Source organism: Lycium ferocissimum, chromosome 10, assembly GCF_029784015.1.
Source record: "Lycium ferocissimum isolate CSIRO_LF1 chromosome 10, AGI_CSIRO_Lferr_CH_V1, whole genome shotgun sequence".
Lineage (NCBI taxonomy): Eukaryota > Viridiplantae > Streptophyta > Magnoliopsida > Solanales > Solanaceae > Lycium > Lycium ferocissimum.
The window spans coordinates 15,436,980-15,509,068 of record NC_081351.1 but is presented as its reverse complement, the minus strand read 5'-3'; the positions used below and the strand labels follow the sequence as shown (position 1 = coordinate 15,509,068).

General features: G+C 35.7%; 2 protein-coding genes and 1 non-coding gene across 3 annotated transcripts; 1 reads left to right on the top strand and 2 right to left on the bottom strand.

Annotated features, from left to right (window-relative positions):
* Positions 1 to 34,949: 34,949 nt before the first annotated feature.
* Positions 34,950 to 41,544, bottom strand: LOC132032591 (large ribosomal subunit protein uL1z-like). The gene is made up of 5 exons (XM_059422229.1): positions 41,390 to 41,544; positions 37,365 to 37,584; positions 36,403 to 36,568; positions 35,326 to 35,531; positions 34,950 to 35,226 (listed from the first exon to the last, which is right to left on the bottom strand). The coding sequence occupies exons 1-5, from the start codon at positions 41,392 to 41,394 to the stop codon at positions 35,173 to 35,175; spliced, it is 651 nt and encodes a 216-aa protein (XP_059278212.1). The 5' UTR covers positions 41,395 to 41,544; the 3' UTR covers positions 34,950 to 35,172.
* A 7,717-nt stretch (positions 41,545 to 49,261) lies between these two features.
* Positions 49,262 to 60,571, bottom strand: LOC132035135 (ABSCISIC ACID-INSENSITIVE 5-like protein 2). The gene is made up of 6 exons (XM_059425439.1): positions 60,394 to 60,571; positions 58,492 to 58,689; positions 57,278 to 57,549; positions 49,892 to 49,963; positions 49,728 to 49,757; positions 49,262 to 49,594 (listed from the first exon to the last, which is right to left on the bottom strand). Exons 2-6 carry the CDS (start codon positions 58,646 to 58,648, stop codon positions 49,514 to 49,516), a joined length of 612 nt encoding a protein of 203 aa, XP_059281422.1. The 5' UTR covers positions 58,649 to 58,689; positions 60,394 to 60,571; the 3' UTR covers positions 49,262 to 49,513.
* On the top strand, positions 60,206 to 60,311 carry LOC132035636 (U6 spliceosomal RNA). Its single transcript, XR_009409363.1, has one exon. It is a non-coding gene; the product is annotated as a U6 spliceosomal RNA (small nuclear RNA).
* Positions 60,572 to 72,089: the final 11,518 nt, after the last annotated feature.

Genomic DNA, 72,089 nt, shown 5'->3' with positions numbered 1-72,089 from the left:
TGGCGACAATAGTATCCATGATTCGACGTCACGACGATAAATACATTAATCTGTCGAGTCAAAATCGAGAGATCAACCATTTCCTTTATGCTTTTGTAGAAGCAGATATTGATGGAAAACCGTGGTTTGTTGACATTAAAATGTACTTGGAGAAAGGAGAATATCCTGAAGGAATCACCATCAATCAGAAGAAGACTATCAGGAAGTTGGCAAATGGTTTTTTCCTCAATAAGAATGTTCTGTATAAAAGGACCCCAGATTTGGGTTTGCTCAGATATGTTGACTCTGTCGAAGCTACAAGATTGATTGAAGAAGTGCATGCTGGAACCTGCGGGCCTCACATGAATGGGTTCGTGTTAGCAAAGAAAATCTTAAGAACAGGTTATTACTGGATGACCATGGAGAACGATTGTAGCAAATTCGTCCAAAAATGCCACAAGTGTCAAATTCATGGAGACTTGATAAAGGTCCCTCCAACAGAACTAAATGTTATGACGTCGCCTTGGCCATTCCCCGCTCGGGGCATGGATGTCGTAGGACTAATTGAGCCAGCAGCGTCAAACAAGCACCGTTTTATTTTGGTCGCCATAGACTACTTCACCAAGTGGGTGGATGTGGCATCTTATGCGGCAATAACAAAGAAGGTAGTAGCGAATTTTGTGCGCAACAACATTATATGCCGATTCAGGATCCCATAATCGATCATAACAGACAATGGGGCTAATTTGAACAGCCACTTGATGAAAGAATTGTGTGCGCAATTCCGAATCACTCACTGAAATTCGACGCATATACCGGCCACAAATGAATGGAGTTGTGGAAGTCGCCAACAAAGACATCAAAAAGATCCTCAAAAAGATGATTGGTAATTACAAAGACTGCCATGAACAATTGCCATATACATTACTGGGATTTCACACAACCGGCAAAACTTCAACTGGAGCCACCCCATATCTGTTGTTCTACGGCACTGAGACGGTGATACCGGCCGAAGTAGAAGTCCCTTCACTTCGAAGCATACAAGAAGCTGAATTAGACGACGCGAAATGGATCCGCAAGAGGTATGACCAACTGGCTTTGATAGATGAAAAGAGGATGATTATTATTTTCCATGGTCAGATGTACCAATAAAGAATGGCGCGAGCTTTCAACAAACATATGAGGACTAGACTTTTCCAAGTAGGGCAATTGGTGCTCAGACGGATATTCCCAAATCAAGAAGAATACAAAGGGAAGTTCGCACCAAACTGGCAAGGGCCTTATATGGTGCGAAAGGTGTTATTAGGAGGAGCAGTTGGCCTCACTGAAATGGATGGCCAAGAGCAATTAATTCAGATGCCATCAAGAGATACTACGTTTGAGGAAGAAAACAGCTTCAGAGATTTGTAGCTTTAGTTTTATTTGCTTGTAACTATATTTCCATTCCTTGTGATTTTACATTTTTTAAGTAGAAAACCAAAAACTAAATCTTATGTATGAACTACGCGAGGACCTGATTCCCTATACTTATAAGGGGATATGTAGGCGCTTTTTCAAGCTCGGTCGCTTTAACCCAAAAATCCAAAGTCATGTATTCTGAACTACGTTATGACCTGATTCCCATTTGGGATACGTAGGCGCTCTTTGAGTTCGGTCTCACCAAAAAAAAAAATTCAATATATTTACCCTGAACAACGTTTCGACCTGATTTCCAAAACGGAATACATAGGCACTCTTCCAAGCTCGGTCATTCCAAACAAAATTTTCAATAAGCCCTAAGAAACCTCAGAGATGCCTTGGCAAAAGAAAGACAAAGATAACCCCATACGAAAACTGGGGCAGAATGTTTTAGAGGACCTCAAAAATTCTTTTGATAGACAAGTTCAAAGGAACGAACTGATTAGAACTTCTACACTGGGGCAAATTTTTTGAGAAGGATCTCAAAAATTCCTTCGACGCGATAAAATCCAGAATCAACAAGTACACCTTTACACTGGGCAGAATTTTTGAGAGGGTCTCAAAAATTCCTTCGACACGGCGAAATCCGGTTTGGTACGAAGATGTATATAAACTGGGGCAAAATTTTTTAAAGGGATTCAAAAATTTTAGTGCAAGACAAGATCAAGACGAAGAAGAAGTGATAGAGGACTTTGTTCAAGTAACCAATGTCATGACATTAAAAGGCTGCATATAAAATATATCATTTTCACGAAAAAAATATGTATACACCACTACTACAGATTTATTACTACAAAAATTTATGTTTTCAAAAAATCATAGCCCAAAGAATTTCCTCTTTGCGAAAACAAAAGATTTTCAAGGAAAATGAGCATTCTTTCCTGTTGAAGTGTGAACGGTAGAAATCCAGAAGCAGGAAGAGCGGTCGACCGTATAGGAAACTCACGAATTTTTCTATGGATGCAGGAACAAACAAGCAAGGATATTTACACTAACTTGTTTGCTAGAAATATTTGAAACAGGGATAATAATGATAAAGCAAAATGAAGAAGAAATGGCAAAAAAGGGTATCCACAAAAAGGGTAACGAAAATTCTCCTTAAGTAAAGTTGTTTTACGCTGACAAGTTTGTTCATTTTGCAGAGCACAAAAACTTTTAGAAAGAGAAAAAATTATACAGTTTTAGGACTACTGAAAGATATAATCACGGCTTACTAAAGCCTGGTCTCCACTAAACAGTATTGTGTCAAAGTATTGAGACCTCGACCTAGATGTCGCATGGTTTGCCTTGATATATTGACTGATTAGACGTTTTAAATTTGGTAAGTACAGTTCTCACCTAAAATTAGGTGACATAATTCTGAAATCAAATTTAAAATCGTCGACATGGAGTGTCAGCAAAAGATGGATTAATCCTGGGCCGAAGGGTGGTCACAGTTTTCATCTTGACAATCTATAATTTGAAGACAAAGAGTTGACATCGGAATTGTAGTGTCGTATTCACTGAGAAAGAGTCTATTCCTTTTGGAAGATGTGAACCGTGTCGACGAGCTAGTATTCTTTCCTAGAGTCAAAAAAGGAAAGTGTCAGTCTTGCCACCGAGATAAGCTTCATTCCTCAAGATAATGATTTGGGCGATACGACTTCATGCCGAAGGGGCTGTAGTCGCCGTCCATATATAGCCAAAAATAGGTAGCATAATTTCGAGGTTGATATCCACAATCGTTAAAATACGAATATGATTCCTACATCAAGATTTGTAGTCGCTATTGCAGTTTATCTCAAGTTAATACAATTCTGGTTCAGGGATAGCGGTTGTCATGAGAAAAGGCCCCGCAATATGCAGTTCTTAACTTGAATATTCTGATTAAATATTGTAATTCTGGACGCGGAGGTTAGTGGTTATCATGAAAGGAATATGATACTGCACTATGATGTACAGTCTTCATTTGGGTATTTTTGACTATAAGTAATGTAGGCCCGAACTGGTATACCGCAGGCTTCGTATGAGGATAACGATGCAGTCGACACCAGATTTGCGACAGTCACCGTAGTATGTGAAAATGATGTGATCCCAAATTTTCAGGGGTAGCGGATGTCATGAGAAAAAAATAATAATCCCTCACTTGAAAACATGATCTTCATAAATAGCATCCTGCTTACGAAAATAAAAATCGGACTGGGGTGTGTAGGTTTCGCAAGAATGTGGTATAGCCCGACCCAGATCCCAATGGAAGTTATCATTGAACAATGAAAACATCTTAAAATGACGAGAAAAGAGCCAGCTAAGAGTGTCGTGATCATTATCCGAAGTAGTCAAAAGTTATTTTTCAAAAATACACGAAAGCACACACTTACAGGAGAAGAGGAAAGAAAACGGAAAAGCATTTGCGAAAAGACGGACATAATATCAGAGGATGCAAGTCAACATCAACAAAAGGGCAAAATGCCGCTCAGGTATGACTACGTTAAGATCAAATCTTCAATTAACTAACACGCAGGACTCAGCATTTGGAGACGAGCTAGAAGCTACCGAGGACAGAAGCAAAAAGTCGGATTCAGAACATGCGGAGCATACGTGGAACTTTTTCTTGGGCAACTGGTCAGAGTGTATGAGAGTCAAGCTTTCTACACCAGGGATTGGAAAATTACTTCAAGCACCAACACTAATAAATCCTTTTAAAAAAAATCGCTTCTGGTACGGATTTTCAACCAGAAATAGTCAAAGGAATTCCCACATGAAGGGATATATTCCTTTTCGGGCTATCGAGTCGAACTACAATTGGCCTGATTCCTAAAGCCAGGGATATGTAGGCTACTCAAGTTTCGAGGATCGGTCATATTCCTATAATTATCCAGGGACATCCCGAGATAGTTTAAAGAAAATTCTTTACTTTATAGTCCTCATAGAGTCAGAATTATAAACGGCCTGAATTCTCTTGTAACCTGAGATATGTAGGAAGCCCAGAAACCGAGGTCCCGGCATACTTTCGAAATCTTGCGCAAAGAAAGCAGTAATTCCTATTATTCGATGAAAATTAGGTTTGTCAAATTCGTAGCTCAAGGATGGCCTTGCCATTGTCACGACCTATCTTGCCTAAGCCGTGCGGGCACTTACCTTCCCACCTCGGTAAGCGAACCCTCAACCCATCAATGAATAAATACATAAATAATGAAATTAAGCAAAGAAATAGAATAAATACATAAGTCTCACGATATATATATATATATATATATATATATATATATATATATATATATATATATATATATATATATAGATAGTAGAATAGTGCGGAATAATAATAACACCCCCAGGGTATAGTCTGAGTAATACAAGAGCATCTAAAAGGGAAATAATACAAGTCTGGAATAATAATACATAAGGTGTCTATGTCTCTGAAATGAATAGGACATAAATATAAAGAAGTCTTCAAGGCAGCGAACGACCATGCTCACCCTGGAAACTCGAAGTTAAAGCTGAAGCGACTATCGCCCACGTGTCACGAAGTTCCGACTCGATACTCTCGCATTCACAAAAGAATGCACAAGTGCGGGTCGCACAAAACAACGATCGGTAGGCATCATCGGCCGACTAAGCATAGCTAACACAACTCAGATAATAAAGCAGATAAGCAGATAAACCAATGAGTATAAGTCAATGTAATCAAATCCAAGTATTCGTCATCGCCTACGTAAAGCATCTAATCCCGATTGTACCAAGTCTGAACGTATCAAGTCTGAATCCACCAATCACAAGTACAACACCAAAACATGTCAACATCAATCCATAATCCAGTGCAATGCAATAGTGTATAAATGCAATGCAATGCCATGCAAATGTTGTGTACACATGTACTCCAGACGGAAACATCAACATCTCGATAGCACAACCCAGTGTGACTCGCGAAGTCTAAGTGCCACCCGTCCCGGATCTTTGCCCAACAGACAGACGGGACTCTGAATTTTTGCCCACGAGGGGTTCTCACCGGCACTATCCTGGGGGGCCCGCGGAGTCCATGCACTCACTCAATCAACGATTTCGGAACTAACATCGAACATCAGCCATCTCACGTCACTCAAGTAAAACCGAGCCCAGGTCATCAAAGTGTTTCATCAAGTATCATCAGTATCTCAACAGTGTATCATGAAATGAGAGTGCGTGCAATACATGTATTAACATCAATAATCATGCTCAATATCACAAGTACCAACAATGAGTACGCCATAATATATCCGAATCACAAATACCAACAGTGGGTACGCCATAATATAACTGAATCACAAGTACCAACGGTGGGTATGCCAACAATATAACCGAATCACGAGTACCAATAGTGGGTACGCTAACAATATAACTGAATCACAAGTACCAATAGTAGGTTCGCCAACAATATCGAAATCAAGATGATAAACAGAATCTCATATCTATCAACAACTCATGGCATCAAGCCAACACAATAGAACAATCAAATCACAACACAACGGGGTGGCTAGTCCCAACACACAACAGGGCCCAACCTAAGGCAACATCCAACCCAACTTCATACCCGAAGGTTCAAATGTTGTCCCCGACAATATAATCTAAATATGCGCTTTGCCATACGAAGTCTCACCAAGGGTAAGCCATAACCTACCTGGATGGCCGAACCGTAACACCAACAACTCACTCCTTTGCCTCACCTTTCCGCTGAACCTCAGAACCAATGTAGTCTAAGCATAATCGAAATCTAGATTAGAAATCATGAAGAAAGATACTAATATTGCTACTATTCAATCTAGGTTAATTCTAACCCTAGAAATTGGAAAAATGGGCCCACAAGGGCAAAATAGGAATTCAAAAGCAAATTATCAAATTAAGCACTAGGTGATCAAAACATAACCACTAATTGCTAAATTAACTCACAGATTTATCCAATTTCGAATTTGAAGTAAAACCCCTCAATTTTGGGTATAAACTCTAACTCTTTGATTCCGAAATTCAACACTAAAAATGGAAAATATATAATTAATAAGCTTAGATTTATCAAAAATCTAACATAAACACCATCAATTTCATCATTAATAAACCTAGGGAAAAGTTCATCAAAACCTTCTTCCAACTTCCATTACTAAGGGATTATTAAAGAAAAAGGAGAATCTGTGATGATTAGGATTAAAGGAAGAGTAAAGGAATTAACAAGATTTACCTCCAAGAATATTCTCAAAATATCTCCAAGAACAGGCCCCAAAAGCTCTAGTTTCAAAATGGGAGTAAATGAGGGTCTAAAGGCTTTTAACACTTCATTAATTATACACACTGCCCATCACCCACTTTAGTGGCACTGGGACCGCCCCAGCGGAGCCGCTTCAGCGGCTAAGGAAAAACTCCTTGGACCGCTCCAGCGGCAGGGCTACCGCTCCGGCGGTGAATAAGGTTGTATTTGTCCGGTCCGCCAAAGCGGCACTGGACACCGAAACTTACCCAAGTTTCACCATTTGATCCGATTTTACGACTAGTTCCCGAGGCCATCTACTTACATGCCATACACATAAACACACATAAAAATACGCTACGAACATGCTCGTGGCCTCAAAATTCCCAATGGAGGTCTCTTTGACCCAGTCAACCCCCGATGCCTTAATTCTAATTTCCCAACCCAAGTCCCAAATTGCATCCGAGTGCATTGGGAACCGAACTAAATACACACAAATGTTCTAAACGACCATCCAAATCTCTCGGAATCGACGAAATTCCAAAAAAAAGTCTGTTTGCCCAAAAGTCAACTTTGGGTCAACCATTTTTCATCTTAAGCCTATTTTTCACAAAAGTTGCCCGAATCCGGTCTAGATGCCTCAGGAAGCATACCAACGGTCCCCTCGGGTCAAAAATGAGCTAATCAATGCTCAGGAAAGGGCGAAAATGAAGATAAGACTATAACGACCAAACGGGTCGTTACATCCTCGAACTTCGAACGGACAGTTGTTATCACCTAATTTTCACCTCATAAGATGTGTATTTTAAGTTTTAAATTTCTCGAGACAAAAACGGCGCAAGGATGCACCCTTAAAAAAATTAAAATTTCAAAAATCCCGAGAAAATTGCAAAATTTGACGTTTAATTATTATTTCAAGAAAATTTACAATTACAAAAATTATGAGTTATTTACTTTCATAAACATATTTTGAGAAGAAGATAAGAATCCCGCTCCGTCTGACTCGGGAAAATTGTTAGTTAAGACGACATATGAATTACGGCTCATTTTGACCGCTTTTTTACATTTTTAAATATTGCTAGGAACTACGTCAATATTGGGCTTGTTTTAAAGCTTATATTTTAAAACTGCGTATTATAAATCTTATTCTTGTCAAAAGTTATCTTACGAGGGATTTTTAAACTAGTACGTGATTTTTAAATGTATGTGTTTTATTTTAAAGTCGGAATAATTTATTAAAAGTATATATTTTATAAAAAATAAAAAAGGGGTGGGGGTGTTTAATATTACACACCCCCCCCCCCCCCCCAAATTTATTTTCACGCGTTTCTCTTTCACTTCCCCTAACTAAAAATTTTACTCTCTCTCTTATAAGAGAAAACGATGACGGTGCTACCACTGCTCCGCCATGGCTGGTGTTTTCCGACGGTCTATCGGGGAGGAACAACGTGTTATAAAGGTTTGGGATGCCATGGGTAGGGTCCTAGAACCCTTAGCCAACTTGTTCCACCACACCACGAGAATCAACAGTTCGTTATCCCCCAAAGATTTTTGTACCTTGTCACTGGTTTTTGAGGACGTGTATTGTCCTTTTTGTGACTAACATTCCAATTTGTTTCATTATTGGTACTATTTTTTTTAATTTTTCTGTTATTGTACCACCCGATCCTTGCTGTTGTCATATTTTCATACTATTTGCGCAAATTAAGGGATTTTCAGTACTATTTGGGTATGAATTAGTGAAATTCCTTTGTCTTTACTTGATTTTGAAATAATCGGATATGGTTTGTTGAAATTAGGGGGGAATCTGATTTTATTTTGGTCATTTTGTCCCTAGGGTTGAGATTTTCATTCTATAAATTGAAGATGTTTGTGACATTTGAGGGGTCCGAAATTTTTTGAAAATAACTAGGGTTTGGATAATCACACTGATTTTTTCCAATTTTGCTATTATAACTAAATATATTATATAATATATAAATACTATCACTAATATACTATTATTACTTCAAAAAAAAAATACTATACGATACTACAAAATCAAGAACAAAGGCGTTGCTTTGAGGATTTGGGTGTTGGTGTTGATTTGTTGACCTAATCCCTTATTGGATCTTTAGGTTGCCCCACAAAAAGGTAACACCTTATTCTAGTTTATTTCATTCCTGTTTTAGCTTATTTGTATGCATTAACTTGTTTATGGTAGTTTGAAAGTTATTTTAGTTGCTGTTTTGTGGAATCTAGTTCATATATATACATCAATGTTGCTTATGTATGTTTAAAAGCTGCTCAGTCACTGCTTTGGCCAAGTTTGTTAAGTTATTGTGTTATAATGTTAATATGATTAAGATCAAAGGGTTCATAGGTGTTAACTAATAAGTATTAAGGCTAGAAACAGGTTTAAAATGAGGCAAATCATTAGTTTTGATTATTAATTACTGTTTCATTGGAATATTAAGGTCCTGGGAGATTGTTTTTTCTATTTTGTGTGTATAACTATTGTTCTTTATAATTGTTGCGTCTTGTTAGTCCTATGTTGATTGCTTGGAATGCAGCTTGAGTAATTGATCTTGAATATAATGATTTTAAAGTAAAGCGTAGGTATTGATGTTAGTTTATGGTTGATTACAAGTGTTTTGTCTAAAACTGATTTGAAGCTTATAAAAAATGATTTTTTGTTTCCTTTTACCTACTTGTTAATAGCTAAAACTGAGTTCCAAATGGTGCCTTTAATGAATTCTGTTTTCCTTATACCTCCTCTGAAATATTTGCAAAAAATGCTTTTTCAAACCCTTTTAATTCTCCTATTTATAACTAAGTGATAGATAAAGTGATAAGAAAAGGCTTTTGCGTCTTTCTGTGACTTTTTAGCTTCACCTGTATACATGTTTCCATCTTTAAATCTTACTAAGTGTTTCAAAAGGTAAAAAAATGATTTTGTCAACTGGTTCTGTAAATCCTGAAACTGCTAAGCATGGTTTGAAGTCTTCTAAAATCTGAGAGTTTTTGTTGAAAAGAAATCAAGACTTGAAAAGCTTATGCTGATTCTGGATATTCTGAGTCTTGTTTGGTCTTTTGTCTGTATTGATCATTTGTTCTGAGAGCTTTAATAAGGAAATAAATCATGGAAAGCAGAAGAATTGATAGATAAAAGGCTAGGCTAGTTGTTTTGAGTATGTAGTGTGTTGTTCATGGTTCTACTGTAACTTATCCTTTCATTCAAACTTGCTTTCTATTTGGTTGATCCTAAAACTTACATATTCCATTCCCTTCTTATCCTTTGAACTTTATGTGTTTTGGATGGTATAAAACTGAATCTAAAGCTTAGTCTGTACCATATGGGCATTTGGCCATTTTTGTGCATTATTTTTAGTAGCACACCTACTATAAACATGTTAAAGTTGGAATTTATCATGCCCAATGTAATGATGAAAATCAAAGCTGCCTTAAGAAAAATAAGTGTAGTATCTCTATTGGACTTTGTAACTCTGCTTAAGCCCTTTTATGGCTTAAACATATGATTCCCACCCTTGTTTGTTTGTTTGCAGTCTTGATATGTTTGAAAATATTGCTCAAAGTCTAAAGATAGTTTCATTCTCCTTTCTTTTGTGAATTTACTGATCCTGTCTTGACTACCCTTTATGGCCTATAAAGACCCTGCTTGATCCTGCATTGGTGTTTGGACCTATCTGTTTAATTCTGGGATTGAAACTAAGTTAAAACTATCATTTTAAAGCTCTGCAATGTTTTCTATGCTATTGCTTATATGTTGAGATGATCTTGAGACTAGTTGAGACCTTTGTGACCCAATGATTGAACCTAAACTAGGATTTAGGGACTTGGGGAATGTTGGGGGACCTGCACTCTGAATCTACTTAATACCTAGACTTGTTTAAGCTAAAATTGGTACAAAAATGACTTTGGACCTTAAAACTTTCCTCTGTAAGTGGTGAATGGGTTAGAAAAATGGCTTTTTGGCATATGGTTTGGTTTCTTCTTGGCCAAAAAATGAACTCTTGATCATATCATTCATTGCCCTATCTCCCTTAACTACTGCTTTTTTTTTCGTTTCCTAAAAAGAAATAGAAACTAAGATTATGAGTGTGTTGATTGTGGCCTTTGCCTTGTTTCTTTTCTTTCTCACTTTTGGTTCTGTACCCCCCCCCCTTCCCGTTCCTTACCCCTTCCATTGTTGCTGTTATTTGTTTGGCCATCCTGAAGATTGTCATGCTCCTCTTGATTGTGTTATTGTTGTTTCTGAGTCATTTTGACACTTTTGTGTCTTGCATTACCTATCCTTGCATTGTTTGGATCTTTTGGACTTTGATTGTTTCTGTGATTAGTAGTAAGGCTCTAGGTTTGAGATTAGGTAAACTGCATTAGTTCCTCTAAGTGTTGTTGGATCACTGATTTGTCTTTGTTGGTTCTTTGGAGTTTTTGCGTCTTTTAAAATCAAGTAGAAGCTTAAGATTAGCAAAAATGAGACGTTGAAAACCTTGGTTACACCTTTGTTTCTTTCCTGGATTGGAAATTGATTGAGTATGAGTATATATATTGGGTATATTTAAGGGTATACAAATATTGTTGACTCACCTTTCCATTAGGTGGATAAAGGGTATGCCCTTCATGGGGTTTCGCTCTTTGTCTTGATAGGTATATTATGTATATCACAGCTTGGCACTTGGAAAATTTGAGAAGAAAATTGAGTAGTATACTAATAGTATATCATGCATATCACACTTTGACCCTTAGAAAATTTGAGACAAATAATAGCTTGGGCTTATCACTTGGGCCTGTCATTGCAATTTCGCATCCGAGCTGTCATTACTATTTTTTGGGCCTATTTGGCCTCTGGGCCATCTCGTTATCTACTGTTAGTCATGGGCCTAACCCAATAAAATTGTAATTCATTATTTTTGGCATTGTAATAATTATTATAGCCCTTTAATTTTGTACGTAGTTCAATTTGTGAATGTATACTAATATCTTGTATACCCGTTTGTACCCATGTCCATCCAAACCAGTTGGTGGACCCCAACGGGGCCCACTAGTGTATCTAGATCGATTCTACCAGCTTGGAGCAAAAAATGGAGCATACGTTTTGGACCCGAGGTTACCCCAAATGCATAACACATTCTTATTGGGCTTGGTCGGCCCAATCCCTTAACTCTTTACTTACGAATTTTATATTTCAAATTTGAGCATTTAATTCATTTATTGGAACCTTTAAAAATTATCGTATAGTTTTAGAGTTGCCAAAACTTAACTTTTTTTAAAATATTACAAATTGATTCGAATAAAGAGATATGACTCATACAACTTCTCCTAAAATTAATACTATTTCGCAAACTTGGACAAAAACTAATCAATTTTTAAAAATAGGAGGATTGAAATGATTATTTGAGAAACTTGTGGACTGTTTTGTGGACTTATAGACTATATGGACTGACTTAAGACTTGTGGACTGATTTGGACTTTCAAAAACTTGGACTATCTAAAAAAGACTAAAATTGGATTAAAATTGATAAAAATGTAAATATAATTGACAAATGGACAAGAATAGTATGCCTTAAACTATTTTCTACACTTAAATAAAAACTCTTTAAAAACTTAAACTAAAAACCTTTTTCTAAATTCGGGTGGGCTTATGTGGTGTTCTACTTAGGTTAACGCCTTCGAGTTTTAACCTAGGTGTTCTAGTCCGAAACCCAAAACGTCCAATTTTGGGCTAAACTCTACCATTTTTATTTCTTGAAAAATAAATATTTTTTGCATAAATGACCAACCTTCATTTGCAGAAATATAAAACAAAAGCAGTTTTTATTAAAAATAATTTATATCTACAAGGCATACTATTAGAACCCGTAGGTCAACCGTATTTTACGGATCCTTAATACCGGGATGCCTAACACCTTCCCCGGGGATCACCAAAACCCTTATATGTCCATACTTTGGTACAGATTGGTTTCTTTTAAAATTTAACTGTTTTAAATGGCCCTTTCGAACTGGTTTTCCTAACTTATCTATAAGTTAAGTGGCGACTCTAAAACAATGTCCATTTAGAGCACCATCCACGTAGAAGTTTATTTTTTCCTTTTTCCCGGTACGATTGACAATTGTACTTTCCTGGGACACTTTCCTTTTTAAATGAGGCAAGTGCAAATCCGAATCGGAAAAAATACGAACCGCTACACTTAGTACAAGGAAAACTAACATATCCAAGTCTAACATGCCACAAGTCTTATGAATCAGTCAAGTAAACAAAGTGTTAATATTTTCATCTTGAAAATTATTAGACACAAATAAACCGTGATTACAATAGCATCGCCTATACAAACACTATTTTTTGGTTAACGCCTTTATCAAACTCAAATAAAATCTTTACCCAACTTTTCCTAATAATCACAAAAGCTAAATTGGTTCACATATTAGGAACATGCACCACCTCAGTTAATGTCAATTATTAAAGAAGAACATTTCATTCCAAGAACTTGTAGTTCTAGAATCACCAACATAAATCATTCTTCTTCTTCAACTCGATTGCAGAAAACAAAGTTATTTTGTTAGCATAAACATGCTTGATAGCACCACAGTCTAACACCTAGTCTTTTACATTAGTCATAAGATTCACTTGAGACATAACCATAACAATTATATCATCCCCTTAGTCAAATTCATTTTTTGTATCGACCCATTTGGTCGTTATAGCCTTTTCGATGCTTTTGACCCTTTCCCGAGCTTGTTTAGCTCACATTTGACCCGAGGAGACTATTGACATGCTTTTCGGAGGTCTTTGGTTATGATTTGGGTGACTTTGTGGGAAATTTGGGCTTAAAGCGAAAAAGAGTTGACTCAAAGTTGACTTTTGGGTAAACGGACCTTTTTCGGGAATCTGTCAATTTCGAGAGGTCCGAATGGTCTTTTAGAACTTGTGTGTATATTCGGTTAGGTTCCCAATGCACTCGGGTGCACTTTGGGACTTGGGTTGGGAAGTTAGTTTAGAGGTATCGGGTATTGACTCGGTCAATGAGACCTTCGATAGGAATTTCGAGGTCACGAATGCGTTCGCAACGTATTTTTATGAAACTTGGGGAATTCTGGTGTCTGGTGTCTCGCTTTAGCGGCACCAGGACCGCGGCAACGGTACCGCAAAAGCGGTGGCCCTGCCGCTATAGCGGCCATGTATAATTCTGGTGGGTCACGAAATCGGTCACGGGACCGCTGAAGCGCTAATGTGAGCGCGGAAGTGATATAAGTGATTTGTTAGTTCTTCTAGCTTATAATTGATCGTATTTGATCATCTAGAACATTAATTTCATGTTGAGACCTATAGATCCCTAATTTCATCTCTTTAGTTCATAAACCCCACTCCACAGGTTGGGATTTGGGTCTTGAATAGAAGTAAGGATTGAATGATGTTTCTTCTTGATTCTAATTTCATAATTCAGATATGATTAGACTTTCATTATCACGAGGCTCAAAGGAAGGGAAAGACTAAGATTTGACTATTAGAGACTTTGTTGTTCGGCTTTCCAGGTAGGTTATGATTTAACTTATGGTGAGACTTCGATAAGCGAAGCGTATGTTTAGATGATATTATCGGAGAATGCGTATAAACCTTCGGGTATGAAGTTGAATTGGATATTGTCTTAGATTGGATCTTATTGTAGGATTTGGGGGCTAGCCACCCCAATTGGATCACATAACAAAGAAAAAGGAAGTCCATTTATTGTTCATCAGAAACGATTTGGCTTGCCAAACCTTACTACTGAAAAATGTAGTAAAAAGCTATCCACTGCAAAAATTGGTGGAGCCCACATGACCAGAGTACTCAGGAAAATTTTATTTTGTGTGAGACACGACTAATAGACAGACATAAGTTGTATGAGGTTGCTCTCATATTTTGCCAAGTGAATTTTGGGTCCCAGTTTTCAACAAAAGAATTGCTGAAGTTTCAGCACTATTTCTCTCTCCCCATATTCCCAATTTTTTTTTTGAGAAAAGACATCATTTAACCTCGAATCTTGTGTGACTGGGTTTAGCCTTAACTAAACTTAACTCAGTATTTATTTCTACCTTAACAACTTTCATCCCAATTATTTACCACCCCGAGAGCCGTACGTGGCAAAAAAAAAAAGTAAAAAAAAAAAATTAAGAGAGTGAAAAGGTGGGCCCGATATATATATAGATATATATTATTATATAATTAAAAATAAAATAAAAATAATATATAATTAAAAAATAATTAATTATTTTTTCTCTCCACCCCACCCATACCCTTCGCCGCCCTTCTTTCTTCACCCCACAACCCCGCTTTCACCACCATCTTCTTCACCCTTCATTTTATTTTTCTCTTTCTTCTTCTTATCCTCATCCTACCATAACCACCCATAACAACAACACCCACATCTTTAACCACACTCACACCCACCACCACCACCATCACCCCACCAAATTTCATCCCATTCCTTCAAAATCATCCATAATCATTATTTCATAATTTTATTTTTTTGAAAGAAAACAAAAATCAAAATCAAGAAACCAAAAAATGGTAAGAAAAGAATGATGAGAATATATAATGAGAAAGAGGAATTGTGGTGGGGGCGGGGGCGGTGGTTAGCGGGGTGGGGTTAGTGTAATAGTGACGAATGGATGGTGGGGGAGGGGGGTTTTCTTATACATGGCGTGGTGGGGAGGGGGCTCTAAAATTGTGTTTTCAATTTTTCATCTTTATCTGAGTGGGGGTTGTGAAGAAGAAGATGGTGGTGGTTATGGAATAATGATTATGGAAGAAATGGAAAACAAAAATCAAAATCAAGAAACCAAAAAATGGTAATAATAATAATAGCCAACAATAACAACCACAATAATCAATTTGGACGAATTTGAAAAGAAATGGGATGAAATTTGGTGGGGTGATGGTGGGTTGTTCTTATGGGTGTTATTCTTACATGGGTGTTTATGGTAGGATGAGGAGAAAGAAGAAGGAAGAGAAAAATAAAAAATGAAGGGTTGGTAATTTTTTAGTATTGATTATTTTTGTTGGCGGCGGTGCGGCGGCGGCGGGCGGCGGCGGAGGGTGTGGCGGCGGCGGGCGGGGGGTGGTGTTGAGGAGAAAGAAGAAGAAAGAGAGAAGGAGGAAAGAAGAAGAAAGAGAAAAAATAATAAAAGAAAAAAACAAAAAATGAAGGGTTAGTCATTTTTGACATGGCAACGACGTGGCAACGATGTAAGATGACGTATTGCTTGAGTGTAATGCACCTCCTATGTGAGAGTGGTATTATTTTCTTAGGGTGGTAAATAATTGGGATGAAAGTTGTTAAGGGGGGTAAATAAATACATGTTAAGTTTAGTTGCTAAACTGAGTTTTCGTGCCAAGTTCAAGGGTTAAATGATGTCTTTTCTCTTTTTTTTTTAACTTACATCTTGTTTTAATACTCTCTCTCTCTCTCTTTCCAAGACAAGACATTCCTTCTCACATTACTCTTTTTACTTCTAGCAATTTAACATTGAATGGCTGTTTATTCTTTTCCTCCCAAATACTTATTATTTTCTTTTCCGAGAAAATGCCAATATTGTAGTTTCAAGAAATTTTAATATTTTCTCTATTTTTGAGCCTCTACATACAATGATAAATGATACTCCTTTCGGATCAAAAAAAGAGTCCACTTAGCTATTTGCACACTTCTTAAGAAAATATTAACTCCTAGACAAAAATAGATAATTTGACTAAACTATTTTTAATTAAATAGGCGTTGAGATTTGATCATATAACATTTAACAGGGGCGAATATGGACAAATAAGGTTAATTATTTCTTGACTTGATAAGTGGACTCTTTTTTTTATCCAAGAAAAAAAAGGCTAAATGGACTCTTTTTTTGATCAGGAGGGAGTACTAGTATAAGTTTTAGTACATTATCGTACATGCAGAGATTTTGGCATTATGGATCTTTTTCATATTTGAAATTATTATTGGATAAATTGTCAGCCCTTTCGAAGCCTATTGTAAAAAATATTTAAAAAAAAAAAGAGTTGTAGACATGGAATACACAAAAATAAATGTATGTCAAAAGTAATCTAAAGAAGAAACAAATGGACCCTTAACCTTCAAAGAAACCTAAAAGTTAAATCCACCAAATAATCTCAAGAGGGAAAAAAAAAAAAAAAAAAGAAACAAAGAGCGCCATTAACCTTGAAAGCACTCAAAATTCAATTTTTGTTGTTACCGTGAATCCCCAGAAACAAAAAAAAACAGCCATAAACAAAAACATATTCATCACTTAAATCCAATTTTAGACCCATTTTCGGTCAATGATTTCCAACATAAATTATTCCTTGATAGTCAGCTATTATTTGGCCATGCCACTCAAATACATAAAAGAAAATTGACATCAGCAGAGAAGAATTTTATGGGGAAAAAGAGAATAAGATCTTCTTTTATTTTGTATATCATGAAAACTCACAAATAAAAAGAAAAGAAATAAAAGAAAGACGATAGTTCAAAATATAAGGAGAGAGAATCGTGCTGGGGATGGGAGACTTTGGTTCAGACGTGAGTGCCCCACATTCTTCTCTCTCACTGAAAAGTGGCACAGGAAAAACATTTGGCAAAATATGAGAGGACCCTCACACAACTCATGTCTGCCACGTAATATTTATTTCTCCTGCAGAATAAAATTTCTCGTGCTTCTAGCCTTTTATACTACTTAGATGGTTGTAGCCCGCGACAATAATTTGCAAAAGGAAAAACGAACTAAATGGTGATCTGTAAGAAAAATGAGCTCAAGATACTCTGCCAAATTCCTCATCTAATATCCAAGCTTACTTTTCCTTTGTTTCAACGATGAACAATTTCAGGGAAACACCTCGCGAAGGACTGATTACAGAAAACGGTATAGCCAGAGTTGATGGCCTCTAATAACATGTGTTCCCTTTTATCTCAACCGGCGTGGTCAGCGAATTTCAGGCACGTGGAATTCATATCTTCTTGCTCTCTGGTTTTTGGGGGTGAGGACAGCTTATCTGTGATTTACTCATTTCGTTCATCTGCAGCAGTGGTGATATTCAACTGCACGAACTTTCAATAATTGGTGAAGAAGATTTTCATCCTGCAAGAATATTTGTCAAACAATCTTTAGCAGTGTATGTAATGTTTAAAATTTCATCATGGTGTAATCCTAGTGTTGTTTATACAGTGGAGGCTTTTCCCCAAAGACGATCCAACAAAACCTTGCGATTTGACAGCTATACTACATCTAACCAGTTCACTACAATAAGTTCAAAGTAGATAGGTAGAGTTGATGTAACGATCCGCTAGGTCGTTATAGGGGTGACTTAGAAAACTAGATCTCCGTTGGGAATTTCGAGGTCGCGGGTGAGTCTGTAGCATGTTTTTATGTATATGTGCATGTTTGGTTTGTGTCTGTACGGCCTCAGATTGGTGTTGGGATTTTTAGGTGAAAACTGGTGGGAAAATCCGAGCTACTGGTCAAAATGGACAGCTGCAGCGATTGAGGGACCGCTGTAACAAGTCCGTCGTAGCGGGAAGAGTTAATGACGTCCGCCACAGCGGGAGGTTTCCCGCTATAGAGAGACCGCTGCAGCGAGACATCAACCGCTGCAGTGGTCGACGGGAGATAGAATCAGTGTTTTATATTCTTTATTCCGAACCCATTCCCCACATGACTCCAAAATAGTTCCCAAGAACTCTTGTGGCGAATTTCTAAGGATAGGACTAAAACACTCTTGAAAGATAAGTCTCGACTTCTCACTTTGTTCACTACATATTCTTAAGTCCTACATGAATTTAGGATCCTTTAATGGTGGAAGAAAAGGACACGAGACTCTGCCATTTTGAGCACTTATTTTACTCCCTCCCTTTCAATTAAGTAACCCATTTTTGTAGCATTTCATTTAAGAAAAGATCAAATACTTTTGAAATTTGTGGTTCAAAATAAGTCTTGAATATTTGTGTGGCTGTAAATCATTTCATAAAGTAAATTTGTTTCCAAATTAGGAAAGAAGTCATTTATTTTGGCACGAACTAAAAAGAAAATAGGTTCACATAAATTGAAATAGAGGGAGTATAATTTTTCTATTTCAAGAATAGGAAGAATTAAAGCCACGAAACCCTTTCCTGGAAGAAGGTTTAAATTTGCTAGTTTATTTGCCCACGTTTCAAGGAACTATTCCTATGCTTTCATGCAAAACTAGATTTGTCAATAGATGTAATCTTTAAATAGCGTTTCAATTTTTAGCTCATAATGTTCTTGGGGATGTTTAATTTATTGATATTTGGAAGCTCACCATCAACACAGTAAGGAACATGGCCTTTCTTTTTAAATATGATTATAGAATATAGCACTTCGGCCTCATTTTCCCAAAATATCTTGAAACCAAGGTCGCTGAGGCCTCATGCCAATATTCTACTGGAAGGTTAGTTAGCAAATATGCAATATTTAAATGAGTTTCTTTGGTTTCTAACTCTTGCAGGGTGTACAAGTGACAGTGGCGGATCCAGGATTTTAAGGTCGTGGGTGCTGCCTTTAATGTGAAGTTGCTACCAATCATATATTAAGTGCAAATTTTTCAAGCACACAATAACTAAAAAAGTTAACAGAAACCTTACAGGAAAAAATTGTTAAAAACTAAATGAAAAACTGAAACAAACAAAAAAAAAAAAAAAAAAAAAAACAGATTATATATGTTGGAGAAAATAAGGAAAAGTTAGTGGGTACAAGACAACTAAGGAACATAAAAAATTCCAACTCAAAGCAAGTAAAGAAAGTGGTGGAGAAAAAGAAGGAAAAGTCATAGAAAGAAAAAGAATTCAGGAGCTCTTAAAACTGTATCACCAAGGAATCGAATCCTCACGCTTCATCTATAATATACCTTAAACTCAGGCTTTAAACCAAAGCCCCCACCCCAGCTTTCATATGATGGGTGCTATTCAGTCAATATATTCATATTTTAACATATTTCTAAACAACGATACATAGTTTCCGTTTGGGTCAATGGGTGCTCGAGCACTCAGAACACTATACATGGGTCCGCCCCTGACAAGTGACTTGTTGCCCTGTCTATATATTGGGGGAAAACTCGTCTTGGGTGCTTAATGGTGAAATTTATTTTGATGTGATGATTCTGGCAGTCATCATCAAAGATAAAACCAAGCATCATATTAAGATCGTGCTAAAGCAATGATATTCCTTCACCCCTTGATGAGGGCTTGAAATTGGAATATCTCACTGTTAAAGATCCTCTTATACTGTGGAATAATTTGAAAGATAGATATGGCCACTTGAAGATGGGCTTTCTTCCATAAGCACGTTTTGATTGGATCTAAGGGAACCCAATTTGTTCTGGACCATGTATGCCTCAAAGTTGTTCCTGAAGAACAATGTTGTTAAGAGGGATTACGATGTTAATTTCATATCCCTTAATGACTAAATGAGAGTTTGCAAGAAATATATGGTCACCAGAAGTGACAATATTTTTTACGCCGCGTTGTGACTAATACGTCAATAATTACCTAGAGTGGTAATGTTTACATAGATTTGTTGTGACAACTGATGATGTGTTATAGAAAAATTCTCTACATCTTATGTATGCCTTGATTTGCTCTTGAAGTAACAATATCTTAAAAGAGGTTCTAAGCTATCACGATTTGATATGCTTATGGCACATTCAGATGATTGTGTTCCATTACCGAAGAATAAGAATGTCACACCCCAATAAGGGGCATGACGGGCTCCGACCAATAGGCCGGGAACCACCTGATTTAACAGTTACCTTGAACATCATATGTCATAACTCAAAGAATATCTGCACGCAGAAAGGGCCCAACATAAAAATATCTGATAATCCAGCATATATGTACATTTGCGATCCAACAAGGTCGCTACAACATCACGAGTATCATAGAGCCGGCAAGGCTACATAACTTGCTAACTACGTACAAATGTCTACAGACCTCTATGGATTATCACTGTAGGAAGGACGGGACAAGACCTCCTCATACTCATATGTACAAATCAAAATATCATACCCAAAACACTGTGGCTCCGGACCAAGTGGAGCGCACTGACTGCCACTGAGGGAAAATCCTACTGCATTGGGTTGCTCGCCTGACTACCTGCACCTGCAGGCATGAACGCAGCGTCCCAAATGAAAGGACATCAGTACGAATAATGTACTGAGTATGTCAGGCATGAATAACAACATAACAAGAGATATAGAACATAACATGAGTCAAGGATAACTTGTACATCTGATTGCCTCTCAAGGCGAACATCACGCATGCTTGGCTTTTCTTAGAAAAAACGTTTCTCATTCATATATATATATATATATATATATATATATATATATATATATGTATATATATATATATGTATATATATAGAAACATAAAATAGTAGTGTTGCGGCACGTGCAGCCCGATCCATAAATATATTATATTGCCGCGGAACGAACGGCCCGATCTATAAATATATTATATTGTCGCGGAATGAACGACCCGATCCATAAATATATTATATTGCCGCGGAATGAACGGCCCGATCCATAAATATATTATATTGCTGCGGAAGGTGCAGCCAATCCATATATATATTATATTGCTGCAGAACGTGCAGCCCGATCCATTTACCTATATATCCCCCGTCCGGACATCCTGCGTCCGGGATGATATCATAGTATACCAACTGATCAGGTGGTTATGCGTATATAACGCCTCACCTTTTTCCCCAGATCCCTATACATATTTATAAGCATGTATACATCATATGCATATATAATACAAGTAGCATGCATGAGAGCCCAAGTAAAAGCTATAACTTTATCGGAGTGACGTAAGGTCGGTAGCCTCCGATTATATTATGGAATATCCGCCATCGCTATATCTCACCTTTAAGGAACAAGTAGCATAAGGTGAGATTACCCAACAATGAATGAATTAAGAAATCATAAGGTAAGCTCAATCATTTCATAACAACATGAAATCCATATGCTTTGAAACCTTTATAAATAAAGCCATCATATTCATCATCATGGTCGTCATAAAAATTATTCATCTTTAGCATCATAAAAACTTTAAGAGTCATGAATTTCTAACATTCTTGGAAATGAGGATTTTTATGAAATTCGGGCATGGGTTTATAAGAAAAGAGTTATGCCTTTAGAAGCTCAATAATACCATAAGGATCATGAGATTCGTGAACTTCCAGCATTTGTGAAACCAAGGATATTTTGGATATGACACAAAGGTTTATAACAAAAGTATCATGCCTTTAGAAAGGAAGGGGCTAGCCTTAACATACCTTGGAGCTTGATTCCCGACTTCTCCAACTCACTTCCTGTGTTGTAATTTACTTAAGTTCGTTCATAGTCTTGTAATCGATATATAAAACAATTTACACTATTGTTAGGCTCATTCTTATATGCTCGTCCCAAGCCTTCAATTTAAACCCATTTAGAATCTGCCGAAATTCGGGCAGCATCTCCCCTATTTATATGCCTAGCCCGAAATTACAACGTTAACAACCAACAACAACAACAACAATACCAACATCAACAACATTATTACCAATACTAATATATTCCATAAAATATCCCTCACGATGTTTGCCAAATTTCTCAACCAACCAATTTATTATACGACTCTTTAATAACTTTATTTCCGTAAAGAAGTCGAAATTAATACCAATAAGGAGAGATTCATACCTTGTCCTATTTAGAACAATAATATCTCCAACGTCCACCTTGAATCCAAACCGAAATCCACCACAAAATGATACTATAATCACAACTAGTCGCTATCCGGGCCTAAATTCGGAGATTTCACTTAATTTGCGGTAAAATTTACTGGATGGAAGTTAGGGAACATTCCAGAGGAGTTGGGATGGTTGGAGGGGTGTTTGGAGTGAAAATGAGGGGTTAAACACCCTTTTGTAGCATTTTAGAGTCTGTTTACACCGACTTAATTTTTGCTCTGCGCGTTCGCGCAGGGCAGTCCCCTGCTCTGCCCGCCTAACTTGTAAAGTCCATAATTCTCTATTTCGATGTCATATCGATGAGCGATTTGTTGCGTTAGAAACTAGACTTCATGAACTTCAATTTTGAGGCTTTTGCTTTGCTTCAAAACTCCTCATATAATAAAAGATATTCTTTCTCAAAGTTGGACCAAAATTGCCCCTCATACTTTCTCCAAAGTCCCACAGACTTAATTTCCTTGATTCACTTGACCTCCAATCCTTTACATAACTTATAATATGAGCTTAAGCCCTCGTAACCATAAGATAGGCGCATGTAATCTCATATATCCTTAGAGGTAACTCCAATGTCCATACTTAAAACATCCAACACTTATAAATCTCAATGTACAGAATTGCGGGGTGTAACAAAGAACTTTTGGTAAAAGCTATAAATATGGATCCATTCCCTGAAGTGAATGTGATAATAATAAAGCTTATCAATATTGACATGCACTTGATTGTGAAGATATCACGACTCACCTCCGGAAGAAGTATTTGAGAAGAAATATTCTAAATATTTTATGTTTTACTCCTGAAGTAGTAAGACTTTGAAATGTACTCCTAAAGTAGTAAATACTCTGCAGTTTACTCCCGAAATAGTAAAACTCTGCAACTTACTCACGAAGTAGTAAGACTCTGAATTCTACTCCTGAAGCAGTAGAACTCTTAAAATCTACTCCTGGAGTAGTCGATATCTGAAATTGAAGTCTCTTAAAGAAGTTATATATGATAGCACTATTTATCCTATACCATAATTGCTACGATCGGAAAATAAATTGTAGTAAACCTGAAGTTTACTAATGAGAAAATGGTTATCATATTGAGACTACAAATGATTGGAAGATTAAATATTTCCAAGTTACCAGTTAAGAAATACGTATGTGAAACGTTAACCGAGCATGATAAGATCACATGTCACAATAAATCAGAAGTTTATGACATAAAATCTCATGCAATAATAAATCAAAAGTTTACTAAAACAAATAGCACTCGTCATGGTAAACTTGAAGTTTATTAGTAGAGATAATTTTATCAATTGACATGACCGTTTTGGTTGTCTTGATTTAAATCTGATATGCTAATTGAGTATTCGAAACATATTGAAGAACTAGAAGATTCTTCAAGAATTTGTTTGTGTTGCTTGTTCTCATGATAAGTTGATTACACCAGCTAATGTTGGGACTGAATCCCCGAAATTCTGAAAAATATAAAAGGTGAATGTGGGCCCCTTCTTTTGCAATGTGATGTCTTAAATAGATGCATCTATGAGACGGTCACATCTAAGTTTATTGTCAACTGGCAGTTTGACATTTATGAAGTTTCTTGCTCAAAATAATGAGTTGGAAGCACAATTTCCAAAATATGTAATCAAGATAATTCATCTTGATAATGCTAGTTTAAAACAAAGCTGGTTTGGCATTGGATGCCTTCATAATATAGCTAAACCATTGCTTATGAGAACTTAGCTTCAGATGTTAGTCTGAGATATAATGTATTGCATACAACGGCACTTGTAGAGCTGTCAAAAAGGGCCAGCCCAGCCCAACCCAGCCCAAGCCTCGTGGGCTAAGGAATTTGATGGGTTGGGGCGGGCCGACCCTTCATTTGAATGGGCCTTAAAATGGCTAGCCCAACCCAGCCATTCCTTCATTTTTTTCAATATTTTTTATGAGATTTTTTTTTCTATTTAAATTCTAACATTTAAGTATATACCAATTTGTTAACATTTCCAATATATGATTATGTGGAAGTACATAATTCTACGACAACTTACAACATATTCAACACCTATACATTGTCAAGCACATTTGAATCCATTTGTGATAAAATTGTCTTAATTAACATCTCCATCTTCATCTACACCATATGCAAATTTAATTAGTTTATAATTATCAAATAACCACGTTTCGTAAAACTAATCAGTAGTATTTAAATTCGCTTAATAATATTACCACTTTGAATTTGGTAAAGCTCGGCTACTAATTTGAGTAACAAATTTGGCAAGTTCATGATGGATGCAATTTTTATATGTGGTGATTAGAAATTTTAGTATTAGGGTACATTTGGTGATTAAGAATTTAGTAATAGGGATTTAACGCTAACTGAGAAAAGTATTATACTAAGACTAATTCGATAATCACTATTCCTACTTTTTACTTCTTTTTTGATTTTCTTTTAAATTTTAAGTTAAAATTAAATTTGCAATCATGAATACAACTTCTATGCTTGGTCATTAGGATTTAACGCCAGTGAGTAAAGTATTGTGTAAATATTAAAACTTATTTGTAATTACTTTTCCTATTTTTTGCTTCTTTTTTTCATAATATTCTCTTAAATTTTTAATTTAATCTAAATAGATTTTTGCCCACGGCCGCCTCCTAAAACTCGATCAAGCCTCAAGGGCCAGCGGGCTAACTTGGGCTGGGCTTATAAGCCTCAGTTTAAATGGGCTTAAATAATCTTAGCCCAACCCTACCTTTATAAAGGGCTGGGCTGGGCTGGCCTCAAGGGCCAAGCCCATTTTGACGGCTCTAGGCACTTGTATGTTTCAGATCAATAAATTCTCCCCTCATAATTGGTTTAAGGTCAAGAACTAGATACTTCCATCTTATAGCTTTTGATGTACAATATATTATTAATGGATATACCATGATACACATAGATGGATTTCCCAAAGAAAATGGGGATATGTGTTAGTTTTTCTAACATAAGGGGAGAGAATATGCTGCTAAGAAATATGTTGTGAATTATCATCAGTATGATCCTCAAATAATTCAAGTCAAATACTAGAAGCATTTGCTGACCCAACTATTTCATATTTCATCTGCAAAATGCTCCTAATGTCCCTGAAGGACAAAATTGATACGATTCAAATTAGAAAAACACGGAATTAAACAACACAAGTAGGATAGATAGAAATTAAGGGAGAAATATGAGAGAAATGTTAAAACTAACAATCAAATATGCATTTAACTATAAGAATAAACCAAGGAAGGATAGAAACTTGAACTCATACTTGGATTCACTCATCCAAAGTAGTCAAAGGGTTCAAACATAAAAGAAAGATGAATTCCTAAAAATCCTTACAAAGAGCACTTGCTCAAATTTTCATGCATCAACATAATCTAACCCTCATAAAATGACATAGTGTATTATTTATACTAGGTTAAGAATAAAGACTAATAATGATTATTACAAAACTACCCTTAATGAAATAAGGGTCTTCTTAGTCTTCTTTGGAATATGAGCTTGTGATTTAAAAATAGGCCCTTTGCATAAATGGCCTCTTTTTCCATGCTCCATGTATTCTTCCAAGTGGAGTCTTGTACTTTCATTTTAGCATCCCTTCAAGCCTCAAATCCTCCTTCCATGCATCTTCAAAGTACTTCAAGTAATATTTTGATACAAGGTCGGATCTGCAAGCTTGATGGCTATCTTGGGGTGTATCATTCCCTCCTTCTTTAAAGAAATTCGTCCTCAAATTTTTGTCTAACATGATAAACTTAACAAAACCCAAACAAGATTCAAGGACTAGCAAGTGTAATCTCCAAGAGGGGTTAGCAATAATAACACAAGCAAGAGAAGCATCAACAAATTTTTCCCAAAATGTACTCTTATGATATAACCAAGCATCTAGAAATTCAACAAAGGGCATGTATGACACAAAAGATGCAAATACTTGGCTATCCACATAATTATGAACAAAGGGTGAATAACTAAAACCAACAATCTTAAGAGAACAAATTGTGAAGTTCATGTTGGCTCTAGTGATCATAAAGAATAATTCAATCTCTAATTCAAGTGAAGAATCTACTTTCTTATACATGAATGCATTATACTCAATATTCCACACTCTACACAACACACCAATCCATGACCAAGAAGAGTGTACAAAAACTACTCCGGGATCAAATACAAAAGTATCCCCCACACAAGACTCAAAAAATATTTGAACCATATCTAAGAATGAGTCAAGAATCAATGACATGGAATAATCATAAGAAAAGGTTCTATTTTTAAGTTCGTGTATGCCATGCCAAACTTCATATGAATTCTTCTTACTCTTTAAAGTAGAAGCTCTAGCATAGTCCACCCCAAAAGTATATTCAAAATCAGGGATAGAGTAAGTTAAGAAATTGATATTAAAGCTAATATCTCCTAATTCACTACCTTTGACCCTCAAGTGTCCCTCCTTGTTTAAGAATCCTTCTTCACTCTTGAAGGATTGCCTCTCACATGATTTGCTTTCATCTAACATATCATGAGTTAGCTTGCTAACATCCAAACATGTACAATCTTCAAGCAACTCTTCACCACAACACATTCTCAAAATTATGCACTTTTCATCTTTTAAAATACTATTTTCACCAAGTGCAAATAAGTCAAAAAGAAAGGTTTCACTTAATATAAACTCATCAATGATGCCCCCATTTTCAAGCTCACTTTTGGACTCATCAAAATTAAGCACAAGATTAAGATTAGGACAATTAAAAGAAGTATCATGTTCTAAGCAAGTGTTACCTTCTTTCAAAAGACAAACATTTTCATCACGACATGAACCGCCACTTAAATCAAGAATGCCATAATTCAAGAGACCACAAGAATCGAGCAATTCATTTTTATCTTCATCAAACAAAGGTGGAGAGTCATTATCAATGCCAACATTGTAAGAATAATCTTTAGTTGGGTTTCTCAAATAATCAAGCAAATCAAATTCTTCCTCGACCAAAGGATCACCTTTTCTCAAGAGAGAAAGGTCCACATCAACAAGGGGATAATTAGCACAATCTTCATCCAAACCCATGTTCTTAATGGAATTCATAAAATAGAACAAAGAATGAATTTTTATCATGCTATCTTTCTTTTCAAGCAAAGTACTCTTTCTACTCTTGCCAACACATGACATTGCACTTGCATTCTTCAAACTCAACTCAAAGTTACTTGCACAACTAGAGTTCATGCCTTTACAAGATAAGGAATCAAGACAACTAAATTCACTTGTAAAAAGACAATCATATTCTATCAAGTTAGCAACAAGAATAGTGTTTCTATGAGAAAATGTAGCAATAGGATCATGAATTAAACAATTACTCAAGGAAGCACTTTCAAGCTCACTAACATTCTTAAATTCCACATCACTAGTTTGTAGCTTCACAAGCGCACAAGAAATAACTTCATCAGCTACACAATTGAGATCAACTAGTGGATGCTCATAACAATCACTTTGGTTCATAATGCAAGAAGACGAATTATCTAGATTAAACAAAGACAAGCCACCACGCATATTCAAGGTGTCAACAATATTACCATTCTCATCACAAGTGTCAACACTAGGTGGACACAAATTGATCTTGCTAGAAGAATCAATTCGGTCATCAAAAGGATCAACTAGTGTATGAGCACTCTTATCACACGACATTGCACTATCATTCATATCACAAGTGTCAACACTAGATTGACACAAATTAATCTTACAAGACAATTCAATTCGGTCATCAAAAGGATCAATTAGTGTATGGGCACTTTCATTAATAACATCATAAACACTTGAAGTACTAGGGATAGCTATTTTACCTTGATGCTAAAAAAAAGGATCTTTTTTACCTTGACTTCCCAATTTCAAGTTCACTTGACCAATTGAAGAAATGGTCTTGGCCTCCATTTTATCTTTCAAGCATGGGAAAATTTTGGGCACTCCCCTTTGGATCCTCCAACAATGATTTGCTTCCAAAAGTACATATACAAGAGACATCACAAATAGGAGAAGAAAGATTGAAATTGTTAGAGTTAGAAAAAGTGTGTGGCAACTTTCTCACATCACTCCACACATTCTCTCCTTTTTCCTCTCTTAGGTTGCCACTTTTCCCTCCCTTACTCCTCTCAATCTTTTGTCTCTCATCTTTGGGGGAGTTAGGGTGTACTCCAAGAATGCCCTTTGAAGGGTTAGGATGACCCTTCAAATCAATTCCAAGCCTTGGACTTAGAGATCTATCTTTTGACTTCTTTGACTTCTTCATTTTGGATTGGTCACAAGACTTAGAGCTCACCTCTTGAGTAGTTCTCAAGCCAACACTTGTTTCATTAATTTCATGGCTTCTTGAACTTGTAGGACTTCTTGATGTGTCATCATGTGAGGACTTATAGAAACTTCTACTTGGAGTAGAATAAGATGACACATTTCTCCTCTCTTCTTGGTAGGCTTCCACAAGCTTACTCCTTTGTGGTTTTTCGATAGGCAATTCCTTAAAGAGACGTTCATTAAAACCCCAATGAGTATGAACCATGAATCTTCTACGCACATCTTCATAAACAAGATCATAACCACTTTTATACAAAGGATATCCCAAGTATAGGTCACAAGTAGTCAAAGGAAACACATAACAAGTTGGCGAATTATAAAAATATTCTCCTTTACTAATATATACATTATCCACCACTTCATTAATCCGTGTCCCATTGAAGAACTTTGAAGTAGACAATTGATAACAACGAAGCCCCAAACTTTTTACAACTGCGGGGCTAATAAGATTTTCGGATATGTTTCTTCCCACCTCAATAGTATATCCCCTTTGATAGTTGATAGCTACCTCAAATTTACAAATCCCTTCTTTCACATCAATTCCCCTTACATCTTGAGGATTCTCATTCAACTCATCATAACAATATTCATATGATATTCTACTAGTATGAGAGTTACAAGAAGGAATATACTTCAAAGCTTCATAGCCATCCATCCCTTCCATATAACTCCTTGTACTTATTAAAGACATTTTAAAACAAAGAAGAGTGGTTAGTATAAAACAAAGACCTCACAATCACACCCTCACCTTTATTTGTGGAACTCAATCAATTTCACTCAATTTTCGCTCGTGTATCACTCAAAGGTCAATGGCTTTTGTGATCTCACTCAATTGACCTCACCACTCAAGCCTTTTCGCACACGTAGCCTAGATCCTCAATCTCAAGAACCACAACTTCAACTGTCCTTTGAATGAGCTCCAAGTTTCGGTCCGGAGTGGAGTTTATGTGACACGAAGAACAGACAAACAAAAGCAAACGGACTTGAATCAAACAATTAACAACGAAGCGAAAACGAGAAAAGCACGAAACAATTGGCACGAAATGATAAGGGCACACAAAATGAACTAGACAACATTAATATGGACTACTAACAATGTTAGCTTCCTGAAATAATCAAAATAAGATGAAAAGGAAATGAAGATAACAAAATAGAAAAGGTTTATATATTAAATTGGACAGAAATTGGTTACTGGACTCATATAGACTAATTTGGGCTATTTATGCAAAATGGAAATTAGAGCAGTTCATCTTCTTCAAGTGAACTGGACTTAAAATGGATCCATATGCACTTCAAATCTCCCCCAAAACAGCCCCAAAACTTGGATATGAACTATTGTCGGCGTTGCGGTTCTTCTGATATATTAACCACTCGATTTGATTCACGTTTGCGGCAACCCGAAATTTGAAATGGAAGCTCCGAGTTCCTTCAATGGTTATCAATGGCGATTCCAGCCTAGTATCTTAAATGGAGACCACGAAACCAGTATGTTCTTCCACCAAATGGTCTCCAAATCATTGACAATTCAACACAAAGAGGTTTGGTGAAGCTTCTCGACAACAGTTTCGAACAAACAATAAGACCAACAACTTAAAAAATATATATATATATATATATATATATTTTTTTTCATTTTTTATTTTTTATTTTTTTTGAAGTTGTTGGTCTTTTTGAAGTAATTGTTGGTTTTTTTTGTTTGTTGGTCTTATATTGAAGCTTCGTCGACCTTCAATGAAGTCCAGTTTATGGGGTTTTCAGATCAACAAGGAAAACCAGAAGCTTAGCTCTTCAAACGCCGATATCTTTTCTCAGCTCAATAAACCAGTTCCAAACTTTCAATCCCATTTCTAAAGTCGATTTAAAAAAAAATCTAGGTCATACCCGTTCAATTTTCGAGCAAAGCTTTCCAAATCTGGGTTTGAACTTCAAGCTAGAAAATACATTCAATGGTGGCAATGAGTTCAACAACCAATTAGCAGCTCCATCTACTAGTAAACCTCACAATTTACTTAGATTCGGGATTTTGAAGTCGAAATTTCCAATCAGTTCGTTGTGCGTTCTTAATGGATGCTCAAATCCTTTTTGAATATCTCAACAGCAAGAAAAGGATTCAAATAGACTTACACAACCAGCTACTCAATCACATAGACACACTTTTAGATTCAGTATTGACGTAAAGAAGACAACGAGATTTTGGATCTTTTCGGTAAAGAGCACCAAAACAGATTTTCGATAAAATACTAAGAACAACACGGAAGAAAAGAGCAATTTTTCAATTTCAGAATTTTTTTTTTTTTTTTTTTTTTTTTTGTAGTTACCAAATCCTAAGACTAGGTTTGTCGGAACAAACCTAAACTAGGCTCTGATACCAAATGATACGATTCAAATTAGAAAAATATGGAATTAAACAACACAAGTAGGATAGATAGAAATTAAGGAAGAAATATGAGAGAAAGGTTAAAACTAACAATCAAATATGCATTTAACTATTAGAATAAACCAAGGAAGGATAGAAACTTGAACTCATACTTGGATTTACTCATCCAAAGTAGCCAAAGGGTTCAAACATAAAAGAAAGATGAATTCCTAAAAATCCTTACAAAGAGCACTTGCTCAAATTTTCATGCATCAACATAATCTAACCCTCATAAAATGACATAGTGTAGTATTTATATTAGGTTGAGAATAAAGACTAATAATGATTATTACAAAACTACCCTTAATGAAATAAGGGTCTTCTTAGTCTTCTTTGGAATATGAGCTTGTGTTTTAAAAATAGGCCCTTTGCATAAATGGCCTCTTTTTCCATGCTCCATGTATTCTTCCAAGTGGAGTCTTGTACTTCCATTTTAGCATCCCTTCAAGCCTCAAATCCTCCTTCCATGCATCTTCAAAGTACTTCAAGCAATATTTTGATACAAGGTCGGATCTGCAAGCTTGATGGCTATCTTGGGGTGTATCAAAAGTCTATAGCATGCATGAAGCATGGTAGACGAATTGGTTCCAAATGCAATAACCCTTGAAAAGGGTGAGGACCAAATGTTTTAAAGGATCATAATAAGGAGACAATATGCTCTTGAAGAGCCTACGACATAACACTTCATAACACCTCATGGGAGAGGTTCAAATACCTGAAAATAATGAAGTAATGAGATCTCAGTAAGTTATGTCGAATTGCGAACCGATACAAATTGATATCTCGTCGACGACTTCTTTGATACAATATGCGCGCAATATTGTGTAAGATTGTGATGATCTGAGTTCTATGTCTCTTAAAGCATGCTGACGTAGAAATAATTACCAAATGATATGATACATCTTGGTAAGCGTAAACTTTATTGGACCTGCAGTCCAGATATTACTAGTTCTTGGGAAACTTGTTCATAATCCTTATTAGATTAAATCAAGTAAGGTAAATGTGATTTAATCACCTTAGTGAATAATCATTGACGAAGGAACAAAGATGATCCTGTTTACTCTTGTCTCTTTATGATAATCAGAACCTTTCATCTTATTACATAAGTTGATGTCTTGAATATTATTGGAGTTCTTGAAGAGTTTTCAAAAGCAGTAGATTATCTGCTAAAAGAAGTTGAAATGAAAAATTAGATTGGTCCTGAAGTACCATATATTTGTGCAGTTGTTGAGTACCATATATTTGTGCAATTGTTGTGTTTATCTATCTAGCTGGAACTATAAAGCATGATAGAATCTCTCTCTTATATAGAGATGTTGAAATATGATCAATTGCATATTGCAAATGAAAGCCTTGACATGAATGTGTTTATCCTAACAAAAATTGTCAAGTGTTTTGGGTATACAGGGCATTCATCTGATCGACATAAGAGTTCGATGCAGATACATTATATATTCCCATGAGAGGTTACTAACATACCATGTTGTTCTACATGACAGCCAAATTATACAAAGATAAGAGCTACAGCAAGCCAGGAATGTACTTGACGTGATTCCAGCAATATTATATGGTGATGATGCAACTCTATCTAAGGAATGAAGATGTAAATGATCATTTGACATATCTCACCACAAATACTCTACCAATCTCAAGATATGATAAGTTGGTAAACAAGATCGGAGTACATCATCTTCAAGAATTATGTGATGATTTAATCAGGGGGAGTAAAATACGCGTTGTACTCTTTTTCCCTTGATTAAGGTTTTGTCCCATTTGGGTTTTTCTGGTAAGGTTTTTAATAAGGCAGCTAGCAATGTGTATTACTAGACACGTTTATTCTTTTTCCTTCACCGGGTTTTTCCTAGGAAGGTTTTACAAGGCACAAATCTATTAATGAACATCCAATGGGGAGTGTTATAAATACACCGTATTGTGAATGTCCATTCAAATACACAGTCAATTGGATAAATGTACTATTAAGCAGATAGCTTGCAAGTAGCTCAAGCAGATAGCTTGCAAGTCGCTCAAGTAGGCAGCTTGCGAGCAGCTTCTTGAAAAGCCTTGCAACAACTTCCTCAGACTTGCAATCAAGCAGATAGCTTGCAAAGTAGCTCAATCAAAAACTTGCCAACAAACTTCGAAAACCTCACAAAACTTTCCCCGAAAAGCCTCGCAAAGAGCCTTCTTTTTATCTAGTCAATTCAGTTCATTTGGACATCAATTGGAAGAGCAATAAAATCTATCTCACTCTCCCCAATTTCTTTGGCTATATTTCTTATTGCCGTGTAATTTTAATATTATTTCATAACACCTCTTCTTTTTTTTTTTAATCCTTTTTACGCAGAAATTTAAAAAGAAGAATCATGGATCGAGTCACGAAACTTCAAGAACCAACAAAAACAGGACTTAGAGCCTATTTGGATGGGCTGAAAAAAAAAAGCAGCTTATTTTCAGCTTATTAGCCAAAAAAAAAAAAAATATGGGGTAGCTCAATTTTTTTTTTTTTTTGGCTTATAAGCTATTTTTAGCTAATAAGCTTTTTTTTTAAGCTAAGTCAAACGGGTCAACTTATTTTAATAGGCTTATTTTAAGCATAAAATGACTTATAAGATGCCCAATCAAACATTCAAAAAAGCTAAAAAAAAACTGCTTATAAGCTGTTTTCAGCAACTTATAAGCTAAGCCAAATGGGCTCTTACCCATTTCCTAAAACTCACATACAAAACAGAAGACCACAACAGATACATATATCAAGCAAGTCAATTTTCAAAACCAAAATCCAAAAATATCTCTCTTTTATCAAGTGACAAAGCTTCAAGATGAACCACCAAAAAGGACTAACACAATTCCTGCCCGTCTCAAAATATTTGTCGTCCTTACTAAAAATACATGTCTCAAAATATTTGTCGTATTATTTAATCAAGAAAAATTCAGTAATTTTTTTCCTTTTTACCCTTGTATTAAATTCAGTAATTTTTTTCGTTTTTACCCTTGTATTAATTAGCAACATTTAAGAGATTCTCACCATTGATGGAGTAAATATTTATCGAGGAGAGATTACATGAAATATGTTAAGAGGGTAAACTAGTCGAAATATTACCCTTATAAATACTTTCTTAAGAGGCGTGTAAATGAAAAATGCGACAAATATTTTGAAACGGAGGCTGTACATGAATCAATTATCAAACAAGTTAATTTTCAGAACTAAACCCCAAAAATCCCTTATCAAATGAGAGTAACTTCAATTACCAGCACGAGAAACAGAAGTAACCCAATTCCATAAAGTCACACAAAGATTTTTTTTTTTTTTTTTTTAAGAAGAGAACTTACATATAGAGGAAGTGGGATGAATAAAGCGGTTTGAGTTTAAATAGAAAAGTAGTAAGCGGAGTTCTTGAGAGAGCAAAGGTTCAAGCACACTCCCATCTTTCTTTTAACTTTAGTCTCATTTTTCTATTTCCCTAGCAGGAGTCTCATGGATACTCCATGAATAAGGCTCGTAGGCGGCATGGGATAGATAAAGATACTGCAGGGGTAGAAATATTCTATGGAATTGGCTATTTCACTTTCTATATGGGATAGCTAATTCCACTATTTAGTATAAATGTTGGAATAAAATAATCTCAAGACTAAATAATTTCATAACCAAACACTGAATCAAACGACTCCATGGATACAACAATCTCAAGACTAATTAATTTCATAACCAAACACGAATCAAACGACCCCATGGATTGGTGCTTGGTTAGTTTCTTTAATAGTAACGCGCATCTTTCAGACAGAAGAAAATTAATGCAAACACAACAGGTATAACCTATTACTCCCTCCGGTCCATAATAAATATCTGACACAATATATCTGAAGTTGTCCGAAGGAAAAAGTCATCAGAAAACTGATATCAAGTTCAACACTGTATCCAGGATTACAACTAACCAAAAATTTCAATAGTATCTATTACCTCATACAAGCAAAACAAAACGCCAGAAACTGCAAAGATTGTAAAATACAATTTCCTTAGAAGATGCGTTGAGTCTTTCCCATGGTACTCTTCAAGTACAAGCATCTCACCTGTTAGCATTAACAACGAAGAGACATTAGTAATAAGTAGAATCAAAGGAGGTAAATGCTCGTGGATAAACGAACTGACAGGATGCTTAATAAACTCACATTTTGCCAATTCTTCTTTAGCAAGGACACTAGAAAGTTGACACTCATCTGCACGTTCTGGAAGATTTGTTTCTCCTCCATATCCATATTACCTACGGCAACTCCCATGCAAAGCACCTTCTTCAATTGGAATTTGATGGTGGCCTTGGTCTCGTTAACCTTAGACTCAAGTGATTCCTGGTGGGTAACAAGGGTAGGAAACTTACCTGCATTTTAAAATTAAAAGATAATCGGTTTAGAGATGGGCAAAAATGATCTAAATGAACCACAGCTAGTGAGATAGGGATTTATGATCTTTACATTACAACACTGCGATTGTGAAAAGTCTAGGCATGATGATTAGTGACAACCAAACAAAACCTACAATAAGAACATGTACCAACTTTTTTCACAACTGTGATTAGTGGATTCTACATTAACTGCTGGAAAATGCTAACTGGGAAAATTAGAGAGGTGAGAATTTCATTAACCAATATCTTCTGGTAAGTAGGGTTGGCAAAACTAGCCCATGAAAACATGACCCGCCCAACCCTATGACGTTTGGGCTGGTCGTTAACCTACCCATTTATTAGCTCAGTCCATTTTAGCCCATCTAAAAATTGGCCATTTGAAATCTTGTCAAAATATTTTCAAAAAGACAACTTTTTATTTGATATGTTTTATACACCTTTATTAAAGAAAAGAAATAGTTTTATTAGATGCTTACAAATTATAAAAGAACAGACAAAGAAATTAAAACTTGAAAAGAATTGGGCGGGTTGGGTCATGACACGTGTTTCAGCCCATCCCATTTCAGCCCAAGTAATTTTAGGGGGGTCATTTCGTTTTATTAACTCAGGCCATTTTGACCAGCCCAATCCGTCCATTTGAAATCCCTACTAGCAAGTGTGTTGAACATGTTTTGGACGAGGTGGTTTGTTACTTGCAAGTAAGATAATGAGGTAAGGGAAGTAATTCTCTATCAAAATAAGGCACAACCACCAATATGTAACTACTATAAACCAACGACATTAGACTTAAACCAAACTAGCTCTATTTAGAGCTAATTAAAACATCAAAATAGTCTATTGAACTTGCCTGCCTTGTTCAAACCAGGGCCCAAGAGACGGGGAATCTGCTTAATAACAGCTTCTGATGCCAAGAAAGCATGGTATTTCTTTGCGAGCTTCTTAACTAACTTCTTGTTTTTGTTAAGCTTCTTCAGGCCTTCCACATCCATGTACTCCAAACCAATCTTTGTTGCCTGGAAGACAAATGTGCAACAAGCTTTGATTACCCTTGCACAAAACCATCTAGAGCAGCAGCTTTAGCCTTTAGGTAAATTAACAACCATGAAATTTCAAATAGTTAAGAGGGCAAAGCAGGTCTAATCCATATAAAAATGGACCTCTATAAAAGTTGCTGCTTCCTCAAAGCTAAGAAACTGCCAGTCGTAAAATGAAATCGCACTAATGTCGTACATCTAAAAATTAAACCTTAGGAGTCACTGCCAAAACATGTGAAATCAAAAGTTCAAGAGTTCTTTGATAACAATACCTCACTAAAGATCGGAAGAAGATAATTGAATCAAGGGAATGCTGATTTTGATCCTTGCAATTTTTTATCAAGAACATTAAACCCTCAATTAATCGATATACGCGCTTTTGATCCCTCTAATTGTGAATCTCCACAAACTTAATGAATATTTACTACTACTTCATATTTGAAGATAATATACTTTAAAAATAGTCTAGATTTCACATACTCCCAATATTAAGGGACAAAAAACACACATTTTAGTTAACTGACAAAAGTGCAATTATCCCTTGAATCTATGTTAGTATTACACGAATTGAGTATAAGCTTTAAGGGCCATCACCTGAACCTTACAGAATAATCTCGAGGGGATGCTTATGCAAATGTGAGGCATTATAGCTTGCCCAAATGTAAAAAATAAGGTGTAAGAGGGTGGGGAGGGGTGGGGTGGGGTGGGGGGGGGATGCAGCCTAATTATTCATGTGACTAGTTAGCGATGATTGTGACTAGTTAGCGATGATTACCTCTTCGACGTGCTGAGCATCTCCAAGCATGCAAATCTTCATCTTAGGGCGAGGAATGTGTGGCAACTTAACTGAACCACTGAAACGCTTGTCCTTTTGAGGATCATAATTTTTCAGACCAATCTGAAGCTCAATGGTTTCAGTGAACTTCCTTTTCTTCTCTGCTGAATCATTCTTAATCACAGAGATGGCTTCCCTTACGGCTTCACTCTGAAGCTTACTGTAACAGAATCAACATCAAAACTAGATCAGTGAAGGTAATTAACAAGAACGTCCAGGATATTCCAACTATCCAACTTATTAGAGTTCTTTTCAAATATGTCATGCTAAAGTCACAGAAATAAATATAATCTTAACTCTAACACTCAATCAACTATACCTCAACCCAAACTAGTTGGGGTCGACTATATAAATTTAGGCCTATGTCACTTCAATACTCAATAATCAATCCTTTAAGAAAATTCGGGTTTCTCTAAAATTACTACAACAACAACAACAACATACCCAGTTGAATCCCACAGTGTGTCTGGGGAGGGTTAAATGTACGCAAACCTTACCCCCACCTTGGTAGAGAGGTTGTTTCCGAAAGACCCTCGGCTCAAAAGAAAACAAGAAAACAAGGGGAGAAAAACAGATACCGACAAGCAAATCAAAGCAATGCGAAAATGAGAAAAAACAAGGGCAAAGAAGTCATGATAAAACAAAGATGGAGAGACAAGACCCAACACATAAAAGCAGAAAACATAGGGCCATAAAAAGTAGAGCAAAGCTATGCCTACTAGTGCGACGAAAAGCGAGACTACCTACTAGCCTTCTACCCTAATCTGAGCCCTCCACAACCTCTATCTAAGGTCAAGTCCTCGGAATCCGAAACAATGCCAAGTCCCGCCTAATCACCTCTCCCCAATATTTCTTTGCCTTCCTCTACCTATCCTAAAACCGTCCAAAGCCAACCTCTCACACCTCCGCACCGGGGCATCCGTGCCTCTCCTCTTCACATGCCCAAACCATCTCAACCTCGCTTCCCGCATCTTGTCCTCCACCGATGCCACTCCCACCTTGTCCCCGATGTCCTCATTCCTGATCCTATCTCTCCTAGCGTGCCCACACATCCACCGCAAAGATTCTCATTTCCGCGACTTTCATCTTCTGCACGTGAGAGTTCTTGATCGGCCAACATTCGCCCGTAAACGCAGTCCGTCTAACCACTAGTTTGTAGAAATTGCCCTTAAGTTTTGGTGGTACTTTCTTGTCACACAAAGACTCCGGAAGCGAGCCTCCATTTCAACCATCCTGCACCGATATGATGTGTGACATCATCGTCAATATCCCCATTTTCTTGTAAAATAAACCCAAGATACTTGAAACTTCCTTTCTTTTGAATGACCTGAGTACCAAGCTTCACTTCCACGTCAGCCTCCTGAGGTATACCACCGAACCCGCACTCCAAGTACTTTGTTTTGGTCCTACTCAACTTGAATCCTTTAGACTCTAACGTTTGTCTCCAATCCTCTAGCTTTGAGAGTCGACTCTCCAATCCGCGAGTCTCGTCTATCAAGACTATGTCATCCGCGAACAACATACACCATGGCATCTCACCTTGAATTTGTCGCGTCAATCCATCCATCACCAAGGCAAATAGAAACGGGCTAAGGGCCGATCCCTAATGCAAACCCATCGAAAAAAGTGCTCCGAGTCTCCTCCTATAGTCCTCACTGGTCTTGGCTCCATGATACATGTCCTCGATCGCTCTAATGTACGCCACAGTACACCTTTAGCCTCCACGCATCTCTACGTAACCTCTCTTGGCATTTTATCGTAAGCTTTCTCTAAGTTGATGAATACCATGCGCAAGTCCCTTTTTCGCTCCCCGTACTTGCTCCACCAATCTCCTAACAATATGAATGGCTTCGAGTAGAACGCCCCGCACGAATCCGAACCGGTTCTCCGAAATAGACACGTCTCTCCTCACCCCCTCATCTCTACCACCCTTTCCCACACTTTCATAGTGTGGCTTAGCAGCTTGATACCTCTATAGTTGTTACAGCTTTGAATGTCGCCCTTGTTTTTATACAAAGGGATCATTGTACTCCACCTCCATTCTTCGGGCATCTTCGCCGTCTTGAAAATGACATTAAACAACCCGGCCGCCCACTCCAAGCCCGCCCTTCCCGCACTCTTTCAAAATTCCGCAGAATCTTGTCAGTCCTGGCCGCTCTTCCCCGCACATCCTACGAACGACCCTTAACCTCGTCGACCCTTATACTCCTACAATAACCACAATCGCGATGCCTCTCAGAGTACTCCAAATCTCCCAACACAAAGTCTCTGTCCCCTTCATCGTTCAAGAGTTTAAGGAAGTACGACTGCCATCTCCGTCTAATGAGACTTTCTCTAAAATTACTGATTCCCTAAATCTCACACTTCTCCTTACACTGAATAAATAATTCAGTAACATTGACCATACTAACCATATCAAAATGACTTCAAGCAAATACTATGTAAACGTCAGATTCTACACCTAACTTAGAACATTTGAAACCTGTGAATCAGTGTATTTTACTTGACTTCCAATCTTTTAACTTTAAGGGTGTGCTCGGTATGGCGGAAAATTTTTCCATGTTTGGTTAGTCGAAAATTTTGGAAAATATGTTTTCTAGGAAAACAAATTCCTTAAAAATGAGGAAAAGGACATACCCTACACCCCCACTCTCCACACGCTCACATCACCACGGCCCCACACCTTACCCCCTGACCCCAACTCCCCCAACAGTGTTTAGCTAGATTATATACAAATGTTTTTGGGACGACACTTTCTTGGAAAACATTTTTCTTCATACCAAACACACCCTAAAAATCAGGTTTTTCTTACATTAGATTCATTTGCGCATTCCAGATAACTGCACATCAACGAATGCCAAAAAAAATTCCACTTAAATAAAAAAAAACTTCTTACAAAATGAAAATTATCCATCTCTAGTTTCATTAGCAGGACAATAAATATTCGTCACATATTCAATCAACAATTATCTTACTGACCAAGATCCCACTATATAAAAAGACGCATATGCCTAATGAAAGAAAATTGAATGAACAAGTGACAACCTTTAGACGCTACACCTAACTTATAAAACTTGAAACCTGCGAAGCAGTGAATTTTACTCGACTTTCTCTATACTTAACTTTAAAAATCAGGTTTTTCTTACATTAGACACATTTGCACGTCCTAGATAACCCCACATTAGTGTCAATTTTCCATATAAATAAAGAAGGCAAAATAAAGAACTTCCTAAAACATGAGAAATACCCATCTCTAGTTTCATTATCAAGTCAAATATTTAATCAACAATTATCTTACTGACCAAGATCCCACTATATTAAAAGATTCACATGCCTAATGAAAGATAATTGAATGAACAAGTAACAACCTACCTATTCTATAAACACAGCAGAAACTAAAGAATCAAATCATTTTCAAATTGTGTAAACAATAACATAACAGAACAAAATAATTGTGGTCCAGAACCCGTAAACTAAAAACCCTGGCTCCGTCCCCATACTAACCATATCAAAATGACTTCTAGCAAATACTATGTGAACAGTCTAAATATACACTTACTTAAAATCTTGAAAACAGTGAGTTTTACTTGGCTTTCTATATTTTAACTTTAAAAATCCTATTTTTTTCCTTAAATTAGATTCATGTGCACATTCAAGATAACCCCACATCAACAAGTTCCAACTTTTTCCACATAAATAAAAAAGCAAAATAAAAAATTTCCTACAAAAAATAAGAAATACCCATGTCTAGTTTCATTATCAAGTTAATAAATATTAGTCACATATTCAATCAACTATTATCTTAAAAGACTAATATGTCTAACGAAATAAAATTGTATGAACAACTAACAGCCTACATATTCTACATAACCACAAAAGAAACTAAAGAATTAAATTTTCAAAAATTGTGCAAATCATAAACTATAAATTTTAAAAACAAATAAAGTTTGGAGCTTTGTGTATACCTCATGGTTCAAAGCAAATTGAGAGAAATATTTTACAAATAGAAAAGGAGATGAGTAAGTGACAAAGCGGCTAATTGGTGGCAAGAATTTTGAGGGTTAAAGCAAGTTTTAATTGGGCCTATTTTTGCACTTTGGATTCAGTGATAGGAGATTTTGTTTGTTTTATTGGGCCTACTAAAAGATACTTGGGCTTGTTCAGAAGTACATCCGTTACGTGAAGAAATCGGTTTTTTTGCGAGCTTTGTTCGGCATAAGTTCTCTAACATTTATATTCGGAAACTAAACTTCTGTCTCGCTTTGCATAAATTCTGTAAAAATTAAGTTATGCAGCATAACTTGTATAATATTTTCAGAACTTATTGTTTTGTTCAGAAACTAAAGTTATGCTTTTTGGAGCATATGTTTTTTAGCCTTTTTCGTGCATGTTTTTTAGGAGCTTGATGTATTTTTAGCCATTTTTATGTTGAATTGTGAAAGTTTTGTCATGTCTAGGATAACTTGTGTGATATTATGATACGAAAATATAAACTTATGTTGCGCAAAATTTGAGGGACAAATATTAAAGATCACCCCGAAATAAGGGTATTTGTGTAAATGACCTTGAAGAAATTGCATGACTTGGGTTTCAAATGGGCTGATCTTTCATTTTTGTCCTTTAGCAATTGAACTTGCGCCTAGTGGGGCACAAGTTCTTTAAGGGCAAAGTCTTGTCAGGTATAACTTCTGAAATATTATGATGTGAAATATAAACTTGTGCTCGCGGAAAAATTGTTTGTTGTGAGAGCAAAAATTAAAGATCATCACAAAATAGGGCATAAGTGGCACTGGCTGCTTATTGGGCCTGCCGGAAGAGACTTGTTCCACCTAATGTAGCTTTTGTAATTAATTGTCTTTTTTTTTTTTCTTTTTTATTTCTCTACTTATCTTCTTTACTTCCTTTTTTTTTCTCATTTTTTTTCTTTTTTCTTATTTTTTGTTTATTTGCATTTTTTCCAAATCATACCATTTTTTTCACCATAGTCTAACTCCATATTTAATTCTAGCTCCTTGCATTTCGTTTTTTTCTATTTTTTTTTTCTAATTTCTTGTTCCTTTTTCATTTATTTCTTTTCTTTTGTTTTTCTTTTTCATCTTCATAATCCAATTTGTTTCACCCTTTGTTGCTATTTTTATTTATTCCTTTTTTATTTTTTATGATTTTCATTTACTTTTTTCTCCTTTTTTGATTTCATTTTTTTCAATTATTTATTCTTTACTATCTTTTTTTCATAATCTAATTCTACACACCTTTCGGCTCCTTTATTTATTTATTTTGTTGTTTTCTTTTTTTATATCAATAAAAAAGATATTGATATATTATCTTTTTTTATTTATTTATTCTATATCTCAAAAAATAATTTATTCTAGCATATAGTATATCAAATCCTTTACTATATCATGTGCTAACAAGGTATCATACAGGACTGACGGCTCATTCCTTCGAGAAAAACACTTTGTCCTCCATGATACCAACCTGATATATATCATATACTGATAGAGTATCATAGAGGACTGATTCATTCCTTTGAGAAAAACACAACTCAACCCTTTATAATTCCAATATGGTATATATCATATACTGACAAAGTATCATGGAAGATTGATTCATTTCTTTAAAAAATACTACTCAATCCTTTATAATACCCATATGGTATATGATATACCCATATGGTATATGATATACCCATATGGGTATCATAGAGGACTAGCAGTTCATTCCTTCAAGAAAAACACTCTTCAATCCTCTGTGATAGTCACACGGTGTATATCATATACTGACAGAGTATCATAAAGGATTGGTTCATTCCTTCAAGAAAATGCAAGTCAATCCTCTATGATACCCACATGGTACATCATATACTAACAGGGCATCGTAGATGGCAGATTTATTCCTTCAAAACCACTCTTCAGTTCTCTATGATACCGCACATGGTATATATCATTTATCGACAAGGTACCATAGAAGATTGTTTCATTCTTCAAGAAAAACACTCTTCAATCCTCTTTGATACCCACATTGTATACATCATATACTGACAGGGTATTATAGAGGGTTGATTCATGACAGGGTATTATAGAGGTTTGATTCATTCCTTCAAGGAAAAGCAACTCAATCCTCTATGATGCCCATATGGCATATAACATATACTGACCCTTCAAGAAAAACACAACTCAATCATATATGATACCAGGCCACATGGTATATATCTTATACTAACAAGGTATCATGAATGATTGACCTCACATGATATCATATACAGACATAATATCATAGAGGACTGATTCATTCCTTCAAAAAGGAGCTCAGTCATCTATTATACCCACATGGTAGATATCATATATTGATAGGGTATCATAGAGACCGATTCATTCCTTAAATATTATATATATACTGACAAAGTATCATAAAGGATTGATCCACTTTTTCAAAAAAAAAAAAATCACTCCTTTATGATATCCACATGGTATATCTGATATATTGATAAGGTATCATAAAGAACAAGTTTATTCATTCAAAAGAAAAAAAAATTATAAAAAAAAAAATTTAACAAAAAGAGTTTAAGCTTAATTTTAGATCATTTTGAGCAAGTTAATTTTATAAAACAAATTATAAAAAAAAAATGAGTCATAGTTTAGATATAAAGTTTATTTTTATTTGCAAAAGGAAAAAATTATAAGAATATTTTTCTATTAATTTATATTTTAATAAATAAGTAGTGACTTTAGTATTTTTTTAACTATGTCCTATTGTAGCCTAATTATTTAGTTTTGCTATATTCTTTTTAATCTAAAAATGGTTAGCTAATATTTTGGTGTTTGTATTTTATATTTGTCTTTGAAAAGAAAGAAAAAGATAAAAATAAAATAAAGAAAAGACAAAAAAAAAAAAAAAAAAAAAAGAAAGAAAAAGACAAAAATATATAGATTAAATAAATGTTTTGGAATGAAGTGTAGGGGTGTTAAAAAGGAAAGTTGGTCCATAGTCTTTCTCGTCGGTTAAGTTTGGATCATTATCCACGTGGCAAACATGCATGTAATTAGAATTAGGTAATAAGTATTTATTATTGTAGTACGAAAGCAGTTAATAAGCTAAAGCTGGCATCAATCGGTGATTTCTTAAGTGGGCATACGGGTAATTATTTATTGTCGTGCGGGTAGTTAAAGTTATTAAACTTTTTTATGGGGACAGAAATGGGTAAATATTTTTGCCTTTTATGGGTATAAATAACAAGCGTATAGTAATAAGTAAGTATATATTTGGTGTATAATATATACAAACTAATTATAGATAATTTATACCGCAATTATACATTGGATACTAGCTAAAATTAGTAAGAAAAATAAAGATTAAAGTTAATTTAAAATGTTTTTAATTCATAAAGTTTGTTTTGTTCAGTTAGCAAACACTCCGGAAACAATTGCTTCCTTACTTTTATTGTTTCTAATTTCAGTTCATAATTAAAGAAGCTTGTTGAGAATCTAGGGAATATACACGTCATTTAATTGCTTTTTCCTATTTGGTGAAATATTTTTAGGAATAATATCCCAAATGCTCCTCAATTTTCATCACTGTTAGTGTACATGATCGTAGTCTGTCTCGTCCCCGCTGCATCGAAGAGTATCTATGCACTATGTTGCAGTTCATTGATAATGAAGATAGCGTTAGGGAGTAATTTTCTAACATAACAATTGGATGATATATAGGCGCATTTAGAATTTGCAATTGGTGGGTAAATGACTAATGACTGAGAATTTTTTTTAAAGAAATATCAAAATATCTTGTAGTTGTCAATGGTGACAGTGGGGTTTTTATTTGTTTGTGCACCTATTAATTAAATTGTTTGATTTATTCAAACTCATATCGTTTGGCTATTATGATATGAATAACTTATCCAAGAAAAAATGAAGAAAAATTGCTGATATGAATAAGAAAGGAACATAGATTTGAATTTAGGCTAACATAGATTTGAATTTAGGCTAGAGCTGAGGAGATTCAAGATTATCCTTAATATTGAAATCCAAATTGAGTGGTCCCTTAAAAGCCTAAACTACCTAAGCAAATTCATTTTGTAAATTCAGACGGTGAATTACAATTTGCACGGGTTCAATTGAACGCTCTTCATAGGTCAAAACTATTTTTTATATTATTTTACATAAAAAATGTTGAATTTCTTTCATATAAAGGAGATTCTAGTGCGCAAAAATGGATTCACAATTAATTACCACTAACACTGTGTTTGGAACGTTGTTACCCATTGTATTGTATTGTATCGTTACTACAAGTACAATGTTTGTTTTGATTGTTATTTAAAATGTATCGTATTGTATTGTTAAATTCCGTCGTTACGTAACAATGACAAGCCCTATTTTATGTAACAACCAATTTGGTGTTATCCCATTGTTACCTAATTTCTTTTTCCAATTATATCCTTACTTAATATTTCATAATCCTATTTTACCTTTACCCTATATTATCTAACTCCATCCAAATGCTCTGCCCTACGTCTCTCTTCTTTTCCCAGCTTGTCAACTGCTTTCTTTTTCCTTCTTCGTCTTTGTGTCCTACTTTTTGGTGAAAAAACTTTTGTGATTTTATAGTGTACTATTTTTAATTGCTCAAGTTTCTTCTCTTGTTTCGGAATTACATGTATTTCTTTTTGTCTATTACCTGTTTTCATTAATTTTGTTAAAATTTGCATTAATTTGACAATTTAATATATTTACAATGCATTATTTGGCACAACTTAATAAATTCAATATTTCCAATAGTTTAGGGCATTTTAGTAAACTTACCGATTTACTAATACAAGATGCATTTACACGGTCAATCCAAACAAAAAAAAATGTTACTATACGGACGAAACGATACAATCTATCCAAACATTATATCTACAAAACAGCACAGTACAATACAATACAACACAGTACAGTACATTATGAAACGATGGATAACAACTATCCAAACAGAGTGTAAGGTAAGCCTTAGTGGCGGTATTTTATTAAAATAGACGAAAACTAAAAAACAACAAAACAAAAGCAACAAAAGGAAATAAAGATAGGTAAAAGTTTAGTTTCCTAATCGTCAAAGATATCGATTGGCTTCGTCCTAAATTCTCTCCACCTTCTTGAAATTTTCAATACCATGGGAGCTTCATCAGAGAACAAATCAAGTGTGACAGAGCCGAGAAACCTCCCTAGAGACGGCGTTGGAGCTAAACTCATCGATATTTTAAACCTAGATCCACCTTCAAAGGTAATATCCAACTTCTCTGGTTTGACTTCACTTTAATTGCACCTTTTACACTCTCACCTAGTGCAGTGACGCCATAACAACGGAGTAAGAAACTCAAAAGATGATGAATCTCAAACGGTAGAAGAGCGGTCCAGATCTGGAATCCACGAGTACAAGCTATCTTGAGTGGGAAATATATCAAGCATTTGTACAAAAGCTAATGCTATCAATAGTACTTAGGGTGTGTTCGTTACAGAGGAAAATATTTTTCAATTTTGTAATATTTTGTTAGTCAAATTTTTTTAATTTTTTTTAATAGAAAAACAAGTTATTTAAGAATGGGAAAAATGACTCCCTAATGGAAGTATGGAAAATAAGTTCAACAAGGGGCATTCTACATTGATTATTTGATAGTTGTAATCCCCACCCTCCAACACACCTCATCTTGACCGCCATCCTCGTAGCCCCCTATCCCCACCACCTCACACCCGTACCCTCACCCCAATCTCCCATAGTATTTGTGTTAATTATAATTAATGCTTTTACAATAATACTTCTTATGCTTTTACAATAATACTTCTTACTTACGTACAAAACACAAAAAAAAAAATAAGTAAGAAACCCATTTATTTTCTTGAAAATTATTTTTCACTAAATACATTTTCCTTTGTACCAAACACACCCTTACTTTACGAATGGCACCATTAGTAGTACCATATGTGGTCCTAGACCCTGTATCAGTTTAAAATAGAATTTTTTTTAAAAAGAACAAAACAAAACCAACCAAAGAAAATAAAGACAGACAAAAGTTTTGTTTCCTAATCCTCAAAGATATCGATCGAATTTTCCCTAAATATTTTCCACTTTCTCGAAATTTTCAACTCCGCCGGACCTTCTTCAGAGAACAAATCAAGTGTGACAGAGATGAAAAACCTCCCCAGAGGCGATAGAGCTAAACTCATCGATTTCCAGCTTAGATCCACCTTCAAAGGTAATACTCAACTTCTCTGGTCTGACTTCACTTTAATCGCGCCTTCTACACTCTCACCTAGTGCAGTGACGCCATAACCATAGAGTAACAAACTCAGAAGATGATGAATCTCAAGAGATAGAAGAGTGGTCCAGATTTGGAATCCACGAGTACAAGCTATCTTGATTGGGAAATATATCAAGCATTTGTACAAAAGGTAGTGCTATTAGTACTACTTAGTGTATGTTCGGTACAGAGAAAAATACTTTTCAATTTTTTAATAGTTTGTTGGTCAAATTTTTAAAAAAATATTTTTATAGAAAAATAAGTTGCTTAAAAATGAGGAAAATAACTTCCCTAGTGGAAGTATGGAAAACAATTTCAACAAAGAGCATTCTACATTGATTATTGGATTGTATCCTCCCCACCCTACAACACACCTCATCTTCACGGGCAATTTGCAGGATTGCCCTTCGCTGGGGGTGGTCTTTAATTCTTGCCCCTCAAATTGGTGGTCTTTAACTTTCGCCCTTGGCTAAAAATTCCTTGGTTTCGGATTCGAACCCCCGCTCAGTGAAGAATTTTAAAAAAAATCGCAAGGTAGAGTTTGCCTCCCAAATTGGTGGTCTTTAACTTTTGCCCTTCTAACTCTGCCTTAAGGTAGAATTTTGCAAAATTCTGCCTTGTGAATCCAAACATCTGCCTTGCGATTTTTTTTTTTTTTTTTACTGAGCTGGGGTTTGAACCCACGGCCTCAGTGTATTAGGCGAAGGGCAAAACTTAAAGACCACCAATTTGAAGGGCAAAAATTAAAGATCACCCCAAATGAAGGGCAATCCGCGCAAAAAAAAAATGCATCTTCACCCCACATCCTCGTAACCCCCCATCCCCACCACTCCAAACCCCTACCCTCACCCACCTCCCATAGTATTTGTCTTAATCATAAGTAAATACTTTTAAAATAATATTTTTTCTTACGTACTGAACACAAACAATAAGTAAGAAACCCGTTTATTTTCCTAAAAACATTTTTCAAGAAAACATTTTCCTTCCTACGGAGTACACCCTTAATTTACTAACGGCACCATCAGTAGTACCATTTGTGGTTCTAGATCCTGCATAAGTATCATTAGAGGCAGTTTCACTGTTTCCTACTAGAAGGGGCAATTTAGTGACAGCATTTACACAGTAACAAAACATGAACAAGTTACTATCAGAGGCAGTGGACGGTTAGAGTTACATATATCCTTGAAAATTCTAGTAAAGCAAGTTTCTTCCTTGTCTAGCTTGAAGGTTGGCAAAACAAACAAGGGAGGAACGTCAAAAAACATGGGATGATCATAGTAGTCTTGCTTAGCTCCTTCCTTTGCACAGGTATTCACATACTAGTATTCTATTCTAATACTTTCTCTTTTCCAATTTATGCGATACACTTTCATTATTAAAAAAATGATATATTTTTATTTAGAAATTATTTTTTCATTTTATCCTTAATAAGATAATTTATAGCCACACAAACATATATAACTTGCTTCAGTTTACAAATTTCAAAAAGAAAATACCTTCTTAAATTCTATGCTCAATCAAATAACATCACACAAAATGAAATGAAGTAAAACATATTTTTTAATCCTGTTCAATTTATTCATATGGCTCCGCCACTAAATCCATAGGTAAGGCAATAACATACATACATGCACAGCAACGGTTAGTATCAAAGAGACACTATATATTAACTAGTACATCACAGTAATCCTTTTAAAATCCTTTAACTTACATGCACAACAAAGACTAGTATCAAAGAGACACTATTAACTAGTACATCACAGTAATCCTTGTAAGTAAGCAAGCATTCATCATATGATAAAAGCTATGATCGCCATTAAACACTTGACATCCTTCTAAGTGTTCTCAGTTTGTCAGCCATCCATTGAGCTTTTGTTGGTTGATTCTTTTTCTCCTCCTACATCACACACACATATATATGAACAATTACAAGATAGCTGTAAATAAATAATAAAATAAATACTCTAACTACTTTAAAATAATCATATAAAGCTAATCTTAAGCATATTTTATATAGGAAATAGTCATACCTCTTCTTTTCTTTTTGTTGCAACTTGAGCCTTTTAAGAAAAAAAAAAGTAAATTAAAATTAAAGGTGCTATGTGTATTACATAAAACACCCCCCCCCCCCCCCCCAAAAAAAAAAAAAAAAAAAATCCAATTTTATGGATGTGATTTTTATCTTTCAGCTTACCACAAGTAACTTGAGCCTGTCATTCTCTTCTCTCATTCGATCGAGCTCTACCTCCAATTCTGCTGTATATGCCTGCATCATAGCAAAGTTTACTCTAATCAAGTAGTACTAGATAAGTTTGGGTTTAGAAAAGAAAAAAAAACAATTTCTATGAAGAATTTAATTTAATTTTTTGAAAGAATAAATATCATAGATATTTAGAAGAGTATAGAAAGTTATATTGTAATATCTTTGATATTTTGGAAATGTGTAGAAATTGTAGACACTTAGATAATTGTAGTAGAATTATCTAGTTCTTTTTGAATCTAAAAATAATAACTAGATGTTCTAGAGTAGTGGTAGAAGATAAGAGCAACTAGATTTTTTGTAGATGTATCTAGAATAGTATCTAGAACCATCCCTGCAGAAGTATAAATAGGGGTGACCCTAGTCATTTGTAATCAATCTAATACAAACCCAATTCAATACCATTCAATTTAATTCAAGTAAACCTTCTTCCTATCCATAGCTTCCTCTTATTTCGTTGAATCTTCTTATCTTAGTTAACGATCTTGGGCTAGCAGAAGGTCTTCCCAAATTTTAATTTTTATTCTGCTATATTTCTCTACATGGTGTCAGAGCCATAGCCATGGCTTCTGGATTTTATTTCAAGATCGAGTTAGTGATAGATTCAATTGGTTTCGCTAGGTAGATGGATTTGAGCAGTACGTCCTGTTAATGGACTGGGAATGAAATTGTTGAACCAGTCCAATTACAAGTTAGGGAAGACATGTATGGAATCATACCTTGTTTGCAAGGATTTGTGGAATGTTGTTAATGGGAGTAACACAAGTCCTCCTGCCGACGGATTCAAAAATAACAGCGCATACAAGAAGTGAAAGCAGATTAATGTGAAAGAGGAATTCATCGTAAAGAGGTCTATCTCTCAAATTTTTTTTGATCGTATTATAAGGTGCAAATTAGCTCATGAAATATGAGGACCTTCAATCGGTTGTTCAACAAGAACGATGAAGCCGGCTACAGATATTGGAGAATTAATTAGAGAACACCGCTCAAGGTACTCTTTCTATTGCCGAGTACTTTTTAAAGATTAAGAACTTATGTTAAGAAATTTCGTTATTGAGTCCAGAAAAGGCTATCTCTGAAGTACGAATGAGAAGAATTATCATCGTGGTTTGAAGTGTGATCGATATATCTCTTTTGTTACATCAATTTAAGGATGGGTTCAACGAACATCTTTTCGAGTTTGAGAATCTATTGTCATCACAGGAGCTACTAGCGAAATAGATGGCTGGCGTATCGAGCAAAGAAGCGGAAGAAAACATTCTTGTAGCTAACAAGAGGAATTTTAAATAAAGGCAAAAGCAAAGTGGTTCAAGACTGATGGCTTATTCTGAATTCCAAGAAGGTTTAAGCTCGCCAAGACAGAAGGAATAGTCTTATAATAATTATTGTAAGAAGACTATTAAATGTTGCCGATGTGGTGAAGTAGGGCACATAAAAAAATAAAATAAAAAATTTGTCGAGCCAAGGAAAGCAACATGGCTCAAATCGAGAAAGCTCCTGAAGAAGAAGAAGACTAAGGAAAATTCCTTGTAGTTGATACACGAGGAATAGATGCCATGACTTCCATCAATTTTGAAAGAGACTGGATCGTTGATTTATGATGTGGGCACCATCTTACTGGAGATCAGTCTAAATTTTCCACCTTTCATGAATGCAATGGTCATGAAGTATAATTCAGTCCATGGTGTGGAGAAGGAAGGCACTGTTGTCATCAACAAGAAGCAAGGACGCCCTGCCACTCTCAATAGTGTCTTTCATGTTCCAAGTATAAAGAAAAATTTATTTTCAGTTACAAATGCTGTGGATGCTAGATGCTATCTACTATTTGGCCTAGATGACGTGAAGTACCTGCGAAATATCAAGAAAGTCAAGGCGGATATCATTCATATTGGTAAGAGAGTTGATGACTTATATGTTATCATCAGCCGCTAATCCATATGTTGAGAAGATGAGTAGCAATGATAATACCCATCTATGGCATGCTAGACTTGAGCAGCTTGGCATGGATAAATTGAAAGCCATGGTGAAATTGAATCTAGTAAAAGGGTCGCCTAATTTAATTTTTTTTTTTTTTTTGGTGGAGGAGAGGTTTATGAAGGATGCCAATACAGAAAGTCACACCGACTTCTACTTGACATATCCTTGTTAAGGTGCAGTGTTCCACTAAAACAAGTTCACACTAATTTGATGGGGCCAATAAGAATTCCTTCGTTCGCCGACTCACATGCTGACTTTTATTGATAATTTTACTAGATTCACGTGGGTTTATTTTGTGAAGCACAAGTCAGAAGTCTTCAATAAGTTTATGAAATTCAAAAAAATAGTTGAAGTCGAGCTTGGTTCAAGGATAAGGCGGTTGCGAATGGATAATGGAGGTGAATTCACTTCTGTGGAATTTCTCTCTTTTTGTCATCAACTGGCATTAAAAGAGAACTCGCATGTAGTGATATACCACAACAAAATGGAGCAGCTGAAAGGAAGATTCGGCACTTAACAGAGACATAAAAGAGTTATGAAATGTGCGGCATGTGTAACTAATACGATGCTACTTTTTTCCGAACAACATGAAGTCACCTTATGGATTGATGTTTGGGGAGAAGCCAAGCGTTAAGTATCTAAGAGTTTTGGCTCTATATGTTATGTTCATATCCTAGATTATCAAGTTGGATGCTAAGGCAAGAAAATGCATCTTTGTAGGATATGACGAAAGGAAAAAGTGTTGGGAATGCATGAACCCGAAAACTCATCATTTCGTCATTTCTCGGGATGTCATATTTATGAAGTCTCCTTGTACTATGGAGCTGCGTCGAAAGGAGCGAATCCTAAAATCTCAAACCCTGGAGTTCAGTACTTACCTATCACATGTGTTTTTTCAGATAATACATCTGCTGAGAAGCTAAGAACTCAAAGAACATGAAACTCAGCAAGAAGATTATTTATGTGGTTCACAAAGGCTACAAAAAGACATTTTGAAGCTAGCCCGCTACAGAGATGAAAATTTTGTCAATACGTATTCGTATTTCTTTGCCGGACCAATTAATGACGTAAGACCTTCCTCATTTGAAGAAGCAAGAGGAGTCAGACCTTCACCAAGACACACCCAAAAGCTTTGTCTGAGTTCTTTCGAGACAAGTTTGGGATAGCTTCCAAAAAATTACTTTAAGGGGGAGTGTGAAAAATTAAAGTTATTTTTTTGAAAGAATAAATATCATAGATATTTAGAAGAGTTTCTAGAAAGTTATACTATAATATCTTTGATATTTAGGAAATTTCTAGAAATTTTAGACACTTAGATAATTGTGGTAGAGGATATAATTATCTAGATCTTTTTGTATCTAGAATAATATCTAGATTGTTATATCCCGTATTTTTGAACGTCGGATTATTTGTAAGCTGAGGTGGGGCCCACACGTTAAGATTTTTTTTTTTTTTTTTTTGGAACATGTGAAAAGTTATATGAATCACATATGTAAAGTTAAACACAACTCATGAAGGACCCTTGGGTCAAATCAAAGTGGAAGCCCTCCAAACGAATATTTTTAAGAAAACGTTTTCGGGTGACCTGACTTTCAGGGGCAAAAACGGTATTATAAGTTTGGAATTTGGAAAAATACCGAGAAATAGAAGTTGTAGATAATTGAATTAGCTTTCCAACCATAGGTCGTGGGTTCCCAGGTGACGTCGGTACAAGGAGATATGAACGTTTTAAGGTCGAAAGGTCAGTGGGCTAGGCCCAACTCGGGCCCAACCGGGTTAGGCCCATGACCCATGTTATTTAAGTGATATTTCATCCCTTCCCTCCTCATTTTAAGACCTGGAACAACCAGAAAATTCTGGAGAGATAGAGAAAAAAGGCCTTGGAGAAGAAAAACCAATTTTGACCAAAATCCGAGCGCCGAATCCCGAAGCCCATGAAGGGAAAAGTGTTGTACGCTGCGTTGTCTTCACTTTGAGCTAAAAATCAACCAAGGAGGAGAGTGATAACATGGTGGCTGCCTACTTAAGGTAATATGAAGGTTCCTTTTCATTGTTAACAAGTTTATTTAAAGATTTAACGGATTAGGACGGAAGAAATAGCGATATAAATTCGTTTGTCGGTGTTGATGTGGTAGCCGTATAGGGGGCTGTTTTGGTGGGGTATGATGAGCTAATTTTATTTAGTATTTTGATTGTTGTTGTGTTGTGGATTTCATGTTGTTAAATGAAGATTTAATGGCTTGAAATAAAGTTGTAATCGTTTGCGGATTATGGAAGAAGTTAATATGACATTAGTATGGTTTCTTATAATTGTAGGAATAATGTTGCTAATATGTAGAATGTTGGTGTAGTTTATGAATTTGGAGGAAAGAAAATGTGTTGTAATTATTCTTGTTGGATTTGAAGGAATTTGGGTAGTGTATGTGTTGGTTGAACCGTTTGAAATATTGTGCGGGTTGTCGAAGTGTTCTAGAATATTGTTGAATGGTTTCGGATTAGTATTTGAATGTGTGAACAATTGTGAATTGGATATAAATGAAATGTTGTTTGATTATGTAAAAGGAGCTACTAATGTTGGAATGTATTTTGAATAAATTGTTGAAGTTGGAGATATGATGGTTGGCATTGTTGTTGATAGTTTGGCCGAGTTAAATTCTCGGATTTGTTGTTGTAATTTTTGGCCGAGTTGGACTCGGGGATGGCGCATTTACAGGGGAAATGCTGCCAAAATTTCTGTAAGACAAGTGTTACTTCAAGATTCAACTCCTAAAAGCTTATAGTAATGTTTGGTAACTATGACCCTTTGTAGATTTTGGAGAAAACGGGACTTGAGTTTGGACGAGCGAGAAAGGCGAATAAGGTATGTAAAGCTTCACCTTTTGTTCTCTTGGCATGTCCTAGGCATAATAGGTTTTGATACGAGCCTTGGGGGCGACTCTACTCCTAGGAATCCGAGCTTAGATTTGGCCCTTTTCATTCAAAAGAATTGAATTAGATACTTTATGTTTTGTTGGAAAAATAGCTTAAACATTTATAACTCTCACAAATGGAACCGAATTACCTTGAGATTTTAATAGGTGGCTCCATAAAGCCTAATGTTCATGATTTTACATACGCCACCTCGACTTGACCCGAGGTGGGCCCCCAATTTCCGAGATTTTTCCATGTTGACTTAATTGACTTATTTTGAGCGTTATGCAAGTACGACTTTTGACTAACTTCCGATTGTTAAAAAGTGATCATTTTGATTATTCCATTGAGTTCTATGATATATTTTGCCATGTACAAACGATCCCAAAGGTTTTGTCTTTGACATAACTCGTCGCAACTTCGAAAGGTATGACCTATGGCTATTGTCTGACTTCCTTTAAATGATCTATCGTCTGGATTGTTCTTTCGAGTCTTGGCAAACATTGTATATTTTATGTTGCATGTGGTTTCTCACTACTCGCTCGTGCGAGGGGGCGCTATTACATCTTTCACTTGCGTCCCGGGCCGGGGTATGTATTCGTGCAATTCCACCGCATTGTTCACCGCGTCCCTCACTCGTAGGGGCGGGGCATGTTATATACATATATATATACTTATGATGATGATGTGATGACGGGAGGTGGCCGGATGGCATATGATGATTCCTTTCACCGCGTCCCTCACTAGAGGGCGGGGCACGTTACATATATATACATGATGATTTTACTTACCGCGTCCCTCACTAGAGGGCGGGGCATGTTATGTATGCATATGTTCATGATGATTTCTTTAAATATGATACTCGGTCCATTAATGATTTTGAAAAGCATGATTTACGTTCAAGGCAAGTTTTATGAGTTCCGGTTCTTCGCACTACTTTTCTCGTCCTCCTTATTTCCGTATGATCCGCTTTTGTGTTTACCGCTTTTACATATTCGGTACATATTTCGTCGACCCCTTTCTTCGGGGGGCCGCGTTTCATGCCGCGTGTGTACACCTGTGTGAGTCAAGATTTTAGTAGAAGACGTTTCACGGATTAGCTAGCTCCATTTCTTCCGGAGTGCTTTGCCGAGTCGATTATCATGTTATGGTTTCATGTTCGGGTTAGAGACTTTGCGGTGTGTTGTGGGTGTTAGATGTCGGTTATGTAAATGGCTATGTAAGCCGGTATATTATTATGCGTTGTGTTATAAGTTTCATATCTTTAACGCAAGATTTTATTTGATTTGAGAAAAGCAAAAAGCATATTATTCTTCGATAAATTTTTGTTATGTATAATTGTGTCATGATTTGAGAGTCAGCGTGAGTATGACTATTATGTGAGTCCGCGGGTTCGCTCGGCCCTAAATAAGGGTCGGGTGCCCATCACGCCCTAACGGAAATTAGGGTGTGACATAGATGTTCTAGAGCAACTAGATTTTTCATAGCTGTATCTAGAATAGTATTAAGAACCATCCCTATACAAGTATAAATAGGCGGCGACCCTAGTCATTTGTAACTAACCCAATACAAACCCAATTCAATACCATTCAAGTCAAGTCAACATTCTTCCTTTTCATACCTTCCTCTTCTTTAGTTGAATCTTTTAATCTTAGTTAAGGATCTTGGGCTAGCAGAAGGTCTCCCCAAATTTTAATTTTTCTTCTGCTATAATTCTCTACAATTTCTCACTTGAATGGCACTTATTTTCCATTTTAAATTTCCTTTGAATATTTTAGCTATTAAAAATTCTTGAATGCTATTGATTTTTGATGGTTAGGAAGCCAACAAGGTGAAAGAAATCGAATTAGGGAGATTTTCGCATTGAATTTGATGATTGGAGCAATTGAATTAGTCGCGCACGCATGCCAGAATAATTTTGGGAAAAATATGTCAAGAATGACGCCGAAAGTAATTGGTAAAAGGTCAACTCATAATTAAACAACCTAGTTATAGGATCTACGTTTAGCCGATAATTTGGGAATCATTATCTTAGGTCGTAACCATCACCACTGGAGGAGCTAGAATTTTCAATAAGGAATTCAGAATATAAAAAAAGTAAGCACACTAAGAAGCTAAGGGGATTCAATATATACTGTATATACATAAAAAATAATTTGACCTCATTTATGTAGTGTAATTTTTTGTCGAAGGTGGTTCGGATGAACCCCCTTCTATACACTTGGCTCCGCCCCTAACCATCACAGTTATTATGTAACTCTATTTACCAAGACTTGGAACACATGGAAAGAAATCACCTAACTTAAATTTGTTTTTATTGAAATTCAATCTCAGATCTCCCGAATCTTATTCCACTTCATTGATCACTAAACCATATCCACTTCTAAAATCTAGAAAGTAAAATTTAATTTGGAGATGGAAAATTATACTAACCTCCTTTCTAGCTCTGGATCTTGCAGCAGATTCTCTGTTCTTAATCATTCGACGTTGTCTCTTCTCCGTTAATGCTTGATCGTCATATGATGACCTTCTTCTTCTTCTCCCACTGCTTGGTGGTTCACTAACATCTGATGCACTGTTGGGTATTTCATTTTCATTTGTAGCAATTTGATCTGAAGGATGGTGCACATTGAAATCAACAGTAACTTGTTCAAGGATATGATCACCTCCCATGCCATTTTCAGCAACATAACTTAAATGTTGTCCTGGTCAAATATTTCCGTGAAAAAGTTGCATTATTTCATCTCTCATGTCATTTATTATTTTCTCAGTGAGCGTGAAAAGAGTTAAGCGATAGTTAAAGTGGAACAAAGAGACTATATGTGAGTTCAAATAATAATATGGCGCGAATTTCGAGAGTCAATTTTCTTAAGTTTGACCATGAATTTGGAGATAGAATCTCTTAGTTTGTTCAAATAAAATTTACGGAAAAGACTCATAAATATCCCGACTTATACAAAAAGGGTCATTGATACCCTCCTTCCACCTTTAGGTCTAACAATACCTCGCATTCGACCTTTTGAGTCTAAAAATACCCTTAATTAAGGTTTATTTTAGGACTCAAGTATACCTCTCAAATTAACCGGTCAAATGTGACTCTTTTAAAAGCCACATGGCTGGAGGGTATTTAAAAGAGTCAAACCTGTTAGTTTGAGGGGTATGTTTGAGCCCAAAAACAAAGCTTAGGAGTATTTTTACACCCAAAAGGTTGAAAGAGGGGTATTTTTAAACTAAGAGGTAGAAGGAGGGGGTATTGTTAGACCCAAAGGTGGAAGGAGGGAATTTACGAGTTTTTTTTATATGTTAGGGGCATTTATGAGCCTTTTCGATTTATATATTTGGAACCTAAATAGGAAGTAATATAAGTCACAATAAATTAATATTTTAAAATATTTAAAATGCATATGAAAATATTGTTGTCAAATAAAAACTCATTTGAAACTCGAAATTCAAAAGATTCCACATAAATTAATATGAGGGAGTAAATTAAAGTGTTTTAAAAATTACACTAACAAAATTATTTTACTTTCTAAATAGTAACGATACCATTCATATGAACAAATAAATGTTCATGTCACGTGCGATAAAATAGGAGTGATGTGTTTAAAAAATGATAAAGTGAAAATGTCGTTACACATTTAATTTACCTTCTATAGGAGTATCTTGATTTGAATTGGGCATAACTTGATTTCCTTCAGTGTCCCAAAAATTGTGGAGCATGCCATCTAAATTCATAGACCCATAATTTCTTTCCTTCCTGCTTGATGAAGAAATTGAAAGGTAATCTGAAGGTCCTCCTTGCATTTTGGTGATTCTTCTAAATTAACAGTACAATAATCAACACTCTGCAAAGTAAAAGGAGTAAGTCTTAAATTTCATCTATCAATAAAAAACAAAAGTAAAATAGTTAAAATACACACAACTGGTTCAAAACATGAATGAAAATCGAAACAAAATAGTACTCCCTCGGTTTCAAAGTATTTGTTGTTCTTACTAAAAATAACTGATCCAAAATAGTTGTTATTTTAGAAAATTAAGATATAATTAGTTACTAGTTTTCACTTTTCCTCTTACTCAATAAATGTGGTGAAGAAAAGAAAGCATTATTAAATCGAGAACAAAGACAAAATGAGGATAATTTGATCAAATTACTCTTTTAGTTAACTATTTTTAAGGGCGTTAAAACCAAGACAAGTAAATTGGACCAGAAGGAGTACAACCTTTTCTAGCATTAGGAGATTAATTAGGAGTGATTTTATTAATTAGCAGTGAGTTTGACTCCGACTTAAATTATCCGTACCCAATCCCTTCACTTGATTATTTATTTATAGGGTGTTTGGATTGACTTTTTTAAAAATAGCTTATAAGCTAAAAGTTAAAAGTCATAAGTTGTTAATATTCAATTTTTAGTTTTTAGCTTATTTTTGTACTTTTTAGCCTAAAAGTAAGTGTTTAACAACACTTTTAATTTTTTTTCAAACACCACAAAAGGTAAAAAAGAGCTTAAAAGCTAAAAAAAAAAAAACACTTAAAATAAGCCATTCCAAACAGGCTCTTAGTAAAAAAGTATATTGAAAAATAGTTTGATGCCAGGAAGGATGAGTTTTGTTATTCAAGAAGTAATAAATAGATACATTCGCACCACTATTATTTTATGGCAAGAGCTATAAAATTTGTAGTCGCAAAATCCAAAATTGTATTGTAGAAGAAGAAACAATAAAGAGAGAGGAAAGTGGCCATGCAGGAATAAAGGTAAGGTTGACCTACTGAAATTCACTGGATAATTTCTTCTTATTAGTAGAGGCATTGATTAGTAGAGGCATTGATAAATAAAGTTAATCGATAGTTAAGCCAGTGAAAGATAATAGATACCTATTAAAATAGTTAAAATACAAGTAAATCGATGCAGAGCATGAGTTCCATTATAAAAAGATATTAATAAATAAAGTTAATCGATAGTTGAGCTGGTGAAAGATTATAAATACCTATTAAAATAGTTAAAATACAAGAAATCGACTCAGATCATGAGTATCGTTTTAAAAAAATAAAAATAAAACTTTTTCATTCCCGATTGTTAAGTCATCCTACAACTTTTTCTAGCTATACCAACATCGAGTTCAATTCCGATTTAAATTATCGGTACCCAATGCCTTCACTTGCTTAATTGTTTTACTAAGAAAATTTTCCAAAAAATAGTTGCTTGAGCCTTGATGGTAGGATGATAAAAAGCTTATCATCGATCTCTCATTCTGGGAGAGAAGGGGTAAATAATTGACATAAAAAGGCAAAAAAAAAAAAAAAAAAATTAACATAAAAAATGGAAATTTGACAAGTCGAATCTTCATTTGATTCAACTTTTAAGTCCCTTCGAGGACATTTGAAAAAATTATAGCGATATAGGAAAGATTAGTATGATCCTTGTGCAAGGATGGCAAGCACAAGTCGAGAATCTTTAGAGCCTAACTTTAAATTGAAACAGAACCAATCACCATTAAAAAATAAAGAAAAGAGGACTTGCATGTGAAAAAGATGGGAGGCAAGTCACATACTTTAAGATGAAAGCTGAACTCCAATAGCTTCCTTTGCAGGAAAAAATTCAACAAGATTTGCTGTGAATTAGAAAACTTTTAGACATAAAAAATGTTCATTTTATCATTGTCACAGGAAGCAAAAGATACACGAAGAGAAATAAAAAAGAGAATAAAATATAGAAGAAGAGTTAAAGAAGTTAAGGGGATTATTTGTAGATACGTCCATGACACTTGCCAACATTTTTCACCGAAATTAAGTGCGTTTCAATCCCTAATTTGTACTCTTTTGAAGTAGTTAGTCATTGGAACCTCCGTCACTAATTAGCTCCTAATTATTTTTTGAACAAAAGTTTAATTTTTTATATTTCTTTAAGCTGATTATGCTACTTAGTACCATTAGTTTCTTTGGCAAAGATAAAACTAGCAGGCATTATAGGAGCTTCGTATGTTATAAGTAGATGTTTTAAACGTCATCCTCGATGATTGATAATTGGCTATAAATATATATGTTTTTCTATTGGTGTTCGCAGGGTAAATTATACTAGTGATTTATACTAATAGTGATTTTTATATGTCTAGACGACACAATCAGACCGAAATGAAATGTAAATGTGTGACCTAGAGCAAAAAGGGAATGACTTCTAAACGAAAGGTTCACTTGAGGGCAACGACGTCGTAGGTATACTTGGACATTATCACAATCCAAATCTATGTGACTAGGGGTCGTCACGATCCGACTAGGGGCCATGACGGGTACCCGGGGCTAACCACCGAGCACCGCTCATACCATTACCCATCGTACTCATCAAGCGTTCATTCATTAATCTTATACTCATCATAGGAAAAATCATTTTTCGCTTCGAAACATAATTACCTTTATATACATAAGCCCTTCGGCTATCAAAATAATGTACATACAATAAGGACATCGTGAGACCATACTACCCACACGGGCGCATCTACGAGCCTCTACTAGAGTACTAGACATATGGACGGAACAGGACCCCGTCATGCCCAAAACATATATATACACAAAAGAATAATCAATGGCACCTCTGGAATAATGGGGTGCTCTCAAAATCTGCTAGTAGCTCCTACGAGTCTGGATCACCTCCCTGCCTACCTGTGGGCATGAACACAGCGTCCAAAGAAAACGGACGTCAGTACGAACATTGTACTGAGTATGTAAGGTATGAATGAAATGAACATAATAGAGAAATCATAAGACATACGATGAAGATATAACCTGCGTAACTTTTAAGGGTGGATACATTTCATACATATATCATATATAATCATAGTACATGTATCATCATAGCGCATACATCATCGTATCATATATATATCATCATCGTTAACCCGCGTCCGGGTAACCATCATATGCCGCCCACTAGTGGTGTCATGCCCGCCTTTTAGGCTCGGTGTAAACATAGCAGCTCCCCAAAGGTGACATGCCCGGCCATTTAGGCATGGTGGAATCGTATGCAGCCCGCCTTCGCGGTGACATGCCCGGCCAACTAGGCACGGTGGAATCGTATCGTCATATAGTCAACATAAACTTATCATTATCACACATCTCATAGGCATATCATAACCTTATCATAACTTAGCATCATCATACATTCATCATTAATCATACATTAAAGCTTGAAGGTAACCGTGGCTATGTCGGGGTGACATGAGGTCGTGAACCCCGACTACGTTATGGAGTAATCATAATCGTTATATCTCACCTTGGAGGGACTAACATTTAAGGTGAGTGCACACAAGGAAAAGCATCAATGGAACTATACTTAGGGTCATTAGATTGTAGAAACATCATATCGTATCCATAGTAAGAACTTTATGGAATTAGCATATCATGAGCTTTAGACTTTTAGGCTCAACTCATAGTCATCATCATCATACTCATATCGTATCTCTTTTCTTTATCTTATGAAAAGCTCTTTATAACCATAGACACATAGTTTTCGATGCGTAGGAAAGTCATGGAAATATAGGAGAATTCATGCCATAGGAGTCATGCCTTAGAAAGAAGGGACTAGCCTGACATACCTCTTTCGTTTAGCTATTCTATCGTTTGATCGTTCTCCTTCGATGCTCGCGTTTCTACCTTTAAGAAAGTTTATATTAACATTAGTTAATCGATTATAAAAACATGCTTACTAAGGCTAGAGAAAATTGGGCAGCATTTCCTTTGTTTATACAACTTTCCTTATATCACATATCGACTCCCAAACATCAATAACAACATTCACAATATTATAGGCAACAATCATCATTCATCTACATTATCCACATTTCTCAACTTCACTTCAATTTCTCCATAATCATGGTCATAGTTCACTATTACGTTCTCTCACATATAATGCTTATCCCATGTTCTAAATGTCATTCATAACATATTTACAATCACAACATATCAATATTCATGACTCATTCCAAACTACTATTCACAATCTCATTATTCTCATCTTTGTGACCCATTTTCTATCTCCTTCCATCATCTAAGTCTTTCAACCTCTCATTACCCTAAACAACATGGAAAGATCATAAAACTTACCTTAGATAGTGTAGGAATAAGCCTTGAGTGGAGATACTTCTCTTGCACTAAAACCCTAGTTCACTTCCATAGGAATTCCTTGGCTTGGATGAACTCTAGTGAGCTTCTTACACTTAACTCTCTTGGTTTGATGAAGTTGATCTTGAATCTCTCTTGAGTTCTTATGGAAGAAGTGTGTGGAACCCTCTAGAAGTCTTGAGGGAGATGAAGAAGTGTGGGAAATGAAATTAGTGAAGTGGGATCACATTTATATAATTGAACTTAACTCGGCCCGTCGGGACTTCCCACGGACACTTATACGGTCCGTATAACATTACACGGCCCGTATAAGTGGTCGTGGTTCACCACCAGGCAAACATCATCTCTGCTGGGTGTTATACGGACCCTTATATGGACCGTATAATGTTATACGGACCGTATAAGTCGGTCGTATAACCCCATTTCCCTGAAATGATCTCCGTCGTTCGTTTGATCTCCAATCCTTATGGAACCTTCTTGACACTCGTTTAATACCTCATTAACAATCTAAGGGACATTATAAATCTTCTCCCAAAACATCATTAAGCCATCATTAATTCGATACTCGTTAATCTTGCCCGACATACAACCTATACCTTGCTTTCCTTAACAACTTCCGTCTCCTACCTCACATGTCTTTGAAATCTCATTTAGAATCATCAAATGTTATTTCTTATTTATCAAAACATCGTATATATCGTGCCCTTCGTTAGTCTATTCACTGTACGTTAACGGGAAATTTTTCCGAGGTGTAACATTAGCACCCCACATAGTACTCGACCCGATCGAATCAAACTCATGTGATGCACTCCGACGGTATGCATGAAACCATAATAACTGTGAAAGCCTTTTTGAAAATCGTATGCATTTTCAAATTCAAAACCATACATGACACATTTCATATTATAAATGATGAAATTAAAAAAAAAAAAAAATCATATGTGCCTACACTCCCCCAACATAACTTATCCATGGAGCCTCCATACCAAAGAATAATACAAAACACTTGCAACAATTCTTGACTAAAGAAATTAAAATAAGAAATAAAAGTCTAACTACCACGGAATAGAAGTGGTGCCTCAACATATACCTTGGGAGGAAGAAAGTCATCCTAGCCCTATCCGCTCATCACATACCAAACCTCATCCTGAATTATGAAAAATAGAGGGGCCCAAAAGAGGCTGAGTACATTGTGACACTATTCTATAAGCATGAGTGATTCCCTCTAACTCAAAGCTGAGACAAGATTTTATTAGATAATCGATGCAATCATTATTTGAGATAGGATCACAACATAACATGGAAGTCACCAAGAAAAGTGATCATGTGCCTAAACTTAAAAGAAAACTGGCCAAGTTGAAACTGAGTGAAATATGAGACCATGGGTTGAACCGTGGGCACGATTGAAGCATGATAGATTCTAGTGAGAACATTGTTGGCTAACCCTGGCTAGGTTTCCCATCCGTAAAACCATGTTTTCACAAGGGACATAGGAAGGGAATTACGAAATCCTGGAGTGAACTGCAGGCACAATTCAAGTGTGACCTTTTACAAGGAGAAGAGACAAAGAGTAGCCTGAAGGCCTAGAGGTCAAGGGTCAACCGTGGGGGATAACCTTGCTAAAGGTCATGTCGACAGTTGCCAACCTTGGGAATAGTTGCCCAACTATGGCTACGGTAAGCACATGCTTATAAATTATAGACATGTGTCAGGGAGAGACAGAAAGAGTTTGAAACCTAGAGAGACATGTAAGCGACCAAACATTGAATGTTATCCTAATATGAGTAAATGTGGCACATTTATAGTATATTCCACATATTTATTTCATATGGTAACATTCAATCACATTGAAATAACTGGATTTTTTAAAGATATTCAAGAACATTCACTACTAAAAAACGATCTCCAAAAAAAGATTGAAAAAACCGACCTAGGACCGTCAGTTTAAGACCAATTTTTTTTTAATTAAAATCAAAATCAACCTCCGTAGGAAAATAATTTTTTTCTTTCAAAAAGTCGACCACCGAAAGTTTCTTTTTTTTAAACTAAAAATTTACCGACCGCTCGTGGTCGGTCAGTAAAATCCCTTTAATATTTGCCTGACAGAGATGAGAATGCAGGATCATCAGGAAATTAGGGATCTAGTGATATTTGGCACAAATATCATGTTTTGTGTCATTTTACATCCTACTCTTATGACTTTTGTCGCTTAATCTATGATGAAATTGTCGTATTTGAACTTATGTCGTTATATTTCATGTGTATAGGTACGATGAAGACAAACGATGGAAAACCGGGCTAAAAGTGATTGATTTTGGAGCATATGATGATTACACGAGGTGACGAGTCGAAGACCACAAGTGATGAATTAAAAGGAAAAAAAAATTGAACTGAAGGTCTCGCTTTTCATCCGCATAGCGGAAGAAAAGCGGAACCAGGCTTGCGCTATCCTTCCGCATCGCGGAAGGAAAGCGGGAGGCCTCAGAACATTGTGCTTTTCTTCCGCATCGCGGAAGGAAAGCGGAACTCTGCGCGGTTCTCCCGATTCGACTAGGATTTGGTCTCCTTATATTTTATTTTTACCCTAGACTATATATAGACGTTTTATGTTGCTGAGAACGTGTGCTGGGATTTATTCAAGGATTTGTAAGCCACCGTTCTCTTTTTCTCTCTCTAGGTTTATTTTATTTTTCATCTTTTTCAACCCTAGATTATTCATGAATTCTTTTGTCTATGATCGAATCATGAGTAGCTAAACTTCTTACTTCTAGGGTCAGGCGAAAGACTTGAAGGTTGATTTGATGACAATTATTATCTATTGATTTTTCATATTTTGGGTTGCTTATTTATTCTTGATCTTAATTGTTTGATTATCTGGCCAATAGTTAGACACTATCTGTGGTGCGCGAATTGAACTTGAGAAAGGGAATTCACGTACGTAATAAGAATAAATAGAGTTTGTTCGATTTAATCGATTCGCTACTGAGGATAGAGATATACCCTTTAGCCCTACTTAGTTGAATACGGAGAAATAAATGCGTTCTTGTTACCTCTAATGACCATAGAGATATAGGCGTTACAGTAACATATCTACAAAGCCATGTGAGTAGTTCGAGAGAATATCATAAAGCATAATTAACTCGTCAACTAGTAACCCAGAAATAAGATAGGTGAAATTGTCGAAGATCAACCGGATTGTCGAAAGCCATGACCCTAGATCTTTCTCTCATCTCGATAATTCTTACAATCTTTGTCAAGATATTCCCGATTCAACAAACACCCATCACAAATTGTTTACTTTTCGATTGTAGTTTAGTTCAACAAACATCTTGATTTTCACTTTCTTGAATAGTTTCATCCGAATTTGAATTAGTTTAACAAAGAGAATCTAAGTCTCTGTGGGATCGATATCTGGACTTAACAGTCTATATTACTTGTACGACCACGTATACTTGCGTGTGCGTTTGGGAGCAACGTAAATTTTACTGACCTTTTTGAGATTGAAGTCGATGGATTCTGAAGTGGAGGCGCACTATTGTGGAAGAGCGAGGAGCCAAAAATAGATCCCATCACCATCACCAATCAAGAGATCCATGAAAATGACAGGTTAGTCCAGCTGGCTCCAAATGGTTGATTTCCCTTGTTTATGCCAATACATTATTTGCTAATCGCCAAAATTTTAATGAAGTGACTGGGGCTAATGAAAAATTTGGAGGAAACCCAGTAAAAACAGAAGAACTAATGCTTTCCTCATATGTCTAGCTAATATCGACATGATACAATTAGGTTTTATAGGCAACAAATTTAGTTCGACCAATAAAAGAAAAATAGGGCCCACATTATTCTAGAATGTTTAGATCACTTTTTAGTAAACTCTGACTAGTTACAACAATACCCGGACATGACTGTGACTCTCCTACCTCGTACCCATTCTGACCACAGCCCAATCTTTTTAAATACTGACAAACCTATTGTCAAACCCACCCATAGGTTTAGATTTGATACCATATGACTGAGTCATCTAGATTTTAAAAACATTGTAAATCAGCACTAAAGAACAATAACTACCAAACTGCCCTAATGTCCATGAAGTAATGAATAATGCAGTAACTGGAACTACAATGTGAAGGACATTGCTAGTATCATCTATAACCACTTTAAAGATGCCTATTTCATTGGACAAATTCAATGTAGTTTGCCACTTCTCAACCACACCGATTCTATTCACACCCTCAACTCATATGACCATAGGAACCTTACCAAACAGTTGACCCAAGTGAGATAGATAAAGCTATCAAATCCTTCAAACAAGCGGTTGACCCAAAAGAGATAGATAAAGCTAAATCCTTCAAACCCCTAAAGTTTCATGGGTCAGATGGGTGCTGCACCCTATCTTCTTCCAAAAATTCTGGCCTGACACCAAAAGTAGTATAAGCAACCTTTGTTTTTATGCTTTTGATAAACTAAGGATTGATTCGGATCTCAACAAGACTTTAGTCACCCTTGTCCCTAAGACTAAGCACCCTACTAACATTACCTATTACAGACCATCATCCTCTGTAACACATAATATAAAACAATTACTAAAATCCTGGATCAGAACCTACCTTGATAAGATCATCAACCCACCTAATGTAGCCTCATTTCTACAAAAAGATCGACTGATAATGCTATTATAGTACAAGAAGTTGTTCACTTCTTTAAAAAACAACACCCTGATGGGAAAAGCAAAATGATTATCCAAATTGATCTAGAAAAAACTTTTGACAAACTTGAGTGGCCTTTCATCTATAGCTCCTTAAAAGACCTTAACTTTCCACCCACTCTCATTTACTTGATAATGAACTACATAACTACTACAACCACTGATCACATTATCAATGTCACTCTTATATATCACTTTGAACCAACTAAAGGAATCAGACGTGGAGATCCTTTCTCCCCATACATCTTTATTATCTGTATGCAATCCCTATCTAGGAGAATAGAGCATCAGGTGGACATTTGCAATTGGCAGCCTATCCAAATCAACTAACAAGAACCCTTCCTACCCCACCTAATATTTTTTGATGACCCAGTCCTACTTACACAGGCAAGCATTAAAAGCTCCAACTCTACCATTAACACTTTTAACAGTTTGAAAGTGCAATCTGGCCAATAAATTAACTTCCACAAGTTAAAATTCTTCTCCTCTAAAAATGTCCCTCGTACTACCGTCAACAACATCCCTACCTTACTAAACATAAATGCATCCAACAATTTTGGAAAATATCTTGGCTTCCCCATAACCAACAGATATCCTTAAAATTCTGACTACCCATACATTATTGATAGAATGAATAAAGACTTAAAGGTTGGAAAGCCAAGATACTATCCTTAGCGGGGAGGCACACCCTTGCCCAGATAGTTTTAAATGCCATTCGTGTTCACCCTATGCAACTAAACCTTCTTCTAACTCCTACTAGGACACAAATAGATATAATCCAAAGAAATTTCATCTGGGTACTATTGCTAAAAAAAGAAAGGTTCACCTCTTCAACTGGGACAAGATCAATATGCCTAAATAATAAGGGGAACTGGGATGTGATGTGCCGTAAAATTATGGCACATTTGATGCTTTTTGACCGTAAGTTTTACTTGTTTTTAAGCAAGTCAGTGTCGTTTTTAGTTTTTTGCAAGTAGATAAGCATTTAAAGGACAAAAATTATAAAGTTGCAGAATTTGCCTTTGTGAAGAATTACTGGCCGTAATTTGCATTACGGTCCGTAATCTTGGAGCGTAATGAAGGATAAGCTTAAACAGAATGTGCAGAAAAGAATATCAAATTTTATGGACAACTGTTACAGTCCGTATTCAAATTATGGACCGTAATTCAAAACGTAAAAATTGATATGTCATGAGGCAGAGAGACAAGTTTTGGAGATGAAGAATTACGGTCAGTGGATTACTGACCGTAAAATGAATTACGGGCCTTAAAACTTGATGGTGCTTTTGCCCAAGTCTCAGCAGGAAAGCCAAACCGCAAAATGAATTACGGTCTGTAATTTGAATTACGGACCGTAATTGGTGCCGTCAGGGACTAAAGTGCAATTATGTATTTTTTATGTTTTTGAAACCTATAAATAGTCCAATATAGGGTTTTATTTATGATCATCTGTTATGCTTTGACTCTTGACTTAGAGCATTGAATACTCTATTATTTTTGGAGCTTTCAACATCAATTCAAGTATTATTAATTTCTCTTTTCATCAAAAGTAAGAAATTATGAATTCTTCAATCTTTTATTGTTTATTCGTTGCCATGAGTAGCTAAACACCTTTACTAAGATTGTGAACCCAAGGATGGGTGTTTGTGATTGGGATTATGATTGATATACGCATAATGGATTGTTAGGGTTTATTTGTTCTTCATTTTAATCATATAGTTAGTGGTTGCAAACATTAGCTAACGCCATAAACTTTGGTTTATTTGGGAAAATAACTAGGGTTTGGTAAGAACAAATAATAAGAACTCAATGCTTTAAACCTTGTTTAATAAATTCACTTAGGAATAAGAGGAATTTACTTGGCATAATTAACCGTTCTTCATGCATACTTTCTTATCTTTGGGAAAAGCATAGAAATAAATAATCTTTTCTTATTGGGAAATAGTCTAGATTCACATAGAGATTAAGTGCATTCATACAACGATCCATTAGAAGTATATCAAGATCAAGACCCATGATCATACACTTTATCTGATGGGGACACAACCTTGGTTCTTTTTACCCATATATTTACAACTCAATTACTAGTCACTCTAAATTAGTCCACAAACCAAAACTCTTATAAAACCCTTTTTCTGGAATACACCAGGACCGCAAGATTAGTCTAATACTCGTTTAGTAAACTTTTCATACCATATTCCTTATGGGATTCGACCCCAACCTAGTTGGGTTACTATATTTGACAGCGTCCGCTTTATGCTATGAACTAGTGTCATTTGAGCGTATCAAATTCGGGATGTACCAATATTATTGCAAAAAATCACCCACTCCTTTCTAGCCTCATTTGGAGAGCTCACAAGAACAAAATAGCCTCTAGGCTAAAACCCTTTATATAAGCTAGAAGAAATAACTCTAACTATACTGCTAATCCTGCTGATTCCTACATCGGGAAAAACACTACAAAAGCTATGGAAAATTTCAAAAAATGAATTTCTTGGACCATTGGCACAGGGGAACACATCAGTCTGAGATGATAAGTGGTTTTCCAATAATAAAACCATTAGAGAACAAATAGAGGCTCCCTATCTAAAAATCATTCAACCTTAAAACTAAAGCACATTATCAAGAACAGACATTGGGGTCATCTTGATCTCCAATTTGAACTTCCCACAAATATCATCAACCAGATCTACAACACTTACATCCCCTTCACTTCCTACAGTAAAGACTCTCTTTATTAGTGTCACACCTTTACTCTCTTTATTAGTGTCACACCCCCAACGAGGAGTATGACGGGCTCCGGCCCGTAGGCCGAAAATCACCTGACTTAACAGTTACTTTGAACATCACATACCATAACTCAAAGAACACCTGCACGCAGAAAAGGCCCAACACAGAAATATCCGATAATTCAACACATATGTACATATGCGGACCGACAAGGTCGGCACTACATAACGTATATCATAAAGCCGGTAAGGCCACCAGAAAATATCAAGAACCCAAAACAAGTCCAACAAGGCCATACATAATATTTACATATCCCACTATGTCCATGAGCCTCTAAGAGTATACATATGAACATATATTATACTAACAGAAAAGTACCAAAAGATAGCAAGCACGGAGTAGTGGCACTTGCTAACACCGCTGAAGCTGGAAAATCCTACTGTGGTTGCTCCTCGATAACTCTGTCAGAGCCTACAGCATGAAATGCAGCATCCCGTGCAATGAGATGTCAGTACGGATAAAAGTACTGAGTATGTAAGGCAGGCGAGTAACAACATAATTAAGATATAAGTAACATTAATAAGGGCAAAAGAAAACTGAACATCTGGAAGTAGCATGAGATACAATGCATGATAAAATCATTTGTATGCTTATATAAAATAATTTGTATGCTTATTATATATATATATATATATATATATATATATATATATACACACGTAACAGATAGTATCCATGCCAGGCTGTAAGGCTCGGTGTTATATGTGTAAAATCATGCCCGGCCATTAAGGCTCGGTGTTATATGTGTAAAATCATGCCCGGCCATTAAGGCTCGGTGTTATCATCATTAGCCCGCGTCCGGGGCAATATCATAACATGCCCACTGCAGTGGTGTGCGCATCTACGCGCCATGCCCGGCCGACTATAGCGCGGCACGGTGTAGTAAAATAGTGCAATACATTTATATATATATACCATGCATGAGAAGTCAATGATCTGACCTTGGCCTTTCGGAGTGACATAAGGTCCGTAGCCTCCGAATAACTTATGGAATTCGTATCGAGTCCAAAAAAGTAATCGATGATGACAAGTAAAATAATATTTCAAGAATCAATAAAATAACAAGACATTAAGATTTGAAATACAAAGCATGGGAATAGAGTGGATTTGTTATGGAACGCTTGTGTTTATATTCTAGTTGGATTCGTGCCAAAGAAAGAGGGAAACGAACACCTTACATACCTTATCCGTCAAGCCACCACTTAAAGAATTCCTTACACCGATGCTTACTCTTCACCCGAACCTATATATCGAGAAATACATCTTTAATCACACTTTCATCATATTTCCATCAACTTATAAGCACTAATTATTGAAGACTAATTTAGGTTATGAAAATTTGGGCAAAGATCTCCCCTATATCATCTACTTCCTCCAAATACCAAAACAACTCCCAAACAATACCAATAACATCAACAACAACATCCTCAATATTCTACAAGATAAATATGTATATTTTCATCCAAAACTCTCTTCAAACCTCAATCCATAAACTTACAACATCAACACAACAAACTATAGCTTTTATTCTTGTAAATATTCCTAAATCAACGTTGATAAAGAGAGAGATTCAATGATTCATACCTTATCTTTATTAAAGTAACAAGATCTTCAATATTTACTTTGTTTCCAAGCCAT

What these genes read in the sequence shown, in the direction of transcription:
- LOC132032591 (XM_059422229.1), bottom strand. An exon ending in CCCTGGTTTGAACAAGGCAG is followed by an intron (nt 35,532 to 36,402) that starts GCAAGTTCAATA and finishes TTTAAAATGCAG; the next exon opens with GTAAGTTTCCTACCCTTGTT. An exon ending in TAAAGAAGAATTGGCAAAAT is followed by an intron (nt 35,227 to 35,325) that starts GTGAGTTTATTA and finishes TAATGCTAACAG; the next exon opens with GTGAGATGCTTGTACTTGAA.
- LOC132035135 (XM_059425439.1), bottom strand. Translation starts at nt 58,648, where the DNA reads ATGCAAGGAGGACCTTCAGATTACCTTTCAATTTCTTCATCAAGCAGG. An exon ending in ACAGGCTCAAGTTACTTGTG is followed by an intron (nt 49,758 to 49,891) that starts GTAAGCTGAAAG and finishes TTTTCTTAAAAG; the next exon opens with GCTCAAGTTGCAACAAAAAG. An exon ending in CAACAAAAAGAAAAGAAGAG is followed by an intron (nt 49,595 to 49,727) that starts GTATGACTATTT and finishes TGTGTGATGTAG; the next exon opens with GAGGAGAAAAAGAATCAACC.